The sequence below is a fragment of the Rattus norvegicus genome, chromosome 3, assembly GCF_036323735.1.
Source record: "Rattus norvegicus strain BN/NHsdMcwi chromosome 3, GRCr8, whole genome shotgun sequence".
NCBI lineage: Eukaryota > Metazoa > Chordata > Mammalia > Rodentia > Muridae > Rattus > Rattus norvegicus.
This window is the reverse complement of record NC_086021.1, coordinates 183,965,585-184,037,673: the sequence shown is the minus strand read 5'-3', so window position 1 is coordinate 184,037,673 and position 72,089 is coordinate 183,965,585. Positions and strand designations below refer to the sequence as shown.

General features: G+C 47.4%; 1 protein-coding gene across 5 annotated transcripts; it reads right to left on the bottom strand.

The window, feature by feature from the left end:
* Positions 1–32,715: 32,715 nt before the first annotated feature.
* Positions 32,716–57,216, bottom strand: Edn3 (endothelin 3). Of its 5 annotated transcripts, none has more exons than XM_039105615.2 (5): positions 56,772–57,208; positions 55,959–56,268; positions 37,559–37,726; positions 36,608–36,673; positions 32,716–34,522 (listed from the first exon to the last, which is right to left on the bottom strand). In XM_039105615.2, exons 1-5 carry the CDS (start codon positions 56,824–56,826, stop codon positions 34,486–34,488), a joined length of 636 nt encoding a protein of 211 aa, XP_038961543.1. In that variant the 5' UTR covers positions 56,827–57,208; the 3' UTR covers positions 32,716–34,485. The 5 variants fall into 5 exon arrangements, with proteins under 5 accessions (XP_038961543.1, XP_038961541.1, XP_063140364.1 ...); NM_001077650.2 differs by having other exon boundaries at positions 34,423–34,522; positions 55,959–56,139; positions 56,775–56,996; XM_039105613.2 differs by lacking the exon at positions 56,772–57,208 and having other exon boundaries at positions 55,959–56,759.
* Between the last annotated feature and the right edge of the window lie 14,873 nt (positions 57,217–72,089).

Sequence of the window (72,089 nt, the reverse complement as noted above, 5' to 3'; positions counted from 1 at the left end):
AACTATGTAGAGTATGAGATGGTCCTTCTACTCCCATGGTCAAGAGTTCCTCACCGTCAAAGGCTATCTGGTCACATCCAGAGAGACACAATAGTGTGATTAAACTTTACCTCCACATGTCCTTCTGCTGCTAGATGTGCCCTGAGGCCGCTCCATGGCTGTCAAGGTGTGAGCAGGAGCTTGTCAGTAGGAGTGACCTCTCTAGATGGCTCCACCTATCCATCCTAGTCACTCTAGAAATCTGATCACAAGATCAGACTTTGGCTCCTATAGAGTCCTGCTTGCATCTCTCTGTCCTTCCGATAAGGACTGCATGGATTCCCACGTGCCTGCCACTCTGTGTCTCTGATAAATACCCCTCATCCCTCTTTCCAGCCCCCAAAGGATGACCCTCCTTAGCTCTATAACTGTTCCCTGTTGCATGAGAAAAGTGGTGGCTGTGCAAGGAGATGTCCTCTGAAGATGTAACTGACCTTCAGGTGTCCTCTGTTGTCACTAGGAGACAGGGTAGCACAGCCCCGGCCAGTTTTCAGCAGGTTTTCCTGGAAGGAAGGAAAGAGACTCTAACAGGTGATAGCCCTGTTACACCTATAACAAACACCTTTCTGGAGAACAAGGCACTGAGAAATAGGAGAGGGAAGAAAAATAAGGGAAAAGAGTTTCTGACTCTGTCTGGTGGGTATCTATCTATACATGGATACGAGAGAGAGAGAGAGAGAGAGAGAGAGAGAGAGAGAGAGAGAGAGAGAGAGAGAGAGAGAGAGAGAGTGTGTCTATAGGCTAAGAATCAATGTTGGGTATCTTCCTCAGTTGCTCTTCGACTTAGCTTTCATTTAGTCAGTATTCCTCACTGAACCTGTACTTACTGATGTAGCTAGACAGGCTGGTTAACAAAGGTCCAGAACCCTCCTGTCTGTCCCCACCCTCAGTATTACAATTGCCACGCCCAGTTTTTATGTGAATGCTGGGGATCTGAACTCAGGTCCTCATACTCACACAGCAAGTATTTTATTCACTGAGCCAGCTCCCCAGGCCCTCAACTAACTATTTAAATAAATGACCTGCCACACTTTCAGAGTCCAGAGGGAAAGGGGGCTACATCAGGGCTGGAACAAGAGGTGCCAACATCTCCAATCCGTCCTTGGACAAACCTTAATGTCACCGAGACCGGAGGAAGGCTTTAGCTAACTGCAGAGGGCCAGGGGAAGCGTCTCGCCATCAGGGGAGTTTATCAGCTCCACCATCTTCTCCTGGGAGCGAATTATTAATGACTCAGATTCCGTCCAGCGATGCCAGCCCCAAGTCCCTCTGCCACTCCCACGCTGATGCCAAGGCAGAATGGATAAACAGCTCCTGCCTGGAGAGGAAGACAGTGTCTGCATCCTTCAGACGGAAGATTTCCAGATAAGCACCCACGTAGTTATTACCACGCTCCATTAGGTAAGGAGAGTCTGAACTGTTCAGAGCCCTCGGGACTGCGATCCTGTCACAGTGGCAGGCAGAGATAAAGCTTTTCTTCCTGTTTGTTCCTTCCTAACTCTTCCAACTTAGTTCACCTGCCATGACCCACGCTAAAGTTTTTTGCTAGCAAAATGGATCCAAACTCCACCAACTGGCTTATCAGCCACCCCAGTATAATGCTGGCCCTATTACCAGCTCACCCTGCATCCCCCTGGATACCAATCTTCTGCCACTGCCCTGGTGCAGATGGAGTAGAAATGTCTGTACTTCTGAAATCATCATTTCTCTCCACAGGTCACATACTGAGCTCCACAGAATGCCCCTCCCTGCTCCCCATGCTCTGCATCATGGAGCTATTTAATGATGTTTAGATGGGTGAGTGGATGAAGGAAGGCATGGGGGGATAAATGGAGACTTCACTCCAGACATTATTCTCAGCATCCTCACTATCGCCATTATCACTGGTAGAACCATCACCATCACCAAACCATTACCACCACCACCATCACCACCACCACCACCACTCCCATTATTACCACCACCACCACCACAATCACCACCCCATCATCACCATAATCACCACCACCACCACTATCACCTCTATCACCACCCTCACCACCACCATCACCCCCATCACCACCACCATCACCACCATCACCACCACCCCATCATCACCATCACCATCACCACCGCCACCACAACCACAACCACCACCACTTCCATTACCACAACCACCACCACCACAATCACCACCCCATCATCACCATCATTACCACCACCACCACTATCACCTCCATCACCACCATCACCACCACCACCACCATCAGCCCCATCACCACCATCCCCATCACCACCACCATCACCACCACCACCATCAGCCCCATCACCACCACCACCACCACCATCATTCCCATCACCACCACCACCATTATTGCCCTCACCCTCACTCTCTCCATTATTATCATCATCACTACCATCACCATCATCATTCACCATCATCAACACTGTCATTCACAACTATTATCACCATCAGTACCAGTACCATTCACAAGTACCATTTGCCATCATTCACAACCACCATCACTACCTTGCACAACTATTACCACCATCATCACCACTGCCATTCACAAACATCAACATTACTACATCACCATCCCTGTTCAGAACCAGCATCACCAACACCAGGATCATCACGTGACCACTGCTTTCACTGTCACAGCCAGCGTTAACCTCATCATTACCATTGCCATTGCAAATGTTTTATAGAGTCTTCGCTGTGTGACAAGTACTGTCAATCAAATTGATCCTCACAAGACTCCTCTGTGGTGGTGCAGTGCTTAGCCCTCCACACTTCAGAGCCATGTGGAAAGCTGCATTGAGTCTAGGCCTCAGATCACACAGTGCTACATTAGAAGACTAGCAGCTCTGCCCTGACTCTCACCACACTGCCCTTTCTGGACTGCAGATAGTCATGGATCCAGGGCCAGATGTCCACTGTGTGTAATCTCAGGCAGCTGTAGACCTGAGTTCTCACATGGGGTCCAACCAGCCCTTAGTGAGTTCCTGAGATTTCTAGTATCTTAGAGCCTGCCACCAATCCCTCCTCAAAGCAGGTTTCCCACTCTGAACTCCTGTCTCAGCTCCCTTTTGTGTGGCCAACGCCCATGTTCAAGGACTGCCTAAGGCATGCTCTTTGCTGGCCCTGATGATACCCTAGCCCATATCACTCTAAGAAGGAAAGAAGCTAGGTTCTCCACAACTCCACACATCAGAAATTTTGTGTTACTTAGACCCCAAAGCAGGGCTGCTTGAGCCTGGGGGATCACAGAATCGTTGTTCCCACCATCCTGTTTCTTTGTGCTTTTCAGTACCCCACACTGTAGCACACCAGGTCCGGGGATCATCAAGGCAAGCAAGAGGAAGCTGTGATGTGCAGCACAGCCTAGTTCTATCCCATAGCCGAAGCACCCTGTGTAGACTTTCCCCTGACATCTCCAGGAAGCCAGATTATTCTGATGCTTGCTAACTTACAGAATGGGTCTCATCTCGGGCGAGACCACAGCAGCAAGGTCCCAGCTCTCCAGTTATCTGCATATGAGACTAAATAGACAGGGAATCTGAAAGATGACCTTGACACATTGTAATGGGAAGTTTTGATTAGTGAAGCTCACTGTTGGGTGGGGCTATGCTGGGCTTTTCCTTAGAGGTTTAATTGGAGAACAAAGCCTACCTTGAAAGTGGGGAGTATCATCCAAGGGGCTGGGGTCCTAAATTGAATAGAATGAGTGGAAATGGAATACCAGTTGAAAACAGGTGTTCTCCTTACTCTTGTTTCCTTGTTTTCAAGATGTGAAGGGTATCAGGCACATGCTGTGCCATTGTTAACACTACCACACCTTCACCTCTGTGATGGACTGCTCCCTCTCACACTGTGAGCCAATAAAAACCTGTACCCCTTAAGTTGCTTCTTTCCAGGTGTTTGAGCACCTGAAGAAGCCGCTATATAGCCATAAAATGCAGAGAGTACTGTTGGATTGTTCTCCCAAATAAAAGCAAACGCTTGGAGATGGTGGCATTCTTGCCATCTCTTGCATGTGACAGGATCACATGTGGGCACCCATTAAGCTTCCCCTTCGGGCAATGAGGTGCTTCTGTGGCTTATGTCATCAAATATCCTGACTTTTATTTGTGTTTCAACCCCAGTGGCTCATCAAATAGCTGGCCTTTTATCCTGAAGGCCATCAGGAGGTTGAAGTAGAGTTTGGGGGGGGGGGCTGTCAGCAAACCTATCAGGCTTAGTCACTTGCCTCTCTGGCTCTAATACTGCCTGAACATTGGAAACTCTGCCCCACACCATTTCTTCGGGCTTTCCAGAACCCCAAAGAAGTAAATCATGTTGACCCCTCCCAATGACAAGCCAGTGTTTGTTCCATAAAGTTTGTCTTGGGGAAACTAGGTTGTCTACAGGGCACGTGTGTGTGAGAAGCTGCCTATAGGAGCATGCAGAACCTAAAGCAGCCACACCGTACAGTCTTCATCCAGCAGGGAGGGCAGCTCTCTTCCTCTGACCCTTCCAAGACTAGATACCCAAGTATTTCCTGAGGCCATGGGTAATTAGGGCAGCATTTTGTGCAGAAGGCTAAGGAGAGTGACTGCAGTATCAGGCGAGGATCCAATGACCCCCAACCTTTCCTCTGAGGAAATATCAACAGTCAACAAATCTAATCAATCATGGTGGACTCTGGTAAATAGCCGCGGCTGATCTGGTGAGGAAGGCGACTGTTGTGCTTAGAGGACCACATTCCACAACACACGAAGAGCAGCAGAGGGGGTGCAGACTCTATGTGGGGGTCTCTCTTCACCAGAGTATATCATCCAGCAGGGATGCTGGGCCTCTGGCCTGTGTGTTTGCCACTTGACACGATGCCATTAGGAAAAACTCTAGATGGATCATTGTTTGGCTGGCTCTGAAATCCAACAGGCTCTGACCCCACATCTGGAAGCTGTCGACCTACAGCTGCCCCACCCCCAATCTGATCTCATTAATCTTGAAACAACAGGGAAGGGGAGACCATCTGTCCCAGGATGGTTTACACTGGAAGTTAATTCTCAAAAGCATAGCCTTTCTGACCACCAAAGGATGCATCCTAAGAAAAGTCAGACAAGCACTAAAACAAGAGAGACTCACATCTTCTTTGGTCCAGGGACCCTGCCCCAGGCATTGTCAATCACAGAACACACTGCTATTAAAGCCCCTTTGAAGAGACAACACTCTTTACAGAGTGGGCAGGTGTGTGACACTGATGTCAACCTGTCCTTTCTTTTGAAGCTTCATCTTAGGTTCAGCTGTCACCCCGAAGCAAGAACCCTAGATCCTAGGTCAAAACCCTCCTCTGGGCCACACAAATACCTCTTCATTCTTCCACACCTGGGAGTTCTATTGAAATCTCTCCTGCATGTCTGCCCCTGCATTCCATGGTTGCACACTGACCTCTCTGCATCACCTGGTTCACTCCCCATCTTCTACAACCACCAGGCCACCCACACTGTCTCTGGGACCCCTGAATCATAAATACTTGCTACCTTTCTGACCATAGGGCCTTTGCACCAGCTATTGTTGCTGTGTAGAACCTCTGACCCTCTTGGCTGCCTTTCCACCAACAAAGACAAGGACATCAGTTCCACTGTCTCCCCTCCTCTAGACCTTATGCTATCACGTATCTTCAAGAGTAATCCTTATCATGGTGGTCATCTGGTGGGAAACCCTTCTTTTTCTTGTGCTGAGCACAGATCCACAGGTATGCACATGTGCTCTCTCACGAGCAGGATAAGCTACTGGATTTGCAGGTCCTATACAAAACAAAAGTGTAGGGAGCCTCTGCCCAAAATTATGGAGTAGTAAACACCGTGGCAGAGAACTAGCCTAGTGTAAGGACACCCCAGGACCAGGCTACTATATGAAATGCACTATATGAATTCCATTCCTATGGAATCCCTTCAGGGTCCTAATCCTTAGCTGTGAATTTAGGTCTTGTGACATCAACATCTACCTGTGCAGCCTAACACATTGTCCAGCCTTTAGTGGCTTGAAACATCAGTGAAGAATCTACTCTTACTGTGAAGGTCACAGTCCATATAAACAATGACTCAGTGTCTCTCCAGCCTTGCTGTGACGCTCCTGGAAGCTTCTGAGAGGACTGGGAATCTGAGAATTCTATCTACTTGCCTCACAAGACTGAGGCTGAGGCTGGAGTCTGTGTTGGCAGTCCCTTAGGGTCTCACTCAGATCTCAGGTAAAGACAGACCACAGACAATGCTCACAACTCCCTGTGATGGCTAACATTGGTTATCTATTTGAGTACATCTGGAATCAACTAAAACACAACCCCTGAGCAGTGCTGTGAAAGACTTTCCTGATTATATTATTTAAAGTGGGAAGACCCTCCCTAAGTGTGGGTGGCACCACTTGTGGCAGCCCAGATAAAAGGACACCAAAGAAGGAAAATTCGCTTTTTGCCTACTTGCCCCCATTCTTGCTGACAAGTTCATCTACTCCGTTGCCGAGGCACTCCTTAGCTAATATTAGAACTAATTGCTTGAGGACTCCAAAGTAAGCTGAAGACTAGCAGCTCTCTAGAAACTCTCTAGGCCTCTAGCACCAGAATGAGGGAGCTGAGACAGCCAGTCTCATGGAATAACGTCTCAGCCTTTCCTTGGTGAGACAGTTACTGTGGAACAACAGGAAGCGTGAACCCATAAGTCAGTTTGATAAATCTCATTTCATGCAGTACCTTAGTCACTGTTCTACTGCTATGAAGAGACACCATGATCAAGGCAACTCATAAAAAACAGCATTTAATTGGGAACTTGCGTACAGTTTCAGAGGATGAGTCCATGATCATTGTGACAAGGAGTACAGTGGCAGGCAGACACACACAGTGCTGGAGCAGTTGCCGAGATCTTGTCTGCAATTTGAAGGCAGAGGGAGTGAGACTGGACTTGGCATGGGGTTTTGAAACCTCAACACCCACCCCATTGACACACTTCCTCCAGTAAGGCCACTCCTCCCAATCCTTCTAATCCTTTCAAAGACCACCACATTCTGTTGTCTAAGCATTCTAGTATATTAGCCTGTGGGAACCATTCTTACTCACACCACAACACTATGTGAAGGAACCTGATCCCATGTGACTAGCCTGAAGGTTTCTCAGGGTCTTGGGACCCATGAAGACACGTGTTCCACCAAGCAGGATATGCTGACACTTCAGTTAGAGCTACTTTTAGACTCTCTCTCTCTCTCTCTCTCTCTCTCTCTCTCTCTCTCTCTCTCTTTCTCTCTCATGTTTTCTCACATTGCTGAAGCCCAACCTGCTTGTTGTCATGAGCCAGGAGCTCCTGTGAGATGCTAAGACACAGTCTACATGACAGACATGCCTAGATGTCCTCTTCCTGCTCAGCTTGGGAACTCAGAACTATCAGAAGAGGCCCTGGCCACAGAGTCAGGACTGGAAGCTTCTTCATCTCATAGTTTAAGGTTACTAACCTGACTGCAATATCTTGGGAATTGAGTCCATCAGGGTCAAGGTCTACCTTCTGGTGCCACACTGGGGAAATCAAGGATTTGTGTGTGTGTGTGTGTGTGTGTGTGTGTGTGTGTGTGTGTGTGTGTGTGCATGCGCGCGCACGCGTGACCAGGGAATAGGGACAGAGGCACATTCCTCCCTCCAGAGGAGCCTGGAGAAAGGTTCCCTTTTCTTTGAACCTCCATTCAGGAAAAATGGGTATTTGTGATCTCACCACAGCAAATAATTCCAGGATGAAACAGGACAAGCATGTTTGAGTTTATTAAAGATGGTTTTCAAAACACAGGGTAAGATAGAGAGAGAAGATGTGTATGGGATGAGCTCTCAGTGGAAAGTCACATCAGATGGTTTAACAATGGTATATATAAGACTTCTGTAGCTTTCATCTTTCATCTTTTAGGGTTGCAAACACTCACCTCAGACCCCCGTTTAACATTGCTCAAAGAGTATAAATTGCAACAGCCCCCCCCCCCCCCAAGGAGCTGAGGACCGAACCCAGGGGCAACAGGGTTTTAAAAAGTTGAGAGACTCGTTTCTGAGCAGAGTTGTGAGGTAGATTCATGGAGGGAATTGTTGAGGTTCCCCTGAACCTCATGAGGGATGAGAAGGATATACAAGAAACTCAGTTACATCATTTTGTCCCATGTAAGTAGTTTGGTTACTGCATTGACAAGGTGTCTTTTGTCTCCGTGGGTGGTGGTGGATTTTTATCATGGCTTCCATTTCACATCTCCATAAATTTTCCTGTCTTTCTATCCTACCTTACTCTGAGCTCACTTGTTGTCCATCAGTCAGTTTTTGCTGTATAACAAACATGTCCACATGGCTTATAAAATAAGTACCTACTGTCCATGAGGCTTTATAGGCCAACAGACTTTCAGATCTCCGGCTCTGCTCATTACTCAGTGGTCAGCTGCAGTTTGGAAGACTGACTCTTAGGCTTACTTACATGTGTGAGGTTTGGCTGGCTGTCGGTTGACTGTGGAAGCATTGCTGGGACCACTGTGCTCCCATGAAGCTCTTTGTCCTCTGTAGGCAAGGTCAGTCTATTTCTCATGGCAATGAGGATAGCCTCTTGCCATATACCGTATGGCCCTGTGCCATATTTTTTAGAAATAGATGTTAAGATCACTTGCAGTGGGGATAAGGTGGGGAGGGAGGCTGGGCAGAAGGGATTAACAGTATTTCAAATAAGGGGCTGTGTCTTCCCCCTTCTTTCTGTCAGAGAGTGTAGACAGCTCGTTGCTTTTATCCTTACTGTAGACCACTGTAATGTCTTTTTAAATTAGCATTGTGGTTACCTGGTCAAAGAATTTTCTACCCCAAGATGGCATGAGGTGAACATATCATGACAGAGGATAAACTATATTCTACAATGTCTGGTTGGTGTTGACTGTGTGCCTTCTCCAGCTCTAAGAACTAGCAATGTAACTGAATGACTCTCCCCAACTGTTTTTCACCCTTGACTGTGAGCTAGCCTATGACACCCACACTCCTGTAGATAACCCCTCATCCATGCTTTCTAAGCAAGTTCAATAAACTCATGGCTCACCGAGTTAACTTTGGCAGACTGGTAACTTTGTTGTGTCACTGGTATACTGTCTGAAGTGAACACATGTTTGCTAACAACTATTTCCAAGAAAATATGATTCAGGGACATCATTACTTCTGCATAAGGTTGTACTGGAGAACTTCCCTTATCTTTCATAATACTATTAAATGTTTCTGTCAAGAGTCTGGGATCCCTGACCTGGAAGCTGGCCCATGACCATGCATGACAGACTGAGGGTAAAGCAGTATAAGATCCATGGGGGGTCTCTCATTTCAGCAGCAATTCTCATTACATATTCTTTGCTTACTGGTCACACAGCTAGACTTGGGTGGAAGTTTCTATGATCTGCTCTTAGTGACCTGTCTGAGTATGTATGTATTCCCAAGAAAAGTTTACGCTGCATCCCTTCAAGTCAGAAATGCTGGAGAATCATGACACTCCATGCAGACATCATACATCATAAAGCCCTGGGTGCTGATACACATATGTAATCCTAGCATTTGGGAAGAGGCAGCAGAAGGACCAAAGTTCAAGAGCTCCTCAGTCCAACAGCAAGTTTAAGACCAATCTGAAATGCATGTAGCTCCATCTTAGGACAAAATGGACAAGAAAAATACATTTTCCAGACTCCACTTCTAGTATCTGTGTCACACAAGCTGTTCTTTTCTCTTCAAAACATTTTCCAGAACCTAAAACATTTTTTAAGGAATGTATTTATAACTGGGGCTCTAGGTCAGTAGTAGAACGCTACTAGCATGCACATAACCCTGGGTATGATCCTTGTTACTGAAAAACCAAAATAAATAAATTAGAAAAAAGAGCCCCACCTAAAGCCAGGGAACAGGTAGCTCCCTGCTCCTCGTGAATTCTTGGTCAATGCCTTAGTGATGTCTGTGGTGGTATGAATGAGAATGGCCTCCATAGGCTCATATATATGAATGCTTTTGTTTGAAGCTTTTGGAGATGTTTAGAGAAATATTAGGAGGTGTGGTCCTGTTGGAGGAGGTGCATCATTGGGAGTGGCTTTAAAAGCTCCACACCCACCCCAGTCTCTTTCCCTCTGCCTCCAACTTATGAATAAGATGTGAGCTTTCAGCTGCTGCTGGAACACCATGCCTTCATGATGCCATGCTTCTCTCCATGATGGGTTTGCCCTCTTAACTTCAAGCAAGGCCACAATTAAATGTTTTCTTTATAACCCATGGTGTCTCTTCACAGCAGTAGCAAATAAACTAAGATGTAAGTAAATAAAGATACTGTATAGTATCTTTATTAAATCTTTGAAAATATTCAATAACTTTCTAGCTTTGATGTATTTTGGTTTTATGACAACAACACTGTTAGAGTCTAGAGATGTAGCTCTGTTGACAGAATACTGTCCTAGCTCTCACAGGTAATGGGCTCAATTTCAGGCACGGCACAAGCAGGATATGATGATGTATAACCACAACACTTTGAAAGTGGAGGCAGAAAGATCACAAGTTCAAGATCATCTTTGGCTATATAGGGAGTTCAAGGCCAGCCTGGGTTACATGAGACTCTGTACAAATAAATGAATGAATGAATAATAAATCATGCTGTTTGTTTCATATCTGGGTGCTTTAACACAGGCTTCAGATTTCTGTGATTCAGGAAATAGAAATCCATAATCAGGGGCCAGGCAGAGCTACTTCCTCCTATGGCTCTTAGAAGTAGACTCTCATATCAGTAAGGTATCTCTCCATTCTTGGGGCTATAGCACCTCACAATCTATAGCCCCACCCAAGGCAGCACTTCTCCAGTATGCTTCCAACTTTGTATCTGTATTGTGTCCCTTCTTTTTCTGCTAAGAAAGCAGCATTCTTCAGCAGAATTGGATGCCTTTGTCTTTAACAGTGGAGTCTATCCAGTTCTGGATTTTGCCCCATGGCTGAGGCAAACACCTTCAGACAGACATTTCCAACACCAAGCACTCAAAGATCCTGGACTTTGTTGCACTCTAGACCTTTATGACAGCAGGACCTGAATGTGACCCAAGGCTTGTTATAATGACATATGAAGGTGCCAGCAGCTGTTTAAACAGCTTCCCAAGGCTCACCTGAGTACAAATGAAACAAAGCCCAGGTCAGATGGACATAGACAAGGAGAAGGGACAGTTTCCAGGTGACCTTTGCTTCCAGCTGGGCCCTGGCAGGCAATAGAGTCTGAGAGCTGTCTGGACATTCATGTCTGACAATGGGCTTGAACAAAAATGGGAGGCCAGAGACATTCGGTCATCTAAGCTTCTCCCTAAAGTAAAGGTTTTAAACTGTTACAGACATTGCTTCAGAGGGAACATATGGCAATGTCAGGAGAAAGTTTTGGATGTAACAGTTGGCCAAGAACCCGACTGAACAACCTGCAGAGCACAGGACATCCACACAGTCCTGAGGTTGGGCTGGGGGACTCTGGAGGACAGGAGGGAGCAGTGAAAAGTCAAGCTTGTGAGCTTTTAGCTTCAACCCATAGGGAGGAAGATGTTCTAAAGAGACATGTGTTTCCTTCTCTTCTACTATCAGACTATTGAGATGATGGACTACTCACACCAAAATTGGAATTTCACCAGGAATCTGATGCTGGGAGAAGAGAAAGGCTGAGATTTTGAGGATGTGATTTCACTCAGTTCTGATGACTTATCAGATTATCTTGCAGGAAAAACTGGAGCCAAGAAAATAGCTACTCAGTGATGGACAGGATTTGAGACAATGACGGATCAGTGATATGCAGGAACTGAGACAGTGATGGGTCAGTGATGGGTGGGACCTGAGAGAATGACAGGTCAGTGATGGGTGGGACCTGAGACAGTGATGGGTCAGTGATGGGTGAGACACACCTTGACCATAGCATCTTTGGCCTCCACCTTGACCTTATGTCATGACTCTGAAGTCACCTTGGTGAGGGTCTGTTGACTTTTTCACTCGTTCATTTTAGCAATGTGGCCACATCGAATAGATTTCTTTTGTCTGCTTATCACTTTCACTTATCTCAGAAGTTAGACAGGGCAGACAGATGGTTGAGACTCTGGGGCTTCAACTCAAAAACTTAGGGAAAATGAAGTCAAAGGTCTAATGGTCAAAGACAACCTGAGATGCTGCCCTGTGTTCCTTCACCCGGAGTGAAGGATATCCTATGGCATGTCAGTGGGGCAAGAGCCATTCAAGCCAGCTGGGGGTGTTCTGTAGAGCTGTCTCCAAGCCTAAACCCCAGAGTCTGCTCCCCATATGCAAGACCGGATGACAACTGGCCAACACAAAGCAGATGCTGGTGCCACCACTGCCGCCACCCTGATGACACTCCCAAAGCCCCTTGTCCTAATTTTTCTTTCTCCACAGCACATCCATCTGCTGGGGGTGGGATTTGACCCAGATGAGAGGAAGCTACAGACGGAACCCAGGCCCATCTGCCAGAATGTCTACAGCTTCCTTTAAATTATAGCTACTCTGTCAGATGGTAGGCTCATTGTCTCCAAGAATGCCCCAGTGGCACTTTACATGACAAAAGAACATGGGGGCTCTGCTTGATGAGGCTCTAGAGTCTTCTTGGACACACTGTTCTCTGAATACACCCAATCTCAGCAGCAGCCAAGGTCCCCCTACAGAGACAGGAGAGTAGTCACCAGCCATAAATCTCTCCTGAGAAGGCTTTTCCTACCAACATATTGAGTAGCTGGGAGGCCTGGCTGGGGCAGCCTCCTTCTGCTCACAAGTCCCAGCCACCTCCTGCCTGTCTCTGCTATTGTCTTGCAGCTCTAGGGACTCTGTGTGACCCTCCCCACACCCCTAATGTGAATTGAAGTCTGTTATTGAAGTGTTAACCTAATTGTCGCTTTCCAACTGTGCATCCTTTGCTCTGAAACCAGGCTTGGCTTCCCAAGACCTTTTATTTTATTTTATTTTTTTTTTTTTGGTTCTTTTTTTTTTTTCGGAGCTGGGGACCGAACCCAGGGCCTTGCGCTTCCTAGGTAAGCGCTCTACCACTGAGCTAAATCCCCAGCCCCCCCAAGACCTTTTAGAAAAGCCCACAGCCCTTCTGACGGGGATCCCATATGGTCATCGCTTCCTGTCCTTTTTGTATCCATCCATCCATCCATCCATCCATCCATCCATCCATCCATCCGTCCGTCCGTCCACCAACCCATCCATCCACCCACCCATCCATCCATCCATTCATCCATCCATCCATCCACCTACCCACCCGTCCATCCACCATTCATCATCCATCCACCCATCCACCCACCTGTCCATCCATCCATCCATCCATCCATCCATCCATCAGCCCACCCATCCATCCACCCACCATTCATTCATCTATCCACCCACCCACACACATTCATCTATCTATCCATCCACCCACCCATCCATCCACCCACCCACCCACCTATCCATCCATCCATCCATCCATCCATCCATCCATCCACCAACCCATCCATCCACCAACCCATCCATCCATTCATCCATCCATCCACCAACCCATCCATCCACCAACCCATCCATCCATCCATCCATCCATCCATCCATCCATCCACCATCCATCCACCCACCCGTCCATCCATCCATCCATCCATCCATCGATCCATCTATCCTGAAGACAGGCAGGCAGGCAGGCACACACCCATACACACACACACACACACACACACACACACACACACACACACACAAACACACAAATACACCCACCCCTCAGTTCTTAAATCCTAGGAACATTGGCCCCCACACTCTGCTCTCACACTCTGCTCTCCTTCTGTGTGAATTCCCTTCCTTTCTCAGGCACAGCAGTTTATCCTGTGACTTTTCAGCCAAGATTTCTATCTTCCAAGAAGTTTTCCCCCACAGCTTCCAACACCAAGACTGAATAATGGTACAGAGGAGGCAGTTGTTGCATTATCTCAGAAAATCCACACACAAGGAAACCAGAACACCAGGAAGTTGAATAACCTGCCTTGGCCATCAGGCATTCACTGTGGAGCCATGGATCACTTCTGGTCACACATTCCCTTGGCCAGGAGGCCCCAGCACAAGCTCTACAGTCTCCAGAGTTCCTCACTAAGTTGATCATCATACCTTGATGTCTCTCAGAGAGGGTTTTTTTCCCAGTGATCTTTCTAGAGACTTACACCCATAGCATCAGATTCTTAAGAAGAGCCATCTTCAGAGTACTGGCACTAGGTCTGGCACCCAGTATGTTTTACATAATTGTGAACAGGAGGTCCTTTTGGCTTCGGGTCTGTTGAGTTGTCTGAAGGATTGGCTGGAGGACTTTCTTTTCATCATCATCCATCTCTCCAACCACTCCCTGGCCAACACCCCAGCCTGCCATGCTGAGTACAGATGCCATTCACTACCAGCAAGGCTCTCCCGGCACATGTGCTCTAACCAGATGCTAGTCAGCACAGGTTCAGAGCCCACGCTTTTCTGCAAATCCGACTGCTTCAGGAGTCTGGTCTGACCTGGGGGACATTCCCGAAGCCCAGAGAGCAATTCCATAGCCAGACCTTGTCCTCTAGGGTGCAGGGAAGGCCATCTTTTTCTCCACTTGTGCTTGACGGGTGCTATCCCAAAGCACCAACACACCCTGTTTCGTACAGATGGCACCACCATCCAATTCGAAAGGTCGATATTATCTCATGTCACAGGTTGGGAAACCAAGTCAGAAAGTGATCAAAGAACCACCAGTCCCCAGTCTGGGACAACCAGACCTCCCCAGGTGTCTTGAACTGCAGAGAGGTGGGCAATGCCAGGTAGAATCTTTCTGTAACACTCATTTCTGGAATGCCCGCTAAGGCCACCCGATTGCCGCACAGGAGGATGGTACTTGTCCCCTTTACTTACCTGTTTTTCATGCCAAGTAAACCTCAAGGTTGCCTGGAGAACTTAGAAGGGGTCTGTCAGATGGTTGCTGTCACTTAAGCAGTGTTTGCTCCCAGGTATTTCCCCATGTTAAGTAACCTGCTGGATATCTCTGTAATCAAAAGTTGGAGTTTGAAAGTTTTCAAGCTCTTTGATTGTTTTTTGACAAACTGTATTTCTATGGATCATTTTGGTTTGTGTGTGTACCCATTAAGTCATGTGATTGACAGCTCTCTCTGTCCTGTTGTTGAGGTTAAAAATGCCAAAATAGATTCTGTTGCTTAAAATGAAAAGACATGTTTTCTGTTAAGGAAGAAAGAATAAAGCACTCAGGAGGCCGATGTCTCTCATGCCATGGGGATAGCCTCCTTTCGATTTAGAATTGCCAACTAAAAGCACAGGCGACCATTGTGTATGAATTTCAGACAAACTGTGAATAGTTTCCCAGTGCATGGTCCCAGTTGTTACGTGAAACATATTTATACCTACATCTTACTTATTCTTCGTCTGAAATTTAGATTTCCTTAGGTTTGCTTTACTTCTCTTGGTTAAATCTGGAAATCCTTTGTGAATATGTGTCTATATCAAAACAAAAACAAGCAGGAATTAATTTTCTCACAGTTCTAAAATTCACGGTTCATCAGGGATGAGTTCTGTTGCTTTTCTTTTATTTCAGGGGGGGTGGGTGGGGAGGAGATGGTGTCCAGACAGACTTTCTCTGTGCAGCCCTGGCCGTCCTATAGCCACTCTCTCTGCTCTGTCCTCAAACTCAGAGATGTCTTCCTCTTCTTCTGAGTGCTAGGATTAAAGGCATGTGCCACCACTGCCTGACATGGTTTATATATCCATTTTTAACCAATAGAGAAGGTATAATATTGTCCATCTTCATGGGTTACCATGTGACACATACTCATACACATAAAGTAAAAAAATATTTTTTTAAAATCACATGATTTTTAATTTTTTTTACATTTTATTTGTATGAGTGTGTTCTGGAAACCACGTGTGCCTGGTGCAAGCGGAAGTCAGAGAAGGACATCAGATTCCCTAGAATTGGAGTTACAGACAGTTGGGAGCACCATGTGGATGCTGGGAATTGAGTCCAGGTCCTCTGGAAAAGCAGCAGGCGCTCTCAACCCCTGAGCCATCTTTTCCAGAAACACCCCCACGTAATTTTAATGCATTTATTATTTTGCAATGTCTAAAGCAAGGTAGACTTATCCCTTTCACCAAACATTAGATCATTAGTTCTGATGAAAACATTTAAGACGGACTGACTGACTTAAGTGGTTGATCGGTTGGCTGGCTAGTTAGTTGTTAGTTAGTTGTTAGTTAGTTAGTTGTTAGTTAGTTAGTTAGTTAGTTAGTTGTTAGTTCTGAGGCAGGCTGTCCCTGTGTGTTGCAGGCTAACTGAACTGTACAGCCTCCTCTCTCACCTTTCTGAGTCCTAGGATGGCGTGTTTGTACCATCACACCCAGCTAAATGTGACTACTTTTATTTATACCCCTTTCCTATAGGACAGGGACAGGTGTGCACTGCAGGCCTTTGGGGATGAGGTCTCACTCCACGCCACAGCCATATCAGCATTCCCTCTTTCTTGACTAGTTCATGCCTATGACCCTGTGTGCAGCAACCTGACCTTGGTAGTGATTTGTGATTCTAAGTCTTTGTTCGTTGATCCTCAGGAGGACTCAGCCTGGTGGGTCTAGCAATGGAGTCCTTCATCATCTCTGGTTCTCCAGGTACCTTCATGTTGGTGCTACCTACTGGGAAGAGGCCTCTGGTTTCATAGCCACACTCACTTTGCGTGTCAAAAATAGAGACAGAAGCCCTTGACTTCTGCTGAGCTCGTCTGCACAGCCTGTCTATGGGTGGAGAAGATCTTGTGGTTCAGGAAGCCTGGTGAGTAGCTATTGTCTGTGATTTTGCTTATGGTCACATCACTATTTTTGGTGTCCTTTGGATGCCTTGGACTATATACATATTCTTCTGGGTGAATACACACACGACAGCGGTTGTGGAGGCCAGAGATCAATGCCCGGTGTCTTCCTTGATTAGTCTCTGTTTTACTTTTTGAGACAGGGTCTCTCACCAAACGTGAATCACCGACACTGGCTGACCGATGGGCTTCAGGGACCAGCTCGCCTCCAATCCAGTCAGTGGTGGCCTTTACAGTGCCTTGTCTAAAAAAGCGTCTGTCTTTTAGGTGGACGGTGGGAATGGGCATTCGGGTTCTGGTTGTTTGAACGGTGGGCATTTTATCAGCTGAACCGCCTCCCCAGTCCCTGTGCGTGGCTTTAAAACAGGAACGGAGAGAAAGCCACCCACCACAGGACTCGCTGGCAATTGCCTTATTAATTTATAACAGAGCAACAGATGCTGTGGATAGCAGGGAGGGAGCGTCTTCCGGTAAGTGGGCATGTCCTGTGCAAGCAGGATTAGGCTCCTAATTTGCTTTTTCATAGATAATTCGAAACGATGGTCCAGTCCACGCCCTGTCAGAGCAATTATAAACTCTGAGTTTTGTGGAGGCCACATTACGCTGTTGACCACTCAACCACTGCAGGTGCACGGAGTGACATCACAGGGTGGCTCCATAGGCCGCCACTGGAAACAGGAAACATTCTGCTGTTCTGGTCTGTCAGGCCTGAGTCCTGGAAGGCTTACAGGCTGAACACCCATCTCCTTAATCCTTTCAGCAAATGGTCTTTCCCCCATTCTTCTCCCACATTCCTCAGCCCTGGGAAGGGGGTAAAGACTAGGCCTCAGTGACAGGAGTGGGAGAAACTTGGTAAGAGAAACAGGTGGCGCCACCTGTGGCTGGCTCCAATTCCGACCCCACAGCTGCGGCTCAGCTGCTTCGAAGTCCCAAATCCCAAGGTCCTCTCAGACTTTTCCCACCATCTGGGCCCAGGAATTCCCATGCCCAGAAACTCTTTCCTAGGCTACAGTGTCCTATTTCAAATACTCCAGTGTCTGCAGAAAACCCCTTCATACCCCTTCTTGTCCGGTGTCCACATGGTTTAATTGCTCTAACAGAGAATGGGGGTGTTTCAAAGTTATGAGAAAAATCTATGTCCTTATCCTTCCATTGCCTTGGCTTACTCATTTGTTAGCAGTATAACAGCCTGGACATTTGACGCCAGAAAGGGGATTACAGTGTAACTTTATTCCTGAGTAGACCCCCAAACTGCCAGCCAAACCTCCCTTTCTTTTTTTCCTTACACCCTCTTCCCACTTCAAATAAAAAAAATGGTTTTGCATCATTAATTAATTTATTAGGCATATTTCCCCTGAAAATAAGCTTGGTTCTGGGCCCTGGGCACCAACCAACACTAGAAGAATGGCTGCCATTTCCTGAGTGTGCTCCCAAAGAAACTGGAGCCCAGAGGTTGGTTCACACGCTCAAACAACAGCTGGTTAAAGACTTACTAAACCATGACAGCAGAAAGTATTGTTCACCAGTAGTCAGGACTTCTTGAACACCAGGGGCAGTATTTGCACACTGATCCTGCACAGCCTGAGGCTGGGAGAGGCCATTCCACCCCATCTCCACATTGTATCCTTGCCCTAAGGTCAAAGTAGCAAGGTAGCATGACCAAGCAATAAGGACCAAACAAACTGTGAGTGGAGTAGAGCCATAGTTCCCAGAGGGGCTAAACACTCCCTTAAAATAGGACACACAATGCTACAGTTGCTACTGGGCTGTGACAGATACAAATATGTTTAATTACCAATTCCCCTCTTTTCCACGCCCATGCCCTTTATGTGATTGTCCTTGCTACTAGGGGGTAGCTTCCTCCCATGCCTCTTGATGGAATGCCTTGCCACTTACTTTGAGTAATTCAAAGTGGAAGCTTCTTGGATCCACAGCCCATTTGCTTTCTTTTCTCCAATGCCTCTGTCTCAACCTTAAGGAAAAACCCAAGGAAACCTTCTGGAAGATGAATGACTCCATGAGGCAGAGCCAAGTCAACCCTGCCAAGGCCACACTGGATGAGCCAGGCAAAGCTACCCTGCAGACACCCAGCAGTTCCAGCAGAGATCACCAAAGTGTGTCTCAGCGTAAGCTCCGCCCCACAGTTGCTTGGCAACAGCCAGCTGTGCCTGACACTATATAAGGGGCTGCTTGGCCCCTCCTCACTGTCTTGCTCTTCCTCTCACTTCTCTTCTCTGCTTTCTTGCCCTCTCCCCTTTGTCCCTTCTCTCCCCATCCCCACCTTCCCTCCACATGCCCATGGCCGGCCTTTACTTCTCCCCTCTTCTACTCTTCTTCTCTCATTAAACCTCTCCATGTGGAATCATGTCGGTTTGGTGTGCTCTGTCTGGACATGAGCCGAGATTTTAAACCCCAACAGATAGGACTCATAGCTGATCAGAAATCACCTACACTTCTGTAAGTAACCCCAAGAAGCTCATTGGTTCACAAGGTAGACCTGGACGGAGCCCCATCTCCATTGGAATAGACATATATTCTGTTAAGTCATCCAAGAACTTAGGCAGGAATTAGGTCTTGTTTTCTAAGTTGGGGGAGCCTCCTCCTCTTTTTTTTTCTTTGTTAAACTCATTCATTTTTATTTTATAAGTGAGCGTTTTGGCAGCATGTATGTATGTGTACCATATGCATGCTTAGTGCCCATGAAGTTTAAAAGAGAGTATTGCATCGCCTGGGAAGGAAATTGTAAATGGCTGTTAGCCACCATGTTGGTACTGGGAGTTGAACCTGGATCTTCTACAAAAGCAGCTAGTGCACTGAGCTGCTGAGCCATCTCTCCAGCCTTAAGTCAGCCAAGGAAAACTCATGTGATAGTGAAAACTATGCTGCTATATTACAGGATGACCTACGGTAAATCAACATGTTGCTGACAGAGCAAAGCATAACATTCAGCATTCTACTTGATTTCCCAAAGACGATAATAAACAAGGGTGGCTACCCAGAGCCACTGTCCCCCTGAGGTATGTCCTTCAAGGTAAGTTACTGTTGTCTTGGAGCCTTTTGAGGGCTGAAATAAATGGAGTCTATTGGCCCTGGAGTTCAAAACAAAGCAAAGGAGAGCAAAAACAACCTTGCATAACAAAATTGAGAAATTCTTCATCAAGTCCCTTGAAAACATAGCATTAAGGCAGTGAGCAAGCTGTAACTCTATTAATATGCAATCATACGAGCTGAATAAAATTTAATGCGTACAAGCCAAATGAATAATTCCTCCCTAATAAAATCCAAAATTAAAAGAAATCATGAGGAAATTCAAATTATTATCTTTGCCACTTGTACTGTGCCAAACTCCACACAGTTACAAAGAAAAATAATCTACTTTGCAAAGAATTTTATGCCCCTTTCCAGTAGCTGATGGTTGCGGTTGTGTGTACACCCTCTCTTCTACTCAATAGGCCTTGGCTTCTCACAGCAGGCAGCTGGGCAGATGTCAGTCCTCAGGGCCTGTGGGACTCTTAAAAGCCCCAGGGAAGCTTTTTCAGTCTTCAGATGGAAACACTACAAACATGGGCAGAGGGGAGATATCTCAGTGGCACCGTGCTTGCCTCAAAGGTACAAGAACCTAAGATTGATCCCCAGGAACTAGGTAAAAACATTAGGTATGGTGGCTGCTACTAGTGATTCCAGTTGAGGGTGTGGAACTGGAAGAGCCCTAGGATTGGATACCCAGCCAACCTAGCCAGTGAGAGACCCTCTTTCAGCAAAGTAGGTGGATGACTCTTGAGGAAGAACAGTAGAACAGCTCAGGGGTGTTGTGATATACACAAACATTTAACCACAGGATTTCACACATACATGCACACACACACACACACACACACACACACACACACACACACACCACTTAGACATGCTATAGGTATGCACGAAGAGACATATGTTACATAGACATTGAAGATAACTGGCCTGGGCCAGCAAGTTCATCAGGGCACAGGTGTTTGCACCTCTCGGCAGAGGAGCCTTCCTATATCTTGGCCGCATAGTAACCAATCACCTAGCACCTGGGCAATGTTTTTGCTTGCTTCCTTTCGCACTAGACTCCAAGTCCATCAAGGCAAGGGCCATGTTGGGCTCATCTCTGTGTCTTCATTCGCTCAATAGATATTCATTGGTATCAACCATGTACCATGTGCTTGCCTAAGTAGCAAGCAGAGCACACACTAGCTCCACCCTTGGCAAACGGGGAGGATGAGAAATAACCCAAAAGGCAAGGTAAGCTTGCCCGGGGGCTATTGGTGAATTAGTAATGGTGTCTCTGTCTTCACGTGACACCCTGCCCTGCCTTCTCCAGGGAGAACCTTCACCCTGCTCATGCCATGCTGGCCACCTGTGATAGAATCAGGACCCTAGCTGAAGATGAGTTAGTTCTGTGAAGAGGCTATGGGATGTAAGATGTTGGACATGAGGAAAAAGGCTTGTTGGGGAGGTGGTACAAGCTGTTGCAGAGGAATGAAGTGACTTAGAAGAGAATGGAAGGATTTCAGCCATGGCTGACATGTGCTAGGCATTTGGGAAATCGTGGTTGGTTGACAGAGCTGTCTTTGATCCTGAACTGCTCCAGATACAGCTGTGCTCTGAGACTAGAGCACACAGGTCATGGTGCTACCCAAATGACCATGAGGAATACTACTGGGACATAAACCCACAAGGCTTTGACTTGGTTTGGTAGGAATGAAATAGATGTAGTCTGGTGAGTGGAGCTGGGGGGAAGAGGAGAACGTTCTAGAAAGGAAACAGTCTAAGTGAAGGTCATGAAATGGATAGGGGTTCAAGAAACCACAAGGGAGGGACTTCTGAACTAAGACAAGAATCTCGGTAAAATGAAACTGGGGATGGATCATGTCGGACCTTATAAGGCTCAAGAACACCCAGGAAAGAGGGCAGCCTAAGAATGGCTTTTGGTTTTTAAACATCGACTTGGTACTGAGTGACAAAAGCAAGCCCCTCAGATTTTGCCCACCCTAGTTCTCATCCAAAGACCCAATGGGTGCATCTCTATTACCACCAACTGGCTTTGAAGACTGTTCAGTGACAAGCCTGGGGTCCTGGTCTCATCTACATCTAGGAGCTGGCTCCTAGGTCTTATGTCCCAACGTAAATCATTTACTTACTTGAAATATGTTCCCTGATAATGAATGCTAACGAAACAAATACTTAAGATGTGAAAGATCAGTTGGAAACACAAGATACTGATCCCAGGGATGACTGAATTCCAGCTGTTGGTGAATGTGTTTTAGGGTGTCCCTGTGGCAACAATGTTATTGACTCCTGGTTTACAGTTATGCTGTTATTGAGAGAGGGGCTGTCCCTTCCAACACAATATGAGTTACCTCACTGAAGAGTCCCTCCCCTAGCCCATTTCTTGGACCATGAAACCAGGAGAGAAATAAATAAGATGTTTTGGATCTTTAGAAACCTTGGAAAGACACGTGCTTGAAGGAAGTGTCTGAATAAGCCTGTCAGGGTACATTTCCTATTGGTAGTCTAGAAATTGATGAAAACCATGGGTTTTATTTATTTTTTAATTTTTTTGAAGAAGCACTCCACTTAATTCAAGACAGGAATGATGTCTTAATCAAGGCTCTTGTGTTGCTAGGCACCTCCGTGGGCTCTCGGTGGGTCTTTTCTGCCTGTCACTCATTTTCTTCTCTGGGAAAAACATCTTCTAGGTTCAAAGACTGATCATGAGACCCACACCCCTCCCTACCCCGTGGCTTCCCAGCCCAGTTCACAGATGAACACATGACCTAGTTTGAGCCAATTACAATGGAGCCAGGATTATTTAGGAGCAACCAAGGACAACGTTTTCTCCTTGCCCTTGGAACTGGGGAAAGAAAAGCTAACAATTAGTGGGTTCTCGGGTGAGTTAGATGAGGATGCCCACACTGAGACTGTTAACCAGTTACAGGAGCAGAGGGTCTGAGAGTATTTCGCTGAGTGAAAAATGTCTTCTTGTATGAAACCCAACTAGGAAGCAGAGCCAAGCTTGCTCAGAGATGAGGCGAGATGAAGTGTTGCCAAGGACCAAGGAGGTTCCCTTCCTGTCTTCTTCCCATGCTTGCTGTCCTATCTCTGCCACATACATGGATTCCTTATTCCTCCCAGTTTCTTTCTTTCTTTCTTTCTTTCTTTCTTTCTTTCTTTCTTTCTTTCTTTCTATCTATCTATCTATCTATCTATCTATTTATCTATCATATGCATTGATGTTTTGCCTGCATGCATGTCTGTGTGAGGGTGTCTGATCTTAGAGTTGTGGACAGTTGTGAGCTGCCATGTGGATACTGGGATTTGAACCTAAGTCCTCTGGAATAGTAAGTCAGTGCTCTTAACCATTGAGCCATCTTTCCAGCCTTTTGCCACTTTATATTCAACCTAGGGATAATGTGTGTGTGTGTGTGTGTGTGTGTGTGTGTGTGTGTGTGTGTGTGTGTGTGTGTGTGAAGAGGAGGGGTAAATTGTTTAAAAGAGGAGTTTATAAGTAGCATTGTAAATATCTGACGTCCTTGGATATAGATTGGTCTTTGTATTCTTGATCAGGAATAGATGTTCTAGGTGAAAAAAAATACAAAATCCAGAAAGAGAGAGAGAGAGAGAGAGAGAGAGAGAGAGAGAGAGAGAGAGAGAAGAGGAGAGGACAGGACACAGGCATGTATATGATGTATATGTGAGGCTATCAGGTACCAGTAACTTCCTCAATCACTTTCTAATCTTAGAGTTTTAAGTGGTGTGTGTGTGAGAGAGAGAGAGAAAGGGCAGGGGGAAGACCAATGATTCCTGTGGGGACACATGTACCATGGCATATATGTAGACATCAGAGGGCAATTCTGTGGAGACAGTTTTCTCCTTTGCCTTATGTGGTAACGGATCACACTCTAGGACACACTCAGGATCACACTTAGGATCACAATCAGGACCACATTCAGGATCACACTCAGAATCACACTCTAGGATCACACTTTGGATAACACTTAGGATCATGCTCAGGACCACATTCAGGATCACACTCTAGGTTCACACTCAGGACCACACTCCGGATCACACTTAGATCATACTTAGGATCACACTCAGGATCACACTCTAGGATCACACTCATGATCACACTTTAGGATCACACTCAGGATTGAACTAGGGATCACACTCAGATTTTCAGAGCAAGCACTTTTATCTGTTGAGCCTTGCTGCAAGCACACTTTATTTTTTGATATGGGGTCTCTCACTGAACCTGGAGCTCACCAATTCAGATCGTTTACCAAGCTCCAGGGATCCTGTCTGTGCCTTCTCAGGGCTGGGACTATAGATGTATGCCTAAGATGCCTAGCTTCTACTCAGGTGTTGGAGATCAAAATCAGAGTCTCATGCTTGTATGGCAAACACAATTCAGCTGTCTTACAGAGCTCCATATTTTTTTGACAGAAGCTCTTATTATTTAAGTAACTTGGACTAAGCAGGGGTTTATTGTGTAACCAGACTGACCTCCAATGCGCTATGTAGTCAAGGTTGGCCTTGGGCATCTGATCTTCTTGCCATCACCTCTCTAGCTCCCAGATTCCACATGAGGCATGGAAGCTTGTGCACCCGACACGTGAACTGAGCTTGTTAGCTTTTTTTCAACTTGACATAGGCTAGAATCATCTAGAAAGAGGAACCTCATTTGAGAAAACACCTCTATTGGATTGGTCTATGGAAAAGTCTATAGAACATTGTCTATAGATTGATAATAGAAGGGCCCAACTCACTGTGGGCAGGGCCACTCCTGATCAGACGATCCTGTTCCGTATAAGGAAGTGAGCAAGCCATAGGGAGCAAACCAGGAAGTAGCACTCCTCGTGACCTCTTCATCAGTTCCTGCTTCCAGGTTCCTGCCCTGAGTTCTTCACTGTTCTGCAGCCATGACTTGGAAGTATAAGATAAAACAAGCTTTCCTCCCCAAGTTGCTTTTGGTAAGGGTGTTTGTCAGTTACACCAGTAGGAACCTTATTAGGCTAGGAATCTGGAGCTTCTGGAATTAGTTGCTGTCCTAGACAGACAAATTGGCTAGTCCACTCTGAAAAGGTGCCTAGGGATCAGACCACTTCATTGGAACACATACTCGCATCCTGCTCCCAGGAGTAAACACTTCCAGTTCAATGGTGGAAAGGCACAAACACTTCCTGGTTCAATGGTGGAAAGGCACAAACACTTCCTGGTTCAATGGTGGAAAGGAGCAAACACTTCCTTGTTCTACAGTTCAGTTCTCCTTCCCCATATTCTCAAAACCACATGTAAGAAGGACTTCCAGCTGTAGATCAGGGACAGGATGGAGTCTTGGAAGCTTTCAAAGGACTGTACTTCTTTCTCTCCTTGTTATTTAAGCTATATTTATTAATTCTTGGAGAATTTCATATATTTTGATCACATCCCTCCTCTACTGTACCTGAACCACCTCTACCCTTCCCAACATTGTGTTTTCTTCTTAAAACAAAACAAACAAAACAAAACACCCAAGTCCAATCTATCCTCATACACTCCTGGATGTGGAGCATCCACTGTAGCATGGCTTCTACTTATGAAACTTTATCCCAGGAGCTGACAGGATGGCTCAGTGGGTAGAGATGCTTGCCTAATTGGCAAACAGGCACCGTGGCATGTGTGTTGTAGCATGAACTCCACACACAGATAATAAATAGAATTTTAAAGCAAAAATAAATTTTCACTTTTCTTTAAGCCCTTCTTTAGCCCCAGAGCATTTCTCATTCTCCCCCATCACTACTCCCACCATACATACACACACATTTCCTAATAATTCGTCTATTTCAACTTCCCTTTAGTGAAATCACTTTGGGGAAAATATTTCACTTTTTGAGCCTCAGGCAGAAAACTTATCTACAGATAACAATGACAGCAATACATCTGTGAATCTGACATAGTCTGTGGAAAGTACAGATGTAGTTACCTTTTGATATATCAATCTTGCTTCTGGGACTGTAGCTTTCAGAGAGACCTTCACATGCAGAAATTGTGTTACAAGTTTAGCCATTGTGGTATTAATTGCTAAGACAAAATATTGGAAACAAATCATTGGCCACCTCTAGATATCAGTTGACTAAAGCATACCATATCTACCCATTTGAGCAAAGCTAGAAAAGTCTTTTTTAAGTATGTATGCTTTAAAATATATTTTTTAAAATATTCAAGGCACTTGCTGCTCTTCAGAAGGACCTGAGTTCATAGCACCCACACCTGGTAGTTCACAGATATGTGTAGCTCCAGTTCTAAGGATATCCAACACCCTCTTCTAGCCTCAGTAGACACCTATATGGACATGGTGCACATATACATACATAGACACAGCACTCTTACACATAAAAGCAAAAATAAATGTCATACAAAAATGTTTGATCTTTGTTCCCTGGTTCCTAGAAAGGGTTCCTGAACACCTGAAGATTTTCAATCCTTTGTTTACTACCAGAGTCACTAATGGAGCAGGGGATAGGTTTTCAATGGAGCAGGTCCTCAGAAAGATTAGAGGGTTGCAACTCTGCCCCCATGCATTGACTCTCTGAGGTTGAGTTTAACAATCAATAATCAATGGTGAACTTCAGTGGGACCCTTAAACATTGCATTCAAAGGGCCACAGTGTTGGTGAGTGTATGTACTATGCCATGCTACCACATCTCCTTTCATTGTCTATGTCTGCCATCAAGCTGTTTCCTTTCTCACAAGGATATATCTACAGCCATACTACCCCGACATGCCCCGTCTTACCAACAAAACTGAGACCATTGCTTTCTGTTCTTGTAGTTATTTGGGTGACTTCTAAGACATGGGGGTGTGCCATGGGCAGAAACGTGGGCACCATGGAGACCCCCTCACTTATGGCTGATATCTACACTCAGAGTGTCCTTGTTTGGAGACGTTAGCTTGTGGGATCAGGTACCACTTCCAGGTAGGTAATGTCATAATTGAATTCTGTTGCTGGATACCCAGTGGTGTTGGAGAATTGGTGAAGAGAACCAGCATGCATTTGATATTAGGAAAAAACAGGTATTCTGTGGCAGAAGAAAAACAATGCCATGTTGTTACCTCTCCTGCAGTGAGAAGCTGGAAGAGGTGTTGCTTTTATTATTATGACTTTTATTAGAGAAGCACAAACAAATGCATTTTCACCCCAGAGAGGGAACCAGTGACGGACCACAGATATCATTCTGTCCAAGTCTAACATGGGTAAGGGGTTACTCATGGTAACACAGGTCACTCCCCAACAGCTGCACCTCCCAGAAGCACATACACGGTGGACTTCCTCCTTCCATATGCTGTATACACTGTTGCCTTCTATGGTTGGGACAGGAGTACAGAAAATAATGAGTGCCTGTGATCTGCAGTAAAGCTTTCTGATCTTGTGAGGGTCTCCTGAGTGTGGGTAGTCATCACTGCTCTAATCTCAAGATAACTACAGCCGTGTCATGCCTGGAAGACAGACGTGTCTTCACACTGGTACCCGTTACATGCTTAGATGATGAGATGGAGCTAGGTCATGAAATAGTATCTGGAGGCAGGAGTGAGGCGGTGTAGCAGAGACAGGGCTGGGCTTACAACCTCTGTGTGTAGTTTTAGAGTGGTGCGGACATCTGACTTACATAAGGGTTCTTAGCTCTTTTAGTTGGCAACATCTGCACAGAACCAGCAGCAACAACAGCAGCCTTAGTTCCTCGTGGTCACTTGCACTGATTTACTACTTATTTCACAAGGTAAGTGAGCACCATGTACATGCTGAAGAGAGACCCACCCAGGGTGGGAGCTGTTTGCCCATCGGAGAGCCAATCTGCCTGTGGAGGGCAGGTGATGGTGTCAGATCCCTTGGAGCTGAAGTTTTAGGCCATTGTCAGCCATTTCACAGGTCCTCTGCAAGAACAGCAAGGGCTTTAAACTGTTGAGCCATCTCTGTAGGCCTAGTGTTGATTTTTTTTTAATACTAAATTCACACTCAAGAAAAAGAACACAGACAAACTCTTTGGAGAAATTCAGTAATGGTTACCGAGAGAGTGGCAGAGCCAAAAGTCTCCCAGAGACGGAAGGATGGGGTTCATTTTGATTGAGGCGTCATCAGAAGAGCGTATGGGCATAGACAAAATGGTACGGCATAAAAGCTCTTTCCTAGTCCCTTCTAATGTATTTAAGGACACACAGAGAAAAGAAGCAACCCGCGAATCAAGAATATTCCAGAAAGGAATGGGACAGCATCTTTTAACAATAGGATGTTATCTGCTAAACTACCATACACAGCGTTCAAGATTAAGATGTATGCAGGGTAGAAATTCATGACCCTTAGAGTCCTGTACTGGCCCACGAGCCACTTGGTCCACTGATTAAAGTCAGTCAGAAAAACAGACCACGACCAGGCGCACCCATTCACACACTACCTATGGCTGCTATGCATCTCTGTGGCAGAGGGGTTGCCATAGACAACCATGTGGCCCCAATGCCGAGAGTATTTGCCATGTGATAAGCGGTAAAGGTTTCAGTAACGGCTTTTCTCATTTCAAATACTTGATAGGATGCAACTTAAGAGGGGGACAAGCTGCTCATGGTTTGTGGCCAAAGTGTACATAGTCCACCATGATAGAGAAAGCATGAGGAGTGTTCACAGTGGCAGGGGTGTTTGCTGGAGACTTCTTGCATTGCCTTGGATCAGGAAACAGAGATCAGACAGGAAGTTGGGCTGCGGTTGGATCAGGAAACAGAGATCAGACAGGAATTTAGACTGCGGTGCCTTGAGGATCACTCTAGTAACTCACTTCTTCCAGCAAGGCTCCACCTCCTAAAGGCCCCACTATCCTCTTAAACAGCAGCACTAACAGTGCACCACGGAGTCAAGCACATGGGCCTATGGGGGACATTTCATACTTAGACCACAGCAGTTCAACAATAAGAGAATGCGATAGTAAAATATTTAGAATGTGCATGGAAGTGTCCTGCGTCATGGAACTAGGTATGTACGTGCATGGTTATTGATCAACACTGCTGTGAGGGACAGCGGCACACAAGGTGAATACCTGGGTCCTGGTCCTAGGAGACCAGAGTTTCCATCAAAGTTCAGCAACCCAGAAGCTCTGCCTGGACAACCACCATTTTTTTCCTAAGAAATGTTGCCAGGAAAAGGGCAGGAGGCCTGCTCTGGGGGAAGGTGTTTAGAGAGGGACACCACAGAAAGCCCGTCTCAGCACATGTCAGGTATCTCTCCCCGTTGAATCTTGTGTCTTTCACATGGTGAGCAGTTTGAACTCTTCCCACTTTGGGCACACCTAAGATGCTCAAAGGCCACAGGGTCAGCTTAGGTTACTGCCTCACATCTGTGATCACACTCCTCCCCCACTCTTGCTCACCTCACCCTGCTACTCCTCCCCCCCTACCCCCATGGCTCATGAAGAACCTAGAACCCTATTTTCTCCAAATCATTGCAGAGGTTGCACCCTCCTGCATGGTTTGTTTGACCATTACTCATCAATCGTAGGAGATTCCCCACGCCAGTACTGGGCTAAGAGCCCTCCTTTTCGACTCATATTACCAGTCATCAGCAAGAAGTGAAGTGCTGGACACAGTGGACTTATCTTTATTTCTTTATCCCCTTTATGGTCCCACATACATCCAAAACCAGGACACTGGCCTGTGAGATAGTTTGATAGTTAAAGTGCTTCCATCTCCCAGAACCCATGCATTACAGTGTGTTCTTGTAATAGAACCATAAAGACAGATGTGAGGGGAAATGGTCCCCAGAGGCACATATGAAGTGACACTATTAAGAGGCGTGGCCTTGTTGGAGGAAGGGTGTCACTAGGTGTGGGCTTTGAGATCTCAGATGCCCAAGCCAGTATAGTGTCTCTCTCTTTTCCTGCTGCCTTTGGATCCAGATGTAGAACTGTCGGCTCCTTCTCCTGCACCATGCCTGCCTGCATGCTGCCGTACTTTCCACCATGATGATAATGGATTGAACCTCTGAAACTGTAAGCCAACCCCAATTAAATGCTGCCCTCATAAGAGTTGTTGTGGTCATGGTGTCTCTTCACAACAATGAAACCCTAACTAAGACACAGGGATAGGCAATTCCCTGGAGTCCTCTGGCTAGCCAGCCCAGTCTAATCAGGAACCACTAAAAACCTCTAAAAAAGACAGAGTGGGGTTGGGTGTGGGATAGGGGAAATGCGTCCTAAGGAATAACACCCATGGTTAACCTCTGGCCCCATGTGCCTGCGAACACACAGGCCCATGTACACTCCCACGCACTCCAAAGGCAAATAGGCAAAGGAGGTGTTCACTATGACATCCAGATAGGAAGACGAGATGGGGACTCCTCATTGACAACATGAGGGAAAGCCACGAAGGACACAGGATGTTCCCACAGAGGCTGTCCGTCCATCCTGTGTGTCCTACTGAAGACGCAGCCAGTGCTGACAGCAAACCTGGTTCTGGTGTTTCCTACCTATTATGTTGATAGTCAGTAGAGTGCTTGTGTATGGTAGCTTATGATGGACCCATTCAAGATGGCAGTAGGGCAGGGAGAGAGGGGTAGGGGAAGATAAAAGTGGAGGAGCAGGTAGTCAATTTGTGTCATGAGCTGCCTCCCCGCCCTACAGGATTGTGTCTATCAGCCCAGCTCTTGTCATGCCTTGGCACCTTGTTCTGGAATGCTAGGAGGGTTAATGAGGCACATCTAAGAGAAGGGGCCTTGTGTTCAGAGTCACTAAGTCTTGTAATTCCCTAACATGATATACCACTCAGACTGCAGCGGTTCCTAACCTTCCTGCCGGCTGGTGAGGGAGAAGCGGGGTGAGGTGGGGTTGGGGAGAAGGGAGAAAGGCAGGGGTGGGGTGAGGGTGGTTATAACATTTCGAGGTCAGGTAGCTTGAATCGCATAGGCTTTGTACACTAAAACTTTCACATCCGAAAATTCAACGATTTGGAGAACTTACACCATCCAGAGGTTGGGGGTGGGTGTTGATGTGTTGATGACTCTGACCATACCATAAGTAATTTTATTACTTTAAGATACATTCCAAACTCAAAGGTATGCATCTCTGAGAAAGTTTTCATTGAAAACAAAAGAAAACAAATAGGAGGAGACAGGGACAGCCTCAGTGAGTAATGCATTCGCTGTGTAAGCACAGGGACCCAGGGTTCAGATTCCCAGTTCTCACGTAGAAAGGCAGACGCAGTGAGTGGGCTCACTGGCCAGCTAACTTAGCCCAATTAGCTCTGAGCTCGGTGAGAGACCTTGCATCGAAAAATAAGGTGGAGGTGACTAGAAAAGACACCAGTCATCAATCTCTGGCCTTGGGCGCCTGTGTGTGCATTCAGGTGTTCATACGTGTTCATACATACACCATATGTACAACTACACAAGTTAAAAACGGGGGACGGGAGCTGATGCCTTATGGTTTTGGGGAGAGGGGCGGTTGAAGACTTAAAGCCTTGGTTCCATGTAGTTGGAACGCATGCTGCAACTGTTTTGGAAATAAAGAAACAGAGGCTACAGTTGGTTAAAATGAGCCCTGCACAGAAGCTTGTAGCCAAACCCACTCTCCAGTCTTATGATCACCTGGGTAGCCCTTCAGACGAGTACCAGTTTGGTTTGGATTTCTGCTGCGGCCATCTTAAAATCTTTCACCCTTCTGTAGCCAGGCCCGCCCACCCTCCTTGTGAATGGGTCCTCCACAGCTCCTCCCCAATGCAGGAAAACCCAGCCTGTGCTGAACCAGACGGTGCCCACCAAGTTCCTAGCCCTCCTGACCTGTTCACTCCTGTGCCCTGCAGCCTCTCCAAGAGTTGAAGGATGGCAGGCCCATCAGTGCCTCCCAGGAACACCATGTCCCTGCTGTGCACTACTGCACATCCTGCTGAATAAATTAGTACTCAACTCTCTCAATTCATCAGAGTCAAAACTCTCTAAAATGAGTTTAATTAAAACAAGAGGCTCTTGGGTTTTCTCAGATTAGATAGTGAGCTGGCCTACTCCAAACAAAGGATTTCTTGGTTGGGGTAGGGTGTGGGGGGTGCTTTTGTGTTTTTGTCTTGGTCTGGTTCTCTTCCGGTGATGGTCTCTAACAGTCTGGGATTGGATTCCAAATTGGGGCACAGAGACAGGGAAGTGAATCCTACACTCAGACCCTATAGACCAATACTCTGCCTTCCTAATACCATGACCCTTTAATTCAGTTCCTCGTGCTGTAGTGACCCCCAACCATAAAATTATCTCAGTGAGACATTATAACTAATTTTGCTAGCATTATGAATCATAATGAAAACATCTGATATGGATATCTGCTATGTGACCCGCCCCCCACATACACCCAAAGGGGGTTGTGACCCACAGGCTGAAAACCACTGCTGCAGATGCTTCAGAATCTTTTTAAAAAGTTTATTAGCATGGATCCTACAAAGTGGTGCTTTCATAATGGCATTTGCTTTAGTATTTTTGACAACGTTCATCCCCTTGCCCTTTCCCGCCCTCCCTCCCCCCACCTTTACCCTCCCCCTCCTTTTATCAAACAATCTCCTCCCCTTTGCTCTTATGTCCTGTGTGGCCTTGCCACTGTGGTCACTTCTGGAGATAATTCTCAGATGTTCTGAGCAATAGGCCCGTGACTGTCTCCCTGCAAAGGTTGTGTGGGTGCCAGGGGAAGAGCAGGCAAGCCAAGGAAGTCGCCAACTTCATCCAAACCTCCTTCTTCTTCTTCCCAACCTCCTGTTTATCTCCTCAGATGGTCGCCAAACTCCTCTCCTTTCAATAGCTGCCTGCCCCCCTCGATCTATACCTTCCTCTCTGGATGAATCCTACTTCCAGAACTCTGACTCCCTCCTGTCCTCTCCAGAGGCCTATGAGGAGCGAATGTGCAACTATGTGTTGAAGGAAAAGCCCGCAAACCAGAGAAAACTTAGATTTTTCTTTTACTGTGCATTTGACTTATCTCCCGAGTGTTCTCTCAGTGAGTGGATTTGTCTTTGAGATACAATCTGGCCACTGTGCTGAATAGTGCTTATGAGATCTAAACGAGTTCTAGCCACTTAGAAATATGAGTTTGGGTTTTTGTTTTTTTTAACACAATTTTAGAATCTATTTTTCTGTCTGTCTACCTATCTACAGTGCTTTTACTTTTAATAGATCCCATAAAGGAGTTAAGTAGAAAATAGTTCCCCAATAAATAATTACTTCTCTTAACTATACATCCTCCCCCTACCCCGCCCCCCAGCAAACCATCACTCTCACACACACCCCCCAATAAGCAGGCAGGTTCACACCTGTAATAATTTAGGAGTCGGTCCTCTGAACTTTACCATCTGGTTAAGGTCCCACTTCACACAACAGCTAAAGTGTCTCCGCGTGGTGCCCTTGGAACACGCCCAAAGACAGGCTCTCACGGCTGTGAGGCCCGGTGGGGAGGTGAGCAGACTGTCCCAGCTGGGTCTGCAGAGCGGCGTCTACACGGGAACTCACAGTCTGACTCCACCTCCACCTCCATACTCATCATCTACACAGAGAGCTCAGCTAAAAGAGATTTTGAACAAAGGTTACGGTTCTCAGTTGTTGCCAATTGTATATAGTCAAACATGAATTTACATAATATACAAAGAGTTTGTGCTGTTGGCTTTACTTTGAAGCCACTTCTGGAAGACGCACATTTATTCATGAAAGCAGATATCTGGATAGTAGCTTTGAGCTGGAGCTGTCGCTCAGAGCAACTTACCACAAGCCAGGGTTGGGAGTTCTGCCTTAGAGGGCATTGCAGAACCCCCAGCTCTTTGCTGAGTGCCCTAGAGTTCAAAACCATCCAGAATGTGGGGTTTTGTTGTTGTTGTTACTGTTTTGATTTCTGTCTTTTTCATCTCATGAACGCCGAGGTCTCGTGTTTTCTTTTCCTTTTGGCTTTTGAGAGACGCTCTTCTCGTGAGCACTAAGTGCAACCGAAGGTTTCTAAGTCCTGGGAACTGCAAATCCATAGAGTAGTGTCCAACTAGGACCCAGGTCTCAAGCGGACAGAGGCCTCGATAACTTGCACAGACTGCAGAAGAAGGCCTGCTCTGGCCACACCGGTGTTCTGAATCTTCAAGGAGATAGATGAGTGTTTACTTTCGGGAAGAGCCAGCCCGGTGTCCACTTACTCTCCGAGAGGAGTCGTGTCAAAAGCCAGTAAGTGGCTTTCTGACTTAACATACCTCTCAAACGATTTCCCTGTGAAACTGGAGCCACAGGCATCTGGCTCCCAGGGCACATGTGGGATCATTTTACCCATTAGGGAAGCTGGGGTCTTTTGCAGTTGGGCTTTCTTGGAGAAGGGGTGTATGGGTAAGCAGGGGTTCTTTGGATGGGTCTTTTTCTTTCTTTCATTTTTGCCTCAGGCCAATTCTCCGCCTTGTCCCCAAAGAGGTGGAAATTCAACTCTGTAAGCACAAACCCGAATGCTCTTTCCTGGAAGAGAGTGGGCAGGCAGGGAGAGCCGGGGGAAATCCACCGCAGGAAGCAAGAAGCATCAGTTGTGGTCCGATAAAGCCAGCTAAGGCTGGTGGACTTTATCTGTCCTTGACTTCAGCCTATTTCAAGGAAAGAGAACAAAAAGGAGAAGAGGGATATCAGGTCAGTACACCAGCTCTTCCAGTTTGAAGAGGTGACCCTGGCTACACCTCTAGCTGTCTCCGGCCTGGAAACTGAGCACAAAGGTGGGAGAAGGCAGCAGCTGCCACTCTGTGAGTGTGACTCTGGCCATTCCTAACCCCCATCTAAACAGCGAGGGATGCAGGGTGAGTTGAAGACTCTCCTCTGGCAGGAAGTGTCTTCGTGAGAACTTTACATGAAGTAAAACGTTCTAGAAAGCTGTCTTGACAAGCCGTAGTGGGTGTGTGGATGGAGGGAGGAGTGGGAGTGGCAGACAACCATGTGTACAACCCCACACACCTACACACACACACACAGAGAGAGAGAGAGAGAGAGAGAGAGAGAGAGAGAGAGAGAGAGAGAGAGAGAGGGAGAGAGGAGAGACCTGTGAAGGTCAGAGAGCAACTACAGGTATCATTTTTTTTTTTAAGATAATGTCTAGCTTGGTGGCCTGGGGCTGTTTGTTTAGGCTGGGTTAGGTGTCCAGGGAGCCCCTAGGAACTGTATCTCTGCCATCCCAGCCATAGTCACAGACTTGACTACCACAACCAGCTTTTTGTGAGGGTTCCGGGGATCACACTCACTCTCCTGCTTGTAGAACAAGCACTTTCCAGTTGCATGCCTCTCCAGCACCCCAGTCCCATCTTTTGGTCATGGGACAGAACAATCAGAACAGCAGCATTGTGGGAGGGAGGCATCATGTGCTTTCTCGGTCCAGGGAGCCTTTGATGGCCATTCTTTGGATAGGCCCCAGGACATTCCTCCTTCCCATTCCTCCTGCCTGAAACTGTTCTCCCTCCTGCATCCATAGCTCACGCTTTCCCTCCTACAGGTCTTGGCTCCTTGTCTACCCAATGGCGAACCCCAGCACCCCAGCTCTTTCCATCCCTGATCGACTGTCGAGATTTCCTTTGCTCTCCTCCGTTTGTATTGTATCTATTTGTCCACTGTCTGCTTCCGCCAATAAATAAACTGAAAGAAGATCCATTGTGCCTTCCCCTGCGCCTCAGGAATGATGAAGTTCCAGCATATGTAACAGGTGCGTCACCGACCGTGGCTAAAGAAACGCGTGTGCAATTAATAAATGATACAAGGGATGCATAGCTTGAACCATGGCCTGCTCTCACCGGCGTCAGTTTGATTAGGGGTACCAAACAGTGATGAAAGCGGGGGGGTGGGGGGGGAGAATGAAGAGCAGGCTGGGTAGGGACCAGCCGGGCTCTGGCACAGGCTCTGAGGACATGCTGCTACCTCAGCTTCTCTGTTTCCTTCCATTTTCTCTAGACCACTGGAAGTCATCTTATGGATTTGGGAAGCTCCTGAGTATAGGGCTTAGATTAATCTACCCTTGATCATCCCCTGCAGGATCTGAAGCCATTTCCAGGCTGTCCCATTGCAGATGTGTGGCTGAATCATTGATAATGACTTCAGGAAGCCCTCGGGATTTCTCATACCAAACAAAACAAAACAAAACAAAAACAAAAACAAAACAAAAAAACTCAAAAAACAACAATAACAAGAAAAACCCGGTATACACACACACGCCCATGCCCGCACACACATGCACAGCAAACACAAAAAGATGCAGGTATTAAAACAATAACAAAATGAGCCAGGAGTGGTGGGGGCGGGGGTACTGCCCATGTGGCACACTCACTTCTACCAAGCAGAAATGATGCAACAGGAATCCCTTGTTTGCAAAAGTAGAGGCCAAGGTAGGGTTGATGAGCTCAGCCTGGGGGAACTATGCAAATGGCAGGTAACTGTTTTGCCATTCCAGTGAGAGCCAAGCTGGCAGTCACCACTTTGGAGTTAAGAGGGACACAGGGTGAAGGTGCTCCAAAACCACAAAGGGTTGCTCAAGACCAAGAAGGTGACAAGGACCAAATACACCCAGAGCTGACAGACCAAGAGGTATCACTGTCTGTTGGCGGGGACCCTTGTGAGCTTTGGAGTCCCACTGGTCACTTACTGAGCCCAGACGCCAGCTCTCCACTCACTGAATGAATGTATCCTGCCCTCACCTTTGACGTGGACCTCCAGTCTCCTGCTTCTCTTCTGCAGCTGCCTTTTCTGCTCTCCTGGAATAACTGTGGGGACACAGCAGGTTTCAGGGATTAGCATTTCCATGTGCCTGGTTTTTGGGGGTGTCAAATTATTACTTCCTCTTCCCCACGAACAAGCACATTAATTAGTGTGTGTCTCCCAAGGACCAAGTGCCAGGCACCAACGGTAGGACTGAAGGCTCAGTGGGTGGATGTCTGAGTACCAAACACACTCCTCAGGTACTCATTGGGTCCTCAACACCCCAGGTGTGAGAACAAGTGTGCAGCTAGGCCCAGGTTCTCCGGGTGGCAGAGCCCAGCCCCGAAGCTACAGTGCCTGCTTTGCTTTGGGCCCACCCTGAAGAAGAACACAGGAGTTTTATCCACACACTCAGCCCTTTCTTTGGGCTGCTGATAGGTTGCTCTGCCTGGCTGTCGTGATGAGTCCTGGCCCAATGTGAAGAGAAAGAGGAGGAGCCAAGAGGTTCATGGTACCTATCTAGGGAACAGTGGTCCAGGTAGCCCTGGGACAAATATGGTGGCTTACTGCTCAAAATGGATCTATGTATTTCTTTGTGCAGCTGAGAAGACCATGCGGTTTCAGAGAAGAGACACAGAAACCAAATTGAAAGCCCAGGCCAAGGGGTTCTTCATATGAAGTAGCAAGAATATGAACTCCTGCTTGCTGTTTTTAAAAAAGCTATAAATGCACATGGAGACTGGTGGGGTCTTCAGTCTTTAAATGCTCCCAACTCATTCTGGTTTGTTCACACAGCTACGGGCTGTGGCTCTGGCCTATGTTCTGAAAGGCAAGGAAGGTTGAGGACCTGGCTAGGCTACCCTTTACCCACCTTTGTGAAGGCCCTGGCTTAGCTCTGCCCACTGGTGGTTTGTACCTAGACATGAGTGGGACTAGAAGCTGTGTCATACCTGGTGACGTGTGCACAGAAGTATGCGCAGGCCTTGTCATCCACCCCTGCACAGGCACAACGTAAGCGTGTCTGTGGAGAAGACTGGGAACTTTCTGGAACTGGCCCCGAGGACCTCTTTCCCCGGAGGCTTCCTCTGTGGTTGGACAGTCCATAGGGCACAGTCTGTCTGCAGAGTACAGAGAAATGTGAGGGGGGAATCTATTCAGACACTCCAGGGTGAAGCACCCCACTATACGATGCTAGTTGGGGACCATTCAGAGTGAACCAGACACCGAAATGGGCTGCTGACATGGCAAGAGATGCAGGAGGCCTAGGGAGGGGCTGACTGTGCTAGCAGCCTTACAGTGCTGAGGCAAACTTATGCAGTCAGGAGAGCCCTCAGCCTCACTGAGGTACCTGAAGCCAGGCTGCCGTCTCCACACATGCCCCAGGCTCCAAGATCCTCCCGGCACACAGTTGGCTTTCTCCTTTTTTTCCAGCTGAAACTACGCAGGCCTAGCTCCTCCAGAGCAGGTCCTGAGTCCGAGCGTGGACCTCTAGCTAGTCTCCAGCCTGTCTCAGTTAATAAAGTCCCTGCAAGCATGAGGACTTGAGTAGGCCCCAGAAGGCACATAAAGAAGCTGGGTGTGGTAACTTGTGTTTATAGTCCCAATGCCAGGGACGTAGAGACAGCAGGATCCTTGAGGCTTGGTGGCCTGCCAGCCCAACTGCCTGTGCCTGTCTCATAAAAAGGTGAATGGCTCCTAAGGATAAGCACCTGAGGTGGACCACCAGCCTCCTCATGCACACACATACACAGATGCACACATATGAACCACTGGGCTTTCCTGCCAGAAACCGGTTTCCCAAGGCTCCCTCCAAGGATAACTTACTTGACCCATTCTCTGGTCCTTGTCTGGGGCCTGACCTGGTGCCTCTCCCGTGGCTATCCCTGGTAACTTTAGTACTAACTGAACTGAATGGCAGGGCACACAGCGGGCCTCATAGCTGGCCCTGGGGAAAATGGGGCAGACGAAATTACAGTTATTAGAGATCCACCCCAGCCCCTGCATGCAGCGTCCTCAAAGGGACAAACACCACTGGCTATACTCCATGCTCTCCGGGAGCTGTCGCCACTGCCTCAGTGGGGCGGCTCAGAGTGGAGTTCATCATGGGAAGGTGTTATTGTGCAGCAAAAACTGTCTGAAATGATCGACCACTTATGGTTACAGTTGGCACTGGGAGGCATCTAGAGCAATAAACGTTTAAATTTGACTTTTAAGAGCAAGCACAGCCTAACCACGGCTCATTCTCCAGAGAGAAAAGTCTTCTAGAGTTGAGTGAGAAGAAGTTAAAAACCACATGCTTAATTCATTAATGTAACTTGACATGATCTGGGGGACAAATTACTAAGAACTTGAGGAAACTTATGGGGCCAAAGGCCCTTTTCCAGTAAGTCTTGGCCTACTTGTTCATCCCTCTTTCTCTGAGGCCCACAGAGTATCACCAATTATCTACCTCAAAGGGTGGCCTAACATCCTCTCTGTGCTTTCAGAATGAAATCAAATTGAATTTCTTTTCCTTAGAAGCACACGACCAGGAAGCCTTTTGGGGGCTGTAGAGGAGAGTCAGGCAGGGTGACTGTGGGACCAGATGCTTGGAACAGACTTCTTCCATGCTGGGTTAGAGATCAGGGAAGAGCACCCCACCCAGCCCCTCTTGCTTTTGTCTCAACTCCTCCCTATTGAGCACCCTAAGGGGCAGCAGAGTGAGTTCCCTGCTAACCCAGGCAGACCCAGCAGCTGAGCAAGGTGGTGGGAGACAGAGGGTCCAGTCCTATTGGGAGCTGGATCCTTTCTCGGGACCAGGATGTGGGGGAGGGAAGAAGGATAATGTGACCATTGTTGTGGGTGCAGATTTGGCTGAAGGTATATTTTTTCCAGTAACGGGGTTACAGTAAATCTCCAAGTGTTGACATTAAAGCCAGTCCTCCGTTCCTTGGTGAAAATTACACGTGAGGAAAACGGTAAAGCTCCCATTTCTCCATCAACATGGAGACCTGCAATTTTGAAATTGCTGTCACCTGATTATGCATCTGTGGGTGTAGAGACACTCAGCTGAAGCAAACTGCTCTGTCGAAAGTGTTTTAAGTAAGGGAATAAGGCGACTGGATGTTTGTTAATAGAGACGTGTTAGCACTTCTCCTGCAGTCTCAAGCAAAAAAAAAAAAAAAAAAAAAAAAAAAAAAACCGTCATGTACAAACGCCCCCGACAGCTTCAAAGAGTGTTTACAGAGCTGATCCCCCTCCCCAGGGGATGGAAGGCTTTTAAGAGCTGGCGGTACAATCTTATCCCAGTGAACACATATAGGGTTTGGAACAAGAGCTCAACATGAAGGCCCACCAACTCCAGGTCTAAATGTTAAAAAATTACTAGTCAGTTGGATAAATGCTAGTGTTAAAAAAAATCCTGTTCCTCAACCTGTAAAAATGGCGTACACAGTCCCTCAGAACAGCCAGCTTACATGAAGGATCCAGGTCTTCCTTAGAGATCTCAGATGGACTCTGGCATCCAAACACCACTGCGGTTTCTCTTCCTTCTTCTTCATCCCACACCCAGGTAGCCTCAACTACGCCCAGATTACATCCAAGACCTACCTACTCACCGTCCTACAAGTGCCTACCCTGCAGGCAGAGGAATGCATGTCTGAGCCTGCTGTGTCCTCCAGTGTCAGATACTAGATAATACCCCCATGGGCTTGGGGACATTAAGGTAGGGGATCCCAAGGCTCAGAATCCTGAGAACACTCTCTAGAAAAAGATGCGTTCAGTTTTAGAGATTCCTCACAAAGGGTGGAAGATGCAAGGCCAAAGAAGGCAAGCAGTGGCCCTCCAAATCAGAGGCAGGTCTGGGTGTTTCCTCCCCATGAGCAGGTAGCATAGCTGGGTGTGGGGGCTCATACCTCTAATCCCATCACTCGGAAGGAAGAAATGGGAGGACTGAACAACCAAAGCTAATCTTGATTACATAACAAGTTTGAGGCCAACTGTCTGAAAAAAGTAAAGAAGAAAAGAAAAAGCAAAACAAAGCCACAGAAGAAGAAGAAGAAGAAGAAGAAGAAGAAGAAGAGGAGGAGGAGGAGGAGGAGGAGGAGGAGGAGGAGGAGGAGGAGGAGGAGGAGGAGGAGGAGGAGGAGGAGGAGGAGAACAAATCCTTTGCTTCTTTCATACTAGCCATGGACTTAATACAAAGCCAAAGTAGAATAAGAATTGAGGCAGGGGAATTACTTTCAGTCTTTCAGTTAGACCTTAGCCTCAGCTTCTTGGTGAATTCCAGACTAGGGTGACCAACAGAATGAGACCTTATAGGAAGAAAAATAAAATAATAAAAACAAAAGAAATTAAAAACAAAAATAAAAAAAATTGAGCCTTTGGTTGCTAATTGTGAGGGAATCCCAACTTGACAAGACCAGATTCTTTGCATCTGAATGAGCTCAGTCGCAGGCAGAAAGCATCATCACAAAGAACTCCATGGACTCTTAAGCACCCACCGCACAGCTAGGATTATATTTTAAGTGTGAAAGATAGACACACCCACTCCTGCCAGCATTCGCATGCTACTGGGCGATGAAAAACTGATAAAGGAGAAACATCAAGCCTGTATGTTCAGGCATAGAAAACGTACACAGGGTACAGAGAGATTACCTGGTAATTCCATTATTAAGTTATAAACCACTTACATGGCCTGCACCCCACCCTCTCAGTATACACAACGATTGTCAGGCATTTGCTGGAATGAGATGCTTCGTGGGAAAATGTCCAGCAACGAGTTAGCAATGAATGAAAATTAGACCCTTTGATTATTTAATTGGTTTGAGTTGTGAGTTTCATCAGTAGAAAAATCCCACTCATCAGGCCTGCTGTGTTTGTGATGTGTGACTAAGCAATAAAGGAACTCCAAGACCACAGTTCTGTTTCCTGCCCTCCATCATCCTGACAGGCAGGCCATACACCACACCCATCTCACAAGAGCCTGTACTTCATTCGTGTTATCGCCCTTTGTCACCAATCCCTGAATGGGCAACAGGACATACTTAATAGTGGAACCATGAAAACAGAATTAACTTAGCCGAGAACCTTGGACCAGTACACCCAGCCCCACTGTGTCTTGCCTACTGTTCAGCAGTTGGGTTTAGATAATGCAATTCTTTGTGGAGACCGGCAGTCCTTCCATCTGTCGGTGTCAGTTACATCACAGAGCTCCACACAAGGGAAGCAGATGAAGGGATGGGATAAACAAAACGCTCCCCATCGTACCTACAGATGCAGCGTCTAGTGCTCTGTGTGCTTGTGTAGTGAATTATCCCTCAACTTATGTGCTGAGAACACTCATTACTTAATCAGTGACGAAGATGCCAGAATCTTATTTATCACAGTGTCTTTGTTTCTCAAGTTTTCCCAAATGTCATCTATAAATGTTATTAAATATTAAGCTCCTAAGTCGCCTGCATTCATCTTCATCTGCACAGCCACGCAGAACACCATTCATTTATCTCTCTGTGAGAAGTTTTTAAACAAGAATGACTTTAGAGAAACACACATACACACCACACACACATACACATACATACACACAAACACACACACACCACACACACACCACACACACATACACACCCACACACATACCACACACACCACACGCACAGACACACAGACACACAGACACACAGATACACCACACACAAACACACACACAAATACATACACACACACACACACACACACACACACACACACACACACACTTCCCAGTCCTAGGGTTTTTCCTACATAAACGGGCGAGTTCCACCTTTCTATCTGTGAAGTTGGCAACTGCCTGTGACAGTTAAACAGTGGGCACAGATGAAAGGATCCAGCTGGGAACAAGCAGAGGGGCTTCATCTGCTGAGTTCTAAACCATTAGGAAAGTAAATCAAACTGAAGGAAAAATTGTTCCTCATTTTCCCACTGAATGGTTTGAAGCAACACTTGCTGGAGAAGGGTCTGGGCAAGCACTGTAAAGCAGGAGGATCTGCCTACAAAGCAATGATTCACAAACAGATTAGCACATTGGCATGGCTAGCTTCCTCCATCCAACAGTGTGTTGTTCAGCTTCTCTTGCTTGACTAAGATTGTCTGGTCGGCTGCCCTGAATCTTGCCATGGCAGTGCTGGCCTTGTGATGGCTGCAAGGAAACGTTCCACCCAACCCAAGGCTCCTGTGCTTGCAATAGTTCAGTGTCTTTCACTTTCTGCTTGGTGGTTGAAGATCTGGCTAAGGTGAGCGCCTGAATTTACAGCTCCTGGGTCAGCAGAGTCCCTCACAATGTGAAGTCAGCCAGGCAGAGCGAAACATTCTCAAAATTTGTACCTATAACTATTTTTTTCTTCATAAACATAGTTGTCGTTTTAAGTTATAAAAACTAAAGTTCTGGTTGAATATCTCCCCAAGAGTAGGGAATGTTCATTGTTCTCTCAGAACATGTGTCAAGTTCACGATCTGCCTCCTCCTTTTCATGCTTTTCCTTCTGAAGCAGTCAAGCAAAAAAGACAGGGCAGACCAGAGAAGTCCAGCGTGCAGTTCAAGAGGCTTTGGGGACCATGCTGGCCTGACTAAGAGAGGAGAAACAAATGGTTTCCACTAGCTAGTAGGTAGTCAGGAGCCAGCAGCCATCGCTGGATACAACCTTCCACCCTGCAGACAAACAACTCTGAGACCCTGGCATGCTGTCTGGCCATGGCTTGATTTCAGATTCTATTAAAGCCTTCCCTATATGGAACCACTGGGCCATCATCTTCTGCTTACTTCTTCAGGCAAGGAAGGTGGCCTCTGCCGTGGTGTGCACTAGCTCCGAAACATTAGCCAGTTACAATCGTGTTCTCCCCCAGTAAGACAAGATGCAGAAGTGCCAGGTAGTTACTCTCTTCGTGTCAACAAGCATCTGTAGGTTGCCTGCTGTATACAGATGCACAGGATGGTGTGGGAGAACAATCTTGGAGATGGGATCCCACTGTCCATAATGGAAAGTAGGGGTTTCTCCATCCAGAACCTGAGGCCAGTGTCAGAGGTTCCTGTCTCCTTGAATCCAGTTTCCAGAGTTCCTCATCCTGCCAGTCACCTGCCTCAGTCTCTCCAGCCCTGTTTCAGATGAGCCACCCAGTGTCTCTCTCTCTCTCCCCTGCCCCCCCCCCCAAAATTCCTAATGAAGGAGCACAAGATCCAAAGGCACTGTGGGGCTGCTCTGTGCCAGGTGTCTCTGATTCGCCTTAGTTATCAGCTGTCCCTCCAGGTCCCCAGGTCCCCAGGTCCCCCACACTGCAGCAGCCCTGCTCTCTGAGCTGTTTATCCCTTCTGATCTGAGGGTGTCCTGTCTCCTACCAATAAGTTCCTGCCATGAGTCACACCTAAATAGGTATCTCTCTCTCTCTCTTTATAACAAACTCCCATTGAGCCTAGACCCTGTACTTATGAGGTGGCAAGCACATTCTCAGATATCACAGGAAGGTTGCCATGTGTCCAAGCAGAGATATCTTTCTCTAAAGAAGTGGGACACAGACAACAAAGGGACTTGCTAAAATCCTCTCCTTCCATGTGCCCATGGTAGAACTTCAAGTTGAGCTCACACCGTCCTTGAGCAGATGGAGGAAAACACACTACCTCCTTCCCTTCCTCTGCTCAAAGCCCAGCTCCAGTCAATGGGTGAACCAACCAGAGGCCTTGAGTTTATTCATCCTTCATCCTCTACTCATCGTAGAAATCAGCTATGGGCCAGGCCTTAAGTCAGACAGCCCACAGGGTGGTCTTCCAACCTCCAAGGATGAAATGGGACAGGAAGCTGAGGTTCCTCATGTCCATTGTCCCCAAACAGGAAACATGTATTGCTAGCTGCATAAAATCTCATCCACTCCTTGTGTTTCGTAAACATTGGAGCAGGGCACTGAGCACCTGGAGCTTCCTTTGCTTCTTCTGTAGAAAACCCTCACAGATGAATGTTGGAAGAGCGATGGTAGGCCCTCACGGCCCCCAGAAAGAACTAGAGACTGTAGAAAATTTAGAACCATGAGCCACCGAGGGTCCCAGGCTGTGACTGAGTGCTGACTTTGAAGACATTCCCAAACAGTGCTCCTCACTATTGGGCACTGACCCCATTGCCAGTTCCAAGACTTAGGGACATATTTTCTTCTGAAGGTATGGTATCCTTGGCGACTAGCCTTGACACGGTCTCCTGGCGTCAAAGCAGCAGAACTTTGTCCAGCTGAGCCCCTGGCTGTGTCTGCCCGCTCAGCTCTGCACAGGTGTCTGGCTCATGTCCTTCATTGCAGCCCCTCAGTAAGTATCTGCCAAGTCAAGAAGGTAAGGTCTTGCCTCACTGTCTCCTAAACGGGCAGGACTCCCAACTGGCTGAGTAGGTTTCTACAATTTTGGTCCCCCATCCATCTGTCTTGGGAGACACGATGATTAACCACCCACTCTGAATACTGGGCATTGAACCTAGGGCCTCATGCAACTAGACAAATACTCTACCACTAACCCACACCCCCAAACATGGTTCTGCTTTTTTCTTTTTACCATTTATTTTCACTAAGTTGTCTACTCAGCTCTTCAAATCATTCTATCGACTTTAATTCCAATCCCGTCATCTCTGCTCCCCCAAGAAGCTGAGATTACAGTACTACAATGCCAAGCTGTGGCAATTGATCTTAATTCTCAACTTCATTGAATTATAAAACCCTAGGGGATTAGTGGTCTTAGGGCTCTGGCCTAATCAAAGGATTAAGCTCTGGCTGGAGTCACAGGATGAGGTCATCACAGCACCACTGGGAGTCCATAGAAGGTATTGGAAGACACTAAGCTGGGCAGTGGTGGCCACACCTTTAATCCCAGCGGTGGGTGTGGGGGCAGAGCAGGTGGATCTCTAAGTTTGAGGCCACCCTGGTCCACAGAGTCAGTTCCAGGATAACCAGGGATAACCCTGTTTTGAATAAACCAAAGAGTAGGAGAAGGAGGAGGAGGAGGAGGAGGAAGATGGGAAGAAGGATGGGGAGGAGGATGGGGAAGAGGATGGAGAGAAAGAGGACAGAGAGGAGAAGGAGAAGAAGGAGGAGAAAGATAGGGAAGAGGATGGGGAGGAGGAGGACAGAGTGGAAGAGGACAAGGAGGAGGTGGAGGAGGTCACTGAAGAGAGGTGTGTCTCACTCTGACCCCTTCCTGTTCTCTGTCTCTGCTTCCTGGTTGCTGTGCTCTACCATGTCTTCCCCCTCTACAATGCCAACCACGCCCTCTGACACTGTGAACAGAAGAAATCCTTCCTCCTTGTGTTAGTAACTATTCTCCTCCTTGCTGTGATCAAATAGCCAGCTGGAGCAACTTACGGAATGAGACTGTCGTTCAGCTCAGTTTGAGGACGTGGTCTCTCTCAGCGCAGAAGGCACGGCAAGCAGGAGCATGCGGCAGCTGGCACATCACATCTGCTGGTTCTCTGCTGATGCTTTGCTTTTTTATCTAATCCAGGACCCCACATTTAGGGAGAGTCTACACACCTCACTTAACCCAATCTGTAATCTCCCTCACAAGTGTGCAAGAACAGCATTCTCAACTAGACAAGGTGGTTCTAGACCATCAAGTTGGCTGTATTAATCGTCTCAGGTTGTTTTGGATGGTTGCTATAGTGACCATGAAGCAAACAGTTAGTGGTAAGAGTCTGCCTCCCTAGGAGAACTCTAAGTGTTGGATCTCCATCTCATTGTAACCACTGTGGCCACACATATGTCATGTTAGTCAGAGCAGGTTGCAAGGACAAGACTGGAGGGACCAATCAGTAGGGACACCCCAAGCTCCAGCCAAACTGATGACTGTCTGAGATCCTGGATGCTTTTCTTCCCCACTGGAGGACCTGACAAGTGGAAGATTGCTTGACTAATTGTAAAGGTCGCCTAACCTCACACCCCACCTGGAATCTTTCAAGAACCCTCCCCACTACACGAGCACCATCAACTGCTCAATCCCCAGAGAAAGCCCCAGAACACGGCTCTGACAAGAACACCACAACCCAGCAGGAATCTCAACAGTCCGAGAGATGCCCAGGGTCTCACCAACTGTATTTGGAAAGCTTTACCCAACTAACTGGGCCTTTGAAAAACAAACAAGCAAAACTCCCATAAAACCCAAAAGCCACAGTAACCATGGTCTCCTAGCTCCCTGGAACACAGAAACTGCCTGCCCTTCCTCGCACAGGGGTCAGAGGAACAGAGGATGGTAGGAAATGTTCTGGCATGTTTATGAGGAAGCTTAAGAGTTAAAGGCTCTGTTCGCCCCTGAAAAGTTGAGAGAAATAATGGAGAAAACGGGACATCTAAAGAGCCCTTGGGAGTGGGTAGCTTCCCCTCTGCTGTGCCACCGAAGGCATCAAAGGAGCTAGAATTTCTCTCTCCAGCCCCACATGACCCTGACGAACTCCAAGTCAGATATAGGCCTGAGAAGCCGCGTCTCTCTGACCTGGCTTCATTACAACTTTATGCAAAGCTGCGGACAGATGGGGCTCAAAGATCTGCCAGACATGGAGCCCAGAGAGGCAGATCAGAGCAGGGATTGGAGGGAGAGGGTCCCCATCGAGGGGGTTTTCAAGATGCCGACACTATCACATGCCTCTTTAAATTACCTGCAGGATGTGAATGAAGCCTGCCTGGCTCCTTTTCAAGACGCACAAGGTCTTGGTGACTTGGCTTGATCAAATGTCATCGCACTGATGACAACACCTTGCATGTGGCCTTGTGCGGTGCCATTTTGACAGTGCTGGGAAATGCAAGGCTTCGCTCAAAACTGAAATACCTGGTTTCTGTTAGAGAGTCAGTCTTTATCCTCCCGTGAGAAGTCAGGTAGGGAAACGGCAAGAAGCGGGCAGGTACAAGGCCAGCACTTAAGCTGTTTGTATTGTGCAGGTATAGACTTTTTCCCTCATTCCAACTTTATGAAAATACCTTGCCTTCCCGTGCTAAGGTATTGGTGCCTCTGTCCTAAGAAGCACCTTGGTCTTCAGCCTCCATTCTGTTTCACGAGAGACACACGGAAGTCAGTTCTGTATCCTCAGTTAGTGGCTTCTAACTTTCAGCTACGCAATTTCCTTTCCTATGTCTACCATAGGCCTTTTGTCCCTCTGGCCACCCCTGTCTCTGGGCCTTTCTAAGAGACTCAAGAACCAAATCTGTTTCTGGTTTTTGACTTAGTGGGTCAGGATGTGGAGCTCTGTCGCTGTTTACTAGAGCCTCCTGCTAAGTCTGCCTAGGAAGGCCATAAAAGAAGGCCAGGCTGAGTGCTGCCAAGTTGTTCAAGAGCTCTTGGCTCTAAGACTCTGTGTCAGGGCTGAGGAGGATGCAACAGCATGGTCCTGCCCTGTCACTTTATGCTAGGGAGACCTGTGGGCTGCTGGGAATTTAGCCTCCTGTACTGTTCGGAGACAAACAACCCGTTATCCGCCACAACCAGCCATTCTGCAGGTCGGTTTTCCCTTTGCGAGCAGTTGAGGGGCAGAAGTGCTCGTGTGGATTTTTGTACGTTTGAGTTCCTCATGTTCGGTGCTGCTGTCCTAACAGAGAACAACAGCAAGCCATTTCCCTCATGCGACATGGGACTACTGGAGAGCTGAGGAGTGGCTAAACAGGGTCTCGGGCTGCACTCTCTAACAGCTCCCCAGCAGACATCCTGAGACACCAAGGGTGCAGCTCGGGACTGAGAGCTGGAATGTTGAAGTCAGTCCGGTTCCAGACATGGCCAGGGAGCCTCCTTAAAGGAAACATTGTTTACCTCCCAGCTTCCTTTGTTTTAAATTCTTGTAGGAATAAACCACACCAGAGATGTCAGGGACTTGCAAAGGCCTTCAGATTTAAGGCCAAGTTCCTAACTGCAACACCCCTTTCATCTAGCGGAAACCCAAATGCCCCCTTGGGGTCATGCAGGGTCACAACCTTTTCTTACCAAGCGCTCTTGCTTCGAATCAAGCTGCCGCTGAGCCTCAGGCAAGGTTCAGCTGCATTCCAGCCTAGGCTGACTCTGCTCCCAGGCAAGATCTCTCTTCCTCCTTGACTCTGGGGGCCTTTGGCCAGTGGGAAGTCCAGGGGAAAGTCACCTCTTGTGGATGACCTTCAAACCTACTCTGAAGTTGGACCCCAAGGCTCTCAAGTAAAATGTATTCCTGCCCAAATATTCTAAGAACTAAGTTAATCAAATTCAAAGCTGACGTGTACGGTGTTAGACTCCCAAGGAGAACCTGGAAACAGATACATGGAAAAACCCAAGCTCAAGAGTCAGACTGGGAACAGTCAGAACTGTGAACTTGACATCACTGCATCTGGCCAGCATCCTTCTTGAAAGCGTACCATGCAGTTCTTTCTAGGCAGCCCACGATCACAGCCTCTTCTGCATCAATGCTGGCAACTCTGTCTCCTGTACCCACTTCAGGGCCTGGTCTGGACTGAGATGGGGTAGGAAGTTCTGAACCCCAGGATTTGTCAGCTGCAAATCCCTTTCTTGGACTCCACTAGACTCTCCCAGGCAAGAAGGCAGGCCATACCTTCCTTTCAACTCTCCATGAGATTTAACAGAGAGAGGCCAAACAGAGCTCTTACCTCACCCTGAAATGGGTGGGTGCTGCATACTGTGCCAAGGGAGCCTGTGCCAGGACCTCAGGGAGCACCAGACCAACATCAGGGATCTCAGGGAGCACCATGACCCAGTCCCCAAGCCTTCTGATTATTTACCAAGAACAAAGAGAAGCAACAGGAAGTAAGAGAAGAGGGCGGGACAAAAATCCCACCCCCACCTGCAACAACCTTTGGACACAGGTGGCTTTATCTAGCTACTTATCAGCCACTGGGACAGCCAGACACACCTTTCCCCAAGGTCTGGAAACCTTTATGTTAACTGGACACCAGTAGACAGCATCCGGAAATGCTGCGCGTCTGAGAGGGACAGAGGGTAGGGACAGAGGGTGGTCCTCCTGGCCAAGAGAGAGACCAAGAAGTCAACTTTAGAAGGAATTCTGTAGTCACTGATGTCTTCCGAGCAAGAGATGGGAAATAGTCCTGGATTGTGATGGCTACATCTTCAAGGCCTTGCAGGTGACCACTCCAAAGCACTATGTTGACCAGATATTTCTCCCAGTTACCTTCACAGAATTTTCACTCTCCTACAGGCACACAGAGAACTCTTCGACTTCTTCAAAGTGTAATCTCTAACAAGAAGATGTGACCCTAGAGTTTAGGCTCTTTAATGACACCTGGGTCTTCTTCCCCTGCTTGTGAAAGTTCGCATGAGGGAACCCCAGGGCCCCTCTCTCTCTAGATGCTATGAGTCTTGGGTCCAAAGTGTACGAGACTCTGGACAGCAAAGGAGGATGGGTTTAAGCAAATCCATCTCTCTTTGTGATCACACCAGGCAGTGAGCGGCCAGTGAGGGCATGGACTTAAGGAAGGGCGGAGTGTGAAGCAACAGTCAGAAAAAGAAAAGTCCCACTCAGAGGACGGAGCCAATGGGCTGTGAATCCCTCAGACCCACCTGTCTATCCCAGTATCTCTACCATCAAACTAAACCTGCCAGTATGCCAGGCTCACACTACAAGGGCTCACCCACATCTCTTGAAGGCTAACAGAGTCATGTTCCTCTCATCAAGTCAACCCTAGGCTTCCGGAATAAAATGTAGGCACACTATGGAGTTTGTGATTTTGCTTGTGTGTTTCTTTATGTCTATAAAACTAATCCTGCAAAGGGGCAGATGTGTTATTCCAAAGAGTTGTGTATAGGAATGGACATTGCCCGTGTAAAGAACAGAAGTGGGCAGAGATAAGAACTATGTCCCAGAGCCCACCCCACTGCCATGAAGACATGGTATCCACGAAGATGTTTCTGGGGCTGGGGAGATGGCCCTGTCAGTGAAGCTGCACATACATGAAGACCTGAGTCTAGATCTCAAGCACTGGTATGAAAAGCTGGATGTGGTGGTGTGTGCAATCTCAGCATTAAGGAGACAAGATGGGGGCGTCCCTGGGATGTTCTGGGTAGTCAATCCTACTGAATCCATGAGTCCCAGACCCCAGTGAGAGACCCCGTCTCTAAAACTAAGGTGCAGAATGACTGAGGATGCCGACCTCTGGCCTCCAACCATAGTCACACATGTAACCATACCCATGTGAGAACACACACACACACACACACACACACACACACACAATGTCAAGTGAATGGATGCAGGAGTTAGTTTCAGCACAGCATGGAGGCCTGTGCTAGAAAAGATAAACAGGGGGAACCTGAGAGGGCAGCTCCAGAAACCATACTACTGAGCTGAGGGTTTCTACAACCCCAGGCAAAGGACTCAACTCAGCCTCCTGAACACTCAGCCTCCACTGTGGAGGACACACACATGGACACACCACAATCAGAGCTGTACAGCTCTCACAAAGTGATGTGTGACCAATCCACGTTGTCACTGTGGACCTGTAAGTCACTCATGACATGTTCCCAACACGAGGATGGCCACAAAGACTGTCCTTTCTGCCTCAAATGCAACAACAGACATGGTCCCACCAAGGACTGGCTCACAGAACAAGGTGACTTTTATTGGGATCCCGAAATGCCACGATGGGTGCAGAGCTGGCTCTAGTCTGCAGGAAGCCAGGACCTCCGACCCCTAAATTCCACTGGGATCTTGTAACAGTTGGGCAGCTGCTCTCCGAAACCTGCTAAAAGGCCTTTCTTGAAGATCACAGATGCTGAAAGCACAACTTGTGCCTTTCTGCAGTAAAAGACATTAAAATGCAAGTTCAAATGTTGTGTTAATTATTATCATTATCAGTCTACTCTTTTCTTCTTTTGGGGAAAGAAAAAACGCAAAACAAATGTCATTCCTGCGGGATTAAGTCAGCGTGGCATGCTTTGGCGAAGGTTGGGCAGCAGGCTGGACATCCTTAGGAGGTGTCAGTTGAAGAAACTCAGGGACACCCCCTGTCACTGCCCCACACGGGCACCAGAATCTGTGCCCTACAGAGGGGAATCGGGGAGTGGATGGCACCTCCTGCCACACAGAGAGCATGGTCCGAACTCAAGGTCAAGCAGAGATGCAAGATAGCTCCGGTCTCCCCACCATACCACAGTCACGATTCAGTGTCTTGCCCCGCTCTTTCCATAAATACATTCCTGCTTGTCAGCCATGTGGCTCAGAGTTTTGTTTGGGAAACACGGTCGCTATCCCAGCATCACAGTGGCTCCCTCAGATGTCCCTAAGGGATTAACAGATGTCGGGTCCCCTGGTACAGCAGTGGGGAAGAAAGCACACATTAGGCTCTTTGCTGGGTGCCCTGCTTGCTCTGTTGCTATTTCAGAACTAACTATTTCCAACCACCTACCTCAGAAGGGACTTTCTCTTTGGGGCATGTGGACTCAATGTCCCAAGAGGGTTAATTTTGCTTCAGTGCCCAGTCAAACACCAACTTAGAAGCAGCTGTAAGGATCTTTTTCAGATGTCATTACCACATATGTAGTATCCTCTGAGCAAAGCAGATTGCCTCCTACAACCTAGATGGCCTTCATCGAGCGAGTTGGCAGCCTTTAAGACCCTTGCAAAGACAGAATTCTGATTCATGGCCTTTGGCTGTGATCATATTGCAGTATCTATATCCTCGAGGTTGTACAAACACACTCTATTGCTTCTGTCTCTCTGGTGGACTCTAGTGGTACAATCCCCACCTGCCTTGAAGGTAGGACACATCTCCAAGCATGTGAGTATGTACACATATAACATCCCACACACTACCTTCCCACTCAAGCATGTACACATATGACATCCCATGCACCACCTCTCCACTCAAGTGTGTACACACATGACATCCCATGTACTACCTCCCCACTCAAGTGTATGCACACATGACATCCCATGCACTACCTCTTCACTCAAGTGTGTACACACATGGCATCCCATGCACCACCTCTCCACTCAAGTGTGTACACACATGACATCTTATGCACCACCTCCCCACTCAAGTGTGTACAGACATGACATCCCATGCACTACCTCTTCACTCAAGTGTATACACACATGGCATCCCATGTACCACCTCCCCACTCAAGTGTGTACACACATGGCATCCCATGCACTACCTCCCCACTCAAGTGTGTACACACATGGCATCCCATGCACTACCTCCCCATTCACTGTCTTAGGCTTTGTGAATTTTCCAGGACCAGAAGGAATGGGTTTTCCTTGGTTTGGATTTGTTTCTGTTTGTGTTGGCAGTGTGGGAATTTGTCTGTAAGTTGTGGGAAGTGGGGTTCCTCACATGGCTGAGGCAAGTTTTAGGAAAAACTGTGCCATCTGTCAGTTGTGACCTCAGATGCTAAGAAGTCCAACTGGTAAAGATCAAGTGTGGACCTTTGGGTCTATAGGCTTTGTTTGAGACCATGAGGAAAGTTATGGGTGAGGCACCTGGGGAGATATGGACCTCCACAGTGCAGTAAAGTGCAGGGTCTCTGAAAAGGGCTATCCATTCTAGACAAAGAGACCTCCTGCGAGCAAGAATGCCCTTCGCACTAGAGCCATGGCAAAAGTTAAAGTGGGAAAGCAAAACCAGGTTCAGAGCTTAACCAAAAGTCAGCCAACATCAATGGACCATCTATAGCATACTGAGTGTGTGCGTAGAGTCTAATAGCTCAGGGAATGACAGACCTGGAGGAGCCACAGAATCTTGGAGCTTCTGTGTAGGAGAGTCTTGGGAGCATAAAGGTCTCTTGAACCTAAAGGGTTGTTAACTTCCCATGAGGACAAGGTTGAGGCTTGATGGTAACTTCCAACATCACTCCTTCAGAGCCTCGGATGTAGAACCAAGCCCACTCAGCACAACCTTCAGAAGGTCCACATAAGTGTCCTTTAAAGACAAAGCCAGACAGTGGACTTGATCTCCATGAAACCAAATGGACAGGAAGGGGAGCATCATGAAAAGGCAGAAACTCCCCAAGTTCAAGGTTCTTGGTTTAGGATCAAGGATCAAGGCTCCTCCCTCAATCTGAGCACCCGGCCACAGGGACCAGCAGCAGTCACAGCCTAGTGAGGATACTTGGGGAGTGAGAACACTAGGCCCCTTTAGTACAGAAATTATGTGAGACGGAGGGAGAGGAGGGGTTGAGATGGGCGGGGTAGGAGGGGTGATGTAGACCTTGTGAGCTAGGCAATACCGTTTCAGGTTCTTCTATTCCACTGGAGGCCTCCAGAGCTCATTTTCTCTCATTGCAACCTTGTTCCCAATATTTTAAAGATATCAAATGGTCTACTTAAGGGAAGGAAGGAGAGGAGGAAGAGGATGAACTGAACGGGGTGTGTGTGTGTGTGTGTGTGTGTGTGTATACAGAGAAAGTAAGAAAGCAAGGCCAGGATACATCTCCCTGCTAACTTATCTTGTCTGAACCCAAAGTCTGGCAACTATCACTTTCATTTCCCAAGCAGCTGAATGGAGCATGGGGACACTGGATACACCCTTTCCCTCCCACTGGGTAGAGTAAAGCAAGGTAGGAGAAGAGAGAAGGACATGGACCAGACACTAGGAGAAACTCCTCCAGGTGGCTATCCCAGAAAAAGCAGATGATCCTTTTACACCACTCAAGACAGCTCAAACTTCCAACACAGGACCTCAAATATCTCTGGGTGTTTATGTCCTCTAGGACATGTCCCAGATACTCAATTCCTGCCCAAGCAGTGCTCAGAACACTAGAGGACAAGCAGAGACCTAAAGTAGTTTCTAATTCCTGACTCCACTCTGTCCCTTCCTGCTGAATTTCTTCTCTTCTCCTAAACTTACAGCGTGGGATTCTAGCCAAGACCAGGACCCAGGGCCTCTTGACTGCCCAGGTTCCCCTTTCTGGAATGCTCATTTGTGGGATCACAATGGTTTCTAAATGATTAGACATCAAGGACAGCAGTCAGCGTGGTGGTTCTAAGAAGAGATGAACTTGAGACTCTGAGAAGAGACACCAATCCATGGCCACCCAATACTCACCCCTGAAACTCTTCTGTCTCCCCACTGTGGTTGACAGTTTGTACAAGGGTCTCATCAGACACAGCTGGGAAGTAAATGGCTCCATTGGATTAGCTACAGAACTGAGGAGTCCCAGGAAGCTCTTGACTCAGTAAGGGTCTACAAAGCTTCAGGACAGTAGCAGCCACCATTAAAGAAACCCAGGGTCCACCTAAGCCCAGGACCTGTGCAGGAGTCTGGATGGCTCATCAGTGAAATCAGCTCTGCTTGCCACTCTACGCACTTGGGAAGATTTCAGACCTACCTGGATATGGTTAGGGGTCTTGTCAACAGATTCAGAAGACACTAGACCCTCAAAGTACCCCCTCTCCTGTGTGCTTTATTACTGAGATGTCTAGGTGGGTGAGTAACTCTTCAAAGCCATGACCCAGAGCACTCTGACACCAATGGGTTTCCAGAGAAAGGAAACCATGAAGGAGGATAATTAGCTGCCGATCCAGGCTGAGGGGTTGTGCTCAGCCATCTCCAAGCTCCCAGACAAAGATGCCTAGGCAAGTTCAAGTGGATGTCCCTAGAAATGCAGAGAATACCCAAGGGACTGAGTTTAGTGACGTCTAAACCAAGATTCAAGAGATCCAAGAGACAACCTGTGAGATGGTGACCACAAGGTCATGCCCTATAGCTACTTACAAGTCATGTCTCAGCACAGAGGGGACCCCAGAGGTCCAGTGGAAATTGAGTAGAAGATAAGACAGTGGAACCTTCTCTATGCCCCCAAGGGAAGGTGCTCCTTATCAAAGGTGATACCCAGAAACACTTTGCTATATCAGCACCTGTTACTAGAATTTGTGAGAGATTTTAAGGCTGAACAGCAAGGCCCTCTGGGGTCATGGCTTAGACAGTGGGGTCAGCCCTGGGGAGTGGCAGCCATATAAGCCACAAGTATCAGTCTGGCTTGGCATCCAAGATGGGAAAGAATGGAAGAAGCCGTTTCATGTGATGGATGCCATCTGGGTCTGCCAAACCTACCTTCCTACACTCCCTCCACCCCAAAGCTGCTCTCACTGGATTCCAAAGAGGGTTGGGAGCAAGTCTCAGCCCAATGAGCCTCTAGGGTAGGAGCATAGAACTCCCCACCACATCTCAAATCCAGCACTGAGTTCCTTCAGGGCTAGGTTCTCAGAGGGGAGGTGGGTTGGTCTTGGCCCGTGATAGGACTCACGCTGCCGCTGCCGGGAGCCACTGCAAGAGCTGAACTCTGCACTGTGGCAGATTCAGGGGTCTGAATGAGGTGGGCTGCAAAAACCCTGACGCCTCAGACCTGGCCCAGAGCCACACTCCTCCCCCAACCCCCAGGCCAACTCACTCAGGAGTGTTGATCCAGATGATGTCCAGGTGGCAGTAGTAGACACACTCCTTGTCCTTATAAGTGAAGCACGTGCAGCGCCGAGGTCGGTGGTGTGCAGGCACCCTCTTTTCCTCCTGGTCCCCAGACCTGCCTGGTCCCCGCTCCTGCCCAGCATTTCCAGGCTGTGCAGGCAGTGCAGCTGTTGGGGACACAATGCTCTCATGAGGGCCAGCCACAGTCTCCGGACAGTCCCTCTCTGATCCAGCTTCAGGGAGTCCCTGGGACACACTGGCTCTGCCAGAGCCCCCAGGCTGGGGGCAAGGCACAAATCGTGCAGGAGGAGGATTGAAGGGCTCCTGAGCTGCTGACACAGAGTTCTTGGCACCCACTACCCCGCCCCCCAAACCAGAATGAGACTCAACCAAACTTCTGCAATGTCTGGAGACTGGTTGCATTTCCCCCTAAATCTCCAAACTAAGCCAAATGCCTTAAAACGTTTACAAAGCTCCATGCGCACTCAGTGAAAACTTGAGAGTTATTTCAGTCCCTGAGAAGTTTGCTGAAAAGCTGTTTGCTGAAAGCTGTTTGCTCTTCACTGGGTGAAACTCGATTTTGTAGTCTCTGAAAAGTGCCCAAAGAAAGCCTCCCAAACTGAAAACTCCCAGACTCAGTGGAAGTTATCTTTCTGTCTTCAGGCCCCTCTACCCGCCCCTGGGCGACTTCAGGTTGCAAAGCCAGACTTCATTAGCTTCCCCGCAACACAGTCCCGCGCCTGGCTTCCTTTTGTGTGCACTCCCGCGTGGAGAGGCGCGCCGCCCCGCCCCTCCTGCTTACCTGCAGCGGAGGTCACTGTGAGCCCGAGAAGGAGCCACAGCCCCAGCTCCATGAACCCCGATCAGGCGCGGGAGCACCGGGCCTGGAGGGTGGCCGCTTGTGACCGCAAAAGGGTAGTGAGACTGGGTACAGCTTTCGAGTCCTGCCGCTGCCTGAACTGGGCGTCCCAGGGCTCAGAGTTAGTTGGCTGAGGCGGTCACGAACTTTCAGAGCGAGCTGCCCATCCCTGCGCAGGGCTGGCCGGCTGTGGCTCGGGCTTTTCTGGCTCCCGCACCACCCCCTTCGCCTCCCCGCCCCTCGGAGGGGCTGGAACTGCCGCGCCGGGCCTTTGAACCTGGTGCTCACGGGGGTCGCTTTCCAAGCGCAGGGGGGGAGCTGACCAGAGGCACATTTGCCCCAGGCTCACCCAGGGCTAGAGAGAGGCCGGGACGCCGAACTCCCTGTGGGTGGATGGGGTGAAGGTCCCAACAGCTGCTTGAAGGCCACCCCCTGCCGGAGTGCACACTGCTCACTTACACTTAGACTCACACTTGAAACCCCCTGCCCAGCCCAAAGCAACCACACCCCCACCTCAGGAGCACCAAGACCACGAAAGGGCTGCCCAGAGGGCTGCCCGCTTCTTGTTCCTTTGAAATCAGTCTAAAGGAAAGGCTCTATTCACCAAGGGCCTTACCCTTGTTGAGGGCCCTTGTGCCACGGCCCTCCGTGTACTTTACTCTTCTGATTCATGGCTGACCGAGCCAGCTCCCTGACTCTGAAAGTTCTGAGTGTCAGGTGGGGCCGTGGTACCAGAGCAAAGTCACAAAGATTCCGTTCAATGTGAGTTAGCGGTTCCTGGGGAGTCCCATTTCCTCACTGGCCCCTTTAGTGAGGGACCTCTCTTCAAAGTCTTACAACTGTCCACAGGTGCCTTGCTATAGGGTACCGCTGTAGTTTAATGGGTCTGCAAACCTTTGACTACTGTCATAAAACGTGGGTTTCAAAGTCATTCCTCCCATTCCCCCCAGTATGTCTAATGATTGGTATTCTAAAATCTAAGTAAATTCTAAATAGAATCCAAAGAGCTGGTACAGGTGGCTCTCACGAGGCAATCCATGAATGGGATACAACCTTTGTTAACTGGCTCAGTCTGCACTTCAAGAAGAAGCCCAAACCAGCCAGGCAAAGTAGTCCCATTGGGGATCCTACACGAAGAGAAACCGAGGCCTCACAGCCAATGCCAGTCACTGACATGGAGAAAGGAGATTGTAAGTAGAAGGAGACTGAAGACCCTACCTCCATGGGTTCCAGCTGAAGGCCATATTTTTTTTGGACTGCCGTGTGTCAAAAGACACTTTGGGCTGAGGGATCATACACAGAAACATACTGCTCACAATTCTGAGGTCTTAGAAATCCGACCATGTCCCGTGCCTATCATGGTTCATGAATGGCTCTTCATCAGTGGTGGATTCTGGTGGATGGCCAAGGTCCTCTTTGGGGCCTTATTTATGATTAACTATTACAAGATGGTTCACTAACCCTATTCTTGAAGGCTCACTCTCAAGACCTGGTCACCTCCAAGGTCCCATTTCCTAACAGTCATTTTGGATTTCACCAGGTCAAGGGAGATACCTCTCATTCTCTCTTTCCTCGAAGTTACAATACCCATCTGCCACTGTCCAGGGCACTGACAGCCCAGTTGTCTTCACTGACCTCTGTGGGTGGGGCCAAAGCAAACTCGGCCTGGATGGACGTGTGCCCTGGGTCTTCACTCCAGCTGAGATAAGGAAGGTTAAAGGTGGAGAACCCTGGTTAAGAGCATAAGACACTGAACAACAGGGAGGGCAGAGAGGAGGCAGCTGGCCCTCAGGGGAGACAGCAGTTGAACTGGTCTTCACGGTGATTTGGACACGTTGTGGAAATGCCAAAGGCATTTTCCTTCCTAGACTTCTACTCTTACTGCTGTTTCGGGAAATCAGTAGACCTGTTCTCCACAATGTTCCAACCAGCAGTACTACTCTTTCTGTGGCCAAGGAGAGTAGTCAATGGCTGGGCCCTGGGCAGGACTGGAGTCCAGCTGGGACTTAATGACATTGTGCTCTACTCTTAATTGTGTTCTCATTTTTTATTTATGGCAATCAACTCTGGCTTTCCTTGTGTGGTAGAGATAGAGCATTCCTTTTTAAAATTAATTTTGTTAAATCAAAGAGAAGTAATCTGAACCGGAACATGATGTAACTTGGGGCTCAGATGATTTGGTGGTGCGGCAAGAGTCACAAAGCTTCTTTGCCTGCCAACAACCCCTGGAAAGCTGAGCTCTGGTGGATGGACCATAAAACCAGGTGAGGAGGCTGGAAGAAAGTACTAGGGACGAGATGATTGAGGTGTCCCCAAGACAGTGGCGTTTGTGACCAGAGAGTTGGCACTGGGAAGGGAGAGTCATATCAGTTTTGGAAATCGACCTTCAGAATCTGTGGAAATTAGCCAAACAATATATTTTGATAAGCTGGTATAAAGAACTTCACCAAGCTAGCCATCTATTTCTGGGAACTGGCTGGCCTACGGAGGCTTAGGAAGTTCTGGCTTGGGCAATCAAAGGATTTATCCATACTCTCTTGCACTGTAAACAACCTGGAGGTCCGTGATAGGGAAGGTGGAGCAATTGGTCCTCCTTCCTTCTGTTAGACCAATCTGTCCCCCACTATATTGATATCACCGACAAAGCAGCCATGGACTTATTAACAGTCACCTTGAAGTGGTTGGCCTTGTTTACTGTCCACCCCAACATCTTCTCCCTCCCTTACAGTTACCTTTAGTGGTTCTTCTAGAAGACTCTGTCCCCCATTTCGTTCAGGTAGGTCCTCTGTAATCCCATGAGCCTGAAATTTTAACACAGAGATACGATGGGGATCTGGACAGCTGACACAAAATAGACACAACCTTCTGGCTACCAAGTTCAAGTGTGGATTAGACATGTGACCATCTTGGGCAAATTAGTCAAGACTTGACTAGAGCTCTTAAGAAAGTTCTCTATTCAGTGTTACTATAAAGAAGAGATGGCTCATATCCACAGTCCTGGGAGGCATGTTGACACAAAACAGACTAAGTACAATCAACCCCAACATAGAGGAAATGGAGTTCAAGAGATAGAGACCCTGGGTTTAAGCTTTGATGCATTATTTAAGTTCCTGGATCCAGCTGGGCCTGAAATCCACACTGTTTGTGACCCATTTCCAATAGATCATGATTTTTTCTTGCACAACATCTGTGGATTTTTTTTATCACTTTCAGTTAGAGAAATCCTGGCTGAAACATGGCCTATTCTCGAGGACTCCTGACTGAACAAGGTGTAAAGGAAGCATGTGACTTGGTTCATCTCTAAACCAGCAGTAAGGGTTTTATTTGGTCCAAAATGTTTAGCCTGTCTGGGCTGCCATCAAAACCCCATTATTTCTGAGTTCAGATTTGAATTCAGTATTACCTCATTCCAGGGCAGAGTTCAGACCCATTCAGCGGTGCTAAGTCTTGAACTCATACCCCGAGTTGAAACTTAATTCCATTCTATCCAGTGTGTTCCTGAAGGCAAGTCTTCAGCTCTGCACCCATTGAGTTTCCTGCTTCTCACAATCTCTCATGAGAGGCCAAAATGGGGAATAATAGCCATGTGTCTCTACAGAGGACAATAATAAATCGTCCTCTCCCCTCTGAGGTCTATCAGTATTCCTTGATCTTCCTTGAGTACCATCGCTGTGTGTCCCAAGAGCCTTCATCTCTCAGGACACTGCCGAGCCTCCGCCAGGGGCGGGCCTCAGTAGCCTTGGTTTACATCTGCTTCTTCCCAGGCAACAGATGTGTGACCATCTCGTTGACACTGTAGCTCTCATGGGTTGATTCAAAACCCAGGGTTGAGAACATTGCAATTTATCTCAGCTAAGCGTCCCCTCCAGTTGCCCCTGCCTGTACTTTATGACTCTTTTGAAGATTGTTTTCCCTTAAATTCGGGGGATTTAAGAGACAGGGACAAAATATATTTTGTAGTTTTCCATTATCCTAAAACTTCTTCCCCCACCCATCCCGAAGAGCAGTAGATGCCTGGGACTTGCTCTGAAGTCAGAGAATTAAGTTCCTTTCCATGTTCCGAAAGATTAGCTTTGTATCCTGTACTCATGATAGTTCATCCCAAGACCCACCTACAGCTCCAGACGTCTTGCTTTAAAAGCAATGTGCATCACAATTATGATTCAGTGAAATAAACCCATCACAAGCCAGACTCGGTGCTGTTGCCTGTAAAACCAGCTACTCAACATGTTGAGAGAGTCAGGAGGATCATCACTTCAAGGAAGCCTGGGTGTCGATGAGACCCCAAAATTTCCATGTATTTATTTACTTAGTTTAATGTAGTCACTTTGCATGCTACTCAACATGTTGAGAGAGTCAGGAGGATCATCACTTCAAGGAAGCCTGGGTGTCGATGAGACCCCAAAATTTCCATGTATTTATTTACTTAGTTTAATGTAGTCACTTTGCATGCAGGTCGATGTCACCTCTCCCACAGGCCCTTCCCCAACCCCGTCCCCTTCTCTAAGAGAGTGGAGGCCCCTCTAGGTAACCCCCCCATATCAAATCTCTGCATGGCTAGGCACATCTTTCCCCTCTGAGGCTAGGCCAGATAGCCGAGTTGGGAGAAATGAATTCCACTGACTGGAAACAGCTTTAGGGATAGCCCCTGCTCCACTTGTTTGAGACCCACATGGAGAAGAGCTGCACATCTGCTATATATGGGGAGGGCGGCTATGTCTAGTGCTCTTTGGTTGATGGTTCAGTCTCTGAGAGCCCCAAGGGTCCAGGTTAGCTGACTCTGTCAGTATTCCTGTGGGGTATACCTATCACCTTTGGGGTCCTCAATCCTTCCCTTGATTCTTCCATAAGAGTTCCCCAAGTTATCATTTATTTATTTTAAAGCATGGTATATATCTTGGTGGCAAATAATTTGTTTAGTATGTGTGAATACTTGAGTTCTATCTCCCAAACCACAGACACAGACAGACAAAGACACCCATACACACAGAAACAGACAGACAGACAGACAGACAGACAGAGAGAGAGAGAGAGAGAGAGAGAGAGAGAGAGAGAGAGCACAGTGACTTTAGTTAAGCCCATACATTGAAGCCTAAAAGAAATTAGGCCATCTTTAGGAGAAATAAGACAGCTCCAGCAGATATTATCCCTGAGAACTGCATCGTTTGCCCTGTGAGCTCTGCTGTACACACCAGCTCTCAGTAACCTTTAGTGTCCCATCCCTACATGTCCTTGCCCCCAATCCAGAGCGTAGCTTGAGACTCTGCGCCCACCAATCAGAATCTTGTTCCCTGGGACATGAGCAGGATGATAGTTCTCCCAAAGATCCACATCTTAGTCCTCAGAACCTGTGGTTAAGTCTTCCAAAATGGAAAAGAGACCACCACAAAACAGAAAACGTAAAGGATTACTTGTGGGTCCCAACATCATTATAAATGCCTTGTATGGCAGAAGCAGGAGGCAGGCCATAGAGGGAGACATGGACAGGGAAGTCCAGGAACTAAGACTGCAGATACCTGCAGGAGCTGGCAGAGGGCAGGTGCGGTTCTCCCTGGCAGAATCCAGAAGGAGTGTGTTCCTGCCAGCCTGGTTCTCAAGCATCTGACCAGCAGGGTGCATGACACTAAGTTTACATGGTTTCAACCACTACTTGTGATGTTTATCAAGCAACAGGACTCACAGCTCACAGAGTTTCTTCTGAAGAGAGCTTGTTTCCTGAGAGCTGAGCCCAGAAAGACAGAGGTAAGATGATTGTGTTTCCATAAACTTTCTAGAAACATTAGATGGAGCCTGGGGCTTCTGGTAGCCATACACACCATAAGGTGAGATGTAACCCCATGAATAGAACCAACAGAGAAGGGGAATGGGCAGGGGAAGATGCAGTACGAGGGACAGACGAAGGCATCAGTCCTTGAACCCCCTCATGGCTCCATGGATCTTCTCATCCTCCAGCCAAGATGTCTCCCTCTTTACGTTCTCCACCCAACTGGATTACTTCCACTGCATTTGGAAGTATCCAGCTGTGACTATCCCACCTTACAGTTATCTGGAACCCAGGGACATCCAGCGGGGGAAACTGTCTCAGGAAGCAGAATGACCGCCCTTGAAAGAGAAGCACTTGCCAAGAGTCTAGAATGTCTACAGTTTACACATTTGGCCAGCCAACCATGCATGCACCTTTGAAACTCTTTGTTTTAGGAGTTGATTCAATGTAGGGGAAGGGAGAAAGGCTACCTGATATCCTTAAGCTATCAGGTGCAGTGTTGAGCTAACCACAGACTTGCCACTCCCAGGCAAAGGTACCCATACCCAGATGGGATCATTTCCATCTTTCCACAGATGAGGAAACAGCCCTTAGGGGGAAAAGTCAGCAGAGAGCAGTTTTTGTTTGGGAATTAGAGACTTTTCCCTCAACATCTCCAACTTAAGTCTGCTCCAGTTCTCCCAGGAAATTTTACCCGGATGTAAATGTGGGTGGATGAACACACACAAACATACACACACACACACACACACACACACCACTCTTCTCATCCAGACTTCATGCATAGATGTGCACACATGTGCTACACACACACACACACACACACACCACTCTTCTCATCCAGACTTCATGCATAGATGTACACACATATACCCCAGACACACACACACACACACACATACACACACACACACACACCACTCCTCTCGACTTACCTCAAACACTTGTACATTCTTGCTGACACCTTTGGCACCTTGGCTGAAGGTGGGAATTTCAGGCATTTCAGCAGATTAACAAGAGGCTGCTTCTGAGCAAGTTAAGTCAACAGGACACACACACACCTGCCTGCTTCACCACCTTGAAGCAGCACTGGCTTTTATCAAAAAGATTTTTTCTTCCACAAACTTCATCTTTCTGAGGTTGAGATACTGGTGCATTCCTGTGTCCCCTCAATGAGACCAGTCATTGGAGTTTTGGAAATTTGATTCCAGCAGCTGCCAGATGCTTTGATCTGCTTGCAGAATAAAAATGTCAGTGCACATGGTTCTTGCCTTTCACCTTCCTGCATGAAACCCTACCCAAAGCCAATTCAAAACCCAGTTCTCGGAGCCCCCGTTGCCCAGCTGTTCAATCTCTCCCAGTCTGTTTCCCCATCCACGAAATGGGATAATGATTTTTAAAAAAAGGACCCAGGAGGATTGCACAGATGAAATGAGTATATGTGTGTAAAGTTTTGAGTTCACACTTTGAACAAATAAAACAGGCACTTAATAAGGTTTACTTAGCAGTGGCAGCCACTACAGCAACTGTAGGTGAGGGGATGTTTCTTCTGCTAGATTAGAAACCTCAAGGGTGGTGTGTTGGTCGTTGTTCATTTGTTTCATTGATCCAGGATCTTATTATACACACCAGGCTAACCTCAGACTTTTGGTAACTGTCTGTTTCCACCACCTTCCTTCTGAGGTGACATGCGTGCACCACCACACTTCGCCCTAGTTGTCTCTTGACACAATAACGGACATTGTAAATGTCCTCCAATGCAGTAGTGATAGTCAACAAGGCCATCCATTGGCTGGGTGGAAGAGTGACACAGCTGGATATTGGCTACTGGAGTACCCAGAGTGTCACTGAAAGAGACACAGGTGACCCAGCTCTGGGGCTTGTATCCTTCATTCTCCCAGGGCTACCCGGGAGTGCCCTTAATAGGTAGAAGATGCTATTGGCCATCTCATCTATTGCCATGTCTACGGCATTCTATAGTCAACCCCTGGGGACCCGGGAAGGCACGCACGGGAAATGATCAGGTGATGGGTATGATGAAGGCTTGGGGCCACTTCTGTCCTACCAAACCAGGAAATGAAATCTTACAACTGATACTGAACTGGGGAAATCCATCTGCAAATAAATGTTGAGTGAGTCAAACAAGAGTTTGGGAACCACCCACACCTAAGTCACCAATGTTAAACATCAGAGAGTGAGTGGCTAAAAATAGAGGAATGTATAGGGTATAGGTGACTCATTGCTATTGAAATATTCCTTTGGTGGGTAGTTTTATTTGTTTGTACAACACTATTTAAAGGCTTCCGTTTGTTTGTTTGTTTCCAAGGTGACAAGAATGAGAGATTGGAATGCTAAGCAGCAAATTTGGCACACGATAACACGCCCCCTCCTCCCAAGGCTCTGGGATAATTGAGGAAGACAGGGCAGAAAGAGTGTAAGAGCTGGAGACCATGGGTGACAAAGAAATAGCGTCTTTTGGACACAGCAGGGCGGCGACACATATAAACTCACAGCAGATGTGACAACCCACAAGACCCATGCAAGCCCACGCAAGACAAAGTCCCAGCAGGGCATGCTGAGGTGGACAGGAAGTCCCACCCCTAGCTGAAGAGTTACTGGCAACTGATGGGCTGTCGGGAGACACAAAGGCAGTTTTTGTTAAGGATGTGGGCCCTGGTAGGTCAACCAGGCTCCAGTGGATGGCCACACACCCAAGAGTATAAGAGCAGTGCAGACTGAACTTGATGGGGAAGTCCAAAGGACATGAGTTGTGTGAGGAGGGAAGCGGGTAGATCTGGAGGGTTTGAGGAAAATGGTGAATAGGGTCCAAATGCATTCTTACCAAAGGAGTAATAATTTTTTTTAATTAAAAGAGACAGAGATATACCAAATTTGCCTGCTGATTTCCAAGAAGTCAATGAAGGAGGAGAGGAGGTGGTGACTGAAGGCAAGATGGGAGGATCCTGCATAGCCACTGGCTTCAGAGCTCCTAAAACTCAGACCAAGCTGCTCCTGTCTCAAGCGATGGGCCTGACAAGTTTTCTTCTGAAGGAAATTTCACAATTGTGCTTTTAATGAGCTCCACATTTTCTCGTGTGAAACCCATTTCCTTCCAAAAGACCAGAGCAATGGCCTCAGCAGGACAGCAGTTAAACAAAGGAATGATGCTGTTCAGTCTGGAAGTCATAACTCAAGTTCTGAAATCCAGAGAGGGCAGGGTTTGCCCAGCTACCTTCTCAGTCTGGGAGCCCGCCAGACTCTGTGAAGGATCGGGGAGGAAAGAGAAGGAGTTTGGTTTTATTTTTCTTAAAATCTTAGGATTAAAAGCTTAGTCTACAGAGCTGTCAACCGGAGTCACCATGCAAACACATCGATTGGATAGGCATCTTCTGTGTTTGTTCCCCTATTCATTCAACTCTTCATTAAGTACCTACAGAGAGCTGGCACCGTGCTAGAACAAAAGGTACCTCTGTGCAAGAGAGACAGGGAGACAAAAACAAATATCTAATTAACACGATGCCAGGGCTGGCGTCTTGGTTGTGCCTCGCTGTGACAGAGAACTGAGAAGAAAAGTTAAGACATAAGGATTTTGTTTCTTCATGATTTCTGAAGTTTCAGAGCATGGTACCTAGGCTCCGATGCTCCTGGGCCCACTGTGGTAAGCTGAGCCTCATGGCAAAGAACACAAGGCACCAACAAAGGGACCCACCTCACGGCAGTAGCCCAACAGGAGAGAGGGCCGAGGACACAGTATTCCTCTCAAAAAAAAAAAAAAAAAAAAAAAAAAAAGCTGTGTCTGTAGTCATCTGTAGGATGAGCCAGGTCTTACCACCTTAGTTATTAACTTCTCCCAACATTGTTATCAAATTGTGAATATATCAGTATGTTAACCCTCTGATTGGAAGGGAGCCCTGATGGTCCCGGAAACAGGGGCCTTCAGCCCATGAACCTTGGGAAAAACACCTCATATTCTAACCAGCACATCCTGGTGAGTGTTAAGGAGGAAGGGGTTGGACACAGCCTGGGTGGAGAGATATCAGCGGGGTGAAGAGAAGGGCCCCACTTTTAAGGCATAGGAAGGGAAACCACAAGAGGAAAGAGAAGTTTAAGGCAGGTGCCCCAAGGGACCTGAATGGGGTCAGGTTATAAAACCTTAAGGCCCCTCTATGGTGCCCAGAAGGCATTGACTAGATGTTTAGGAAAGAGAAGGTATGTCCCCTGCCTTCTTCCTGATTACAGACACAATGTAATTAGCTGGTTGATAATACTGCCACCAACCCTTCCCCACCATAATAGGCTGAATCCTTCAAATAAACACTCCCCCCCTTAAGTTGCATCTTGTCAAATGTTTAGTTATAATGACAAGAAAAGTAACTGATACAGTATTCTTCACAGCAGATACAAAATGCCAATTTCTGGGATGATTGGTGAGAATGTTTTCCATCATTAGGGGCCATAATGGATCATACCTACCTGATCCTTGCTGCACCCCAAGCCCTACCCCTAAACTTGATGCTTAGTATATACTTCTCAGCTCTCTCACGACCATCTCCCACTTCTCAGGCATGAAGACTGAGACTCAGGAGGAGGTGAGTTTGCTAGGAGGGTAGTGGAGGGCCTTTAGGTGCCATTCTAACCTAAGTGTTATGGACTCCAATGTCCAAGAGCCTGGCACTTGCCTTTTCCCCAATGCCGTGAATAAATGATTAATTCATGACAGATGAGGACATCAGGGTGATGTCACATAACTTCGGCTAGCCCCCCTCCCTCCCACCAGAGATGAGTCCATCAATCATCAGGGATCCAGCAGCTTGTAGAGGTGTGGCAGTGTCCATGGTTTGCCAGGGAGCTAAAGGAAAAGACAGAACTGCTAGAGAACAATAGGAGACAGACACACTTGGAAGAAAGTGGGGTCTCCAGCTGCAAAGGAGGCATTCAGCGGAGGTAAAGCCATGTCTCGGGGGTCTTAGGACATGGCAGTCTTCTACAGTCTTTCTGGACTTATGATGTAACTGAATGCTCGCCTGATCCTGGGTTCACGATGCTTTTGTCTTTCACTTGATTTTAAAAACAATCTCCTCAAAATGTTTGCTTTAGAAAGAGATGGCATTAGTTACCTAAATGGAAACCAGTCTCACGTGTTATAAACAAAAAAGAAACTATATAATTAAATACAAGGGCCCACACCGTGACAGTCACCCATCTAACTGGATATTACTGTGTACTAAAAGATTAAGGTTTTAGCTGCCCCTTGACACCTGCTTTTCGAGATACTATGGGCAGAGGCTTCAGCGCTCCAACTCTGCCGCACTGAATACGGGATGTGAGCATGTGGCTCAGTTCTGCAAGCCTTCACCTTCCCCCTTGGGAAGAAAATGGTAGCAATTGCAACGCCTCAGTGGCTCACCACGCTGTTGGGAAGAATTTAACCGGAATGACATGTGTGTAATAATATGCTCCTCAGATTAACCCCACATGTGGATACCATCATCCTTTCTGCTACAAGGCCCATGTTCATGCTGATCGTTGAAGACTTCCTGCCTCTGCTTGATGATGGTGTGGCAATCTTTAGCTCCAATAGCATTCCTTGCTTATCTAGCCTCGGAGGTAGCCCTTGCCCATCTGGCAAACACTTAGCCTCCTTACGATTTCGTAGTAAGGCAACATTAGTCCTGGACAAAGTCCAGGGGTAGAGATGACCGTGGGTGGAAAAATAAGTCCAAAGGGTTAGACCCCAGCGATTTAAAGTCTTCTGTAGAGGCAGAGAAGGGCCCAGCTCCTGCATAGGCGCTGAAATGGAAAGAGAAACCGGAAGAGGGACCATTTGGCATGCAAATGAGCGGGTACAGGTAGCCAATAGGAGAGCAGCTCTAACAAATGGACTTCCTAGTGTGGTTGCCTTTGGACAACTGTGAACTTGAGACCTCGGGATCTCAGCCTAGTGCCCTCCACTCTGGACGAAGGCCAGAGGGGCGCCCCAGGAGAGGGTGTGTCCACACAGACTGCTTGGTGCTGGTTCCAAAGGGCTGCTGGGGTGTGTCTCACAGCCACTCAGCAAGTCGCTGCCACAGCCTGTGTTCCCATCATCCAAGGACCCACCGCTGCCCACAGAGGGCTCCCTGTTGAGCAGATGACGCAGGACACGGGCTGAAGTCAGGTGCTACCAGACCAACTCCCCAAAACAACCCTAGCTTGTAGAGGTGGAAGATAATTATTCCTTTTCCAAAATCCAAGAATTAACTAGAACATCAAGACTGTGGATGGAATGAATCCGTTCACGAACATGTGATCCTGTAAGCAGCCTACCTCAGACCACGAGTTGTGCGTTAGCAGCAACAGGCACGGGAGGTAAGGTCTCCATCACAGGAGTCCTGAGGGAAACGCAGGTAGCAAAGGATGCATTTCTCATTTCCTGACCAGGGTTGAAACTGGAGGTAGGTTTTGCTTGTTGTAGAAGACTCCACCTGCTGAGTCGTCGTTTCCCTCTACAGTCTACACAGAGCAGATGAGTGCTCACCACCACGGAAAACCAGCAACTAAAAGACGAAGTAACTGGACATGTCAGAACTATGTTTGTCTGCTGCCGGATTCCTGAGCTTCCTCACCTTCCCTGTCTCTGTGGTCACATGTCCCTGTCCTAGCATGGCCCTCGGATGTGAAGGGACCTCTGCAAGGGTCAGTCTCACCCTCTTGCCATCTTTAGGACCAAAGCATATGTCAATATTGGTAGGTCATCAAATGATTTTGCAGAGCCGAGCTGACATCTGAAATGTGAATAAGACGGCTCATGGGTAAGATATGCTAACACCTGAGGTGAACTAGTGTCTCCCTGAAGAATCTATGGGACTCTCCTGGGCTTGGGAAACCTTTCTCCACTTGCAATTGACTCCTTACAAGCACTGTTCTGGGCACAGAGGCTGAGAGTCTGCAACGTCATCAGAAGATGCCAGGGACTCCCCAGCCACTGCCTGGTCAGATGCACTTGCTTAAAAGATAGACTACCCAACTGTTGTCTTCTATGGTAGCCAGGATGCCCCTCCCACTCCTGGCTAGCCTAGGTTTATCCCAGAGATACGAGGCAGGTGAGTCATGACCTCAAAGAATTTGAAAGTGAGTTCACACCCTGCAGAAACATCTCTGGCACTTGTCTGTTTCTGGTGGTACCTGACTCATTCATCTCCTCTTGTACATGTTCAACCCAGGTACCTGGCAATGGCTCTCAACGTGGAGCTATTAGACAAAATGGAGGTTGGTGGCCATTAACTTGTTAATCTGAATTAGGTGATCTAGACCTTGAGGGACCCTGTGCCTGGAGAGAAGAAGAATTGAGAAACTGACCAAGGATAGACAGGATTTCTTAGGGTTTCTCAAAAGCAAATTGTGGAGAAAAGGGTTTCCTTTCTTATCTTACCACATTCTTTTTTAATCATCAAAGGAAGTCAGGGCAGGAACTTGGAGGTAGGAGCTAATGCAGAGCCTATGGATGGGTGCTGCTGACTGACTTGCACATCATGGCTTGCTCACCAGGATTACCCAGCCCAGGGATGACCCTACCCATAATGAGCTAGGCCCTCCAGCATCGATCAACAATTAAGGAAATGGCTTACAAGCTTGCCTAAAACTTGATCTTTTGGAGGCATTTTCTTAACTTTTCTTAGATGGCTGTATCTTGTATCTAGTTTACATGAAACCATCCAGCAAACAGACCAAAAGCAAACTTACAGTCAGAATTCAGGCAACCATGAGTGACAGACATGTAGGGGAAGGAGAAAAACTGCCTCTGACTCTCATTCACCAGGCCCTGTACGCTGCACAAGGAAACAAGGTCACACAGGCAGGTAAATAACATGGAAAGAAACACAGACTGAAGATCCCATAAAAGATCTGAATGGGAAGCGACATGGAGTATGAAGGGAGGCCACTGATCTACAAAGACCTCCCTGGTGGGATATTTGAGCTCATCTCAAAGACGGAGGAGCCAATAACTTTCGTAGCTGCCAAAGGTGTCCTCTGTAAAGGAGATGCTGAGTGTGGACAGCCTGGCCAGGTGGAGTTTGACTTAGCAGAGGGAAGAAAGGAAGGAACATGTGAGCAGCCCTGCACACAGTTGGTGCCTTCAGGAGGATCTAAAGCCAAGGTCTCCATAGCTGTACTTGAAGCAAGGGTTCTAGGGCAGCGACTCCCTGTGCCCTGTCCTGTTTCTAGGGTTCTAGGACCACTCTAGTTTGTCTCTATCCTTGCTTCCTCCTCCCTACCCTTCATCTTCTCCCTGATGTAAGAACAGCTGTCTCTAAATTTGAGCCCACACTGATATAGAATGATTTTATCTTGGTACCTAATTATATCCACAAAAGTTCCTTCCTTCAAGTATGTCCACATTTACAGGTTCTGGGCAGATCTCTTGGAGGTAGGAGCTGATGCAGAGCCCATGGATGGGTGCTGCTGACTGACTTGCACATCATGGCTTGTTCACCAGGATTACCCAGCCCAGGGATGACCCTACCCATAATGAGCTAGGCCCTCCAGCATCAATCAACAATTAAGGAACCACCATTTTCACTCACTATGGTCTTTCCCCTGGTCATTTCCCCAAAATGAATATTCATCCCACATGCAAAATACGTTTACCACTTCCCCATACCTAAAGTCTATCTGACACATCCACCCTGTGTCTAAAATCTCCTTTGGATATCATTAGCTCAGTAATCCCTCAAGTTCATGGTCTAACCCAAGCAAAAGTGAGACACTGGATGCTCTGTCCTTGGAAAATACCACTGGCTATGAATCCTGGACCTAAAAATCAAGTTATGCTTCCAAAATGCCATGGTGGGACCCGTGTACGAATGACATTCTATTTCTAATCATTACTTTACGGTCAATAAGAAAGACAACAAGTTATGTAGCATTGACACTGTGTGAGATGCTAATGTGATCTAGACCACTTAAAATAGGCAACAGGGTGCACATCAGTTACGTGCAATTACCGTGCCATTCTGTATGAAAGACTTGAACATACAGAGACTTTAACAGCCTTGTGAATTAGAGGAGTCATTAGATAAAGCCTATGATCTCAAGGGATGCTGAGGGATGGGTCATCGTCTGCCCACAGCATGCCGGGTACCAAATCCCGATTGCTGTGACACTCCACAGGTAACGTGGGCTGATACTGCCTGTGAACACTGAGTGAGATTAACTTTAGCAAGTAAGCAGGAAATGTGTTCAATGACACCGAGGTACAAAATCACAAGAAAAGCATGCACTGTTCTCAGTGTCCATGATAAGGTAGTACCATTATTAGATGGACGTGGAGATGTTCTGGGATCCATGAAGTGGAGAATGCAAAAGAGGAAATCTCAATATGGCGAGAGTTCCTAGGGTACAAACCACAAAAGGAAGAAGGCTTGAAGAGATAGATGAGTGAATTATTTTGATAAAAGTGCCAAGAATTTTCAATGAAAAGGGACACTCTTTCCAACAGATTATGGTGGGAGACC

Bases quoted from the DNA above. Each gene is read 5' to 3' on its own strand.
- Edn3 (XM_039105613.2), bottom strand. From the start codon at position 56,395: ATGCAACCAGTCTCCAGACATTGCAGAAGTTTGGTTGAGTCTCATTCT. The intron at 37,727-55,958 runs GTGAGTTGGCCT...TGTACTCTGCAG, and splicing joins ATCTGGATCAACACTCCTGA to ACAGACTGTGCCCTATGGAC. The intron at 34,523-36,607 runs GTGAGGGCAGGA...TCCTTGAAATAG, and splicing joins ACTGGAGGTCCACGTCAAAG to GCTGAAGTCAAGGACAGATA.